Raw genomic sequence first — 72,089 nt, 5'->3', positions numbered from 1 at the left:
CAGTGTGACAGTGGTTTTATGTAGACTTTGTCACAAAAGAGGGAGGATGTGATGCATACATGTCAGTGACAATGGGAGCATCAGCTGGTAATACTCTGGACAGTGCTTATGTGTAATAAGAAGCATCCACGTAGGTACACAAGTTGGTTATGTGGCTTGTGAGCCATCCTGTTCATTAAAAGTGACTTTTGAGGGTATTATCATAACTTAACAGTACACAACTTAAGTCCTATTTTATATTCTATCCATTTTAACTATAGTAATGCAGCAAAAATTCCAAGGGTAAAATCCACATAGATACTTTCTTCATATTATTTTATAAATTCTTTGATGAGGCATCAACTAATCTGGCTTCAGTTTCTCACATCTGCCAAAGAAGCCATATAATTTGAATACAGGGACATATTTTAAAAATGGGAAATGACCTTATTTCATAAGAAATCCCATTTTCTGTAGAGCTTACCAGATTCACCAGGAGAAAATTTAAGAGAAAAAATAAGATGTATATTACTTATTAAATATCTCCCTGTATCTAAGCTTCAAAATTGCCATCTCAGCATGAACTGTCATACAATTCTGAATTAGGAGTAATGAATATAAACATCCAGAACAATTGAATCTGACATTCTAGCCCATAGATCTTACCTCAAGCTTAGTTTGCACGCAATGTGTTTTGGGATATGGATCTGGGTTTTTGCATGTATATATTGTCATAAACAGTCTATTTTCCCATAGAGGTTGGAGCTTTGACAATGCCATCATCATAGAAATGTTTCTGATTTTGGGCAGGTTTTTCCAACATGCTACACTGTAGCCCAGTGCAGGTAGATGTGTTTGTGTCTTGGAGTGGACACATACACATAACAACTCTACTATTCCCTATCCTGACAGCTAACTAGCATCCCTAGGGCCTTCAACCCCTGAGCTGGCCATGCTCTTTCCAAGTGATCTTGCTGCAGAGACAGCATGTGGAGGCTGGAAATGACAGCCAGGGAGATTATGCACGTTGTCAGTTTCTTTCTGTATGACTAAGAGCATCACGCTATTCCCACTTGAAATCAACACCTGGGATATATCTTGACACCATAGTGATGCTTCATGTATAGCAGCAGGAAAACAATTTTGTAATACTGTTTATCCCCAGTGGTGACAAATATCCTGCTTTCCGTTATGTTTCAACCACATCCTGACATATATATCCAAATGGTCACTGTAAAGTCCACCAAATGGACTGTCTTTGGTGCAAATCCCCTCAAGATCTCATGAAACCACACAGCCTATTGTTCTGGGTGAGCAACTACTTTTCTGTTCTTAAGGACACACAGAACCCTGGGGTGAAACAGATTCATCTCCTTTAAGTGAATATTTGGTTTTTTGTTTTTCTCTCTCTCTCTCTCTCTCTCTCTCTCTCTCTCTGTGTGTGTGTGTGTGTGTGTGTGTGTGTGTGTGTGTGTGTTATGTTAGTCACCATACAATACATCATTAGTTTTTGATGTTGTGTTCCATGATTCATTGTTTGAGTGCATGGCCTCCTTAATACCCATCACCAGGCTCACCCACCCCCAAACTCCCTCCCTTCTAAAACCCTCCATTTGTTACCCAGAGTCCATAATTTCTCATGGTTCATCTCCCACTCCAATTCCCCCCCTCACCTTTCCTTTCCTTCTCCTAATGTCCTCCATGCTATTCCTTATGTTCCACAAGTAAGCAAAACCATATAATTGACTTTCTCTGCTTGACTTATTTCACTCAGCATAATCCCCTCCAGTCCCATCCATGCTGATATAAAAGTTGGGTATTCATCCTTTCTGATAGCTGAGTAGTATTCCATTGTGTATATGGACCACATCCTCTTTAACCATTCATCTGTTGAATGACATCTTGGCCCTTTCCACATTTTGGTGATTATGGACATTGCTGCTATGAACATTAGGGTGCATATGGCCCTTCTTTTCACTACATCTGTATCTTTGGGGTAAATACTCAGTAGTGCAATTGCTAGTCATAATGTAGCTCTATTTTTAATTTTTTTGAGGAAACTACACACTGTTTTTCATAGTGGCTGCACCAACTTGCATTCCTACCAACAGTGTGAGAGGGTTCCCCTTTCTCCACAACTTCTCCAACATTTGTTGTTTCTTGCCTTGTTGACTTTTGCCATTCTAACTGTTGTAAGGTGGTATCTCAATGTGGTTTTCATTTGAATTTCCATGATGGCTAATGATGATGAACACTTTTTCATGTGCCTGTACGTCTTCTATAGCCGCTTCCAGTCCGCGACGACAGGAGAAGAATTAGGCCCAAACAAGTCAGCTTCAAGAGATTGGGAGCAGGGGGCAAGAGTCGAAAAGACTGCAACCACGAACAACTCCACAGTCTCACTTTTACTAGGTTGAAACAATAGCCAACAGAAGAATCGATGAAAGTCAAACGCTAGTCACATGTCTTGTGGACAACAAGCAAGGAGGAGGATAAAGTTTATAGTTAACCAAGCACATTCAGAGGACTTATCTAAAAGACAATGGGAGCTTCTGGGAAGAGAAAGGAGCGATAACAGAAAAGGGAAGCAGGCGGTATTTCGTTCCACCCTGAGCGACCCAGCGTTCTTGGGTGCTCGGCTTCCCTGAAGCAGGCGGTGTTCTGCCCTGGGCGGGCCAGAGATCCCCAGCTGCCCAGCTTCTGTGAAGGGGTGGCGTTCTGCCCTGAGCGAGCCAGGCATCCCCAGCTGCCCAGCTTCACGGTCGTATATCGTCCTTCTCCCAAAAGACCTGTTGCCAATACATGTTTTTCTTAAGGCCATATCTAAATGTGCTTGGCAACTAGTAAAATCCTCCAGGGGCTTTAGTTTAAGCAACAAATTGTTCTGAGGGGCAGTAGCATTCTTTGTTTTTGTTTTTGTTTTTTAATATTTTATTTATTTATTTGACAGAGAGAGAATAAACAAGTAGGCAGAGAAGCAGGCAGAGAGAGGGAGAAGCAGGCCCCCTGCTAAGCAGAGAGCCTGAAATGGGGCTCAATCCCAGGATCCTGAGATATTGACCTGAGCCAAAGGCAGAGGCTTAACCCACTGAGCCACTCAGGTGCCCCTGTATGTCTTCTTTGAAGAAGTGTCTGCTCATGTCTTTTGCCCATTTCTTGACTTGATTATCTATTTTTTGGATGTTGAGTTTGAGGAGCCCACTGAGCCACTCAGGTGCCCCTGTATGTCTTCTTTGAAGAAGTGTCTGCTCATGTCTTTTGCCCATTTCTTGACTTGATTATCTGTTTTTTGGATGTTGAGTTTGAGGAGCTCTTTATAGATCTTGGCCAGTCCTTTGTCTGTAATGTCATTTGCAAATATTTGAATGGCATTTGGACACTTATGTTACATGGGAATAATTACAGGTAATAAAGGTCTCAGGGATCCATGCTAAAATAAACAGGAAACTATTTAAGAGTCTAAACACAAGTTCAGGATTGTTTTATAACATTTTTCTAATGTTCGGAATCTGTTCCCCACACTCTCCATGTTTTGTCTGTAACAGACTCCAGGGTTGTGTAAATTGCCACCAGTATTATTTGGACCGTTTCCTTCTGCATGTTCACCAGTAACTGTGGCATGGCTGTGCACTTGTACCCAAGGTTTGGCTAAATCATTTATTCCATCTGTGTTTAGCCCCTGGAGGTCAGGAGGATCATGATGCTCTAGAGCAAGTCCTGGGTTCTTCCAGCTCTTCTGCTTTCTGAGGAACACAGGGCGCACACCATCAGCTCAGGTAGTGACGGCAGAGACCCAGAATGTCAGTCGGACTCACACGAAATACAATTTTTAACAGCAGGTGGTTCATTACCAATTAGCAAAGGAAGCACAATAGCAGGAGTACATGGAGGAGGCCCCAGAGCCATCAGACACAGCTTGGCAGACCCCTTCACTGCAACGGAAAGCATTTTTCTTCTCAAATGTGAGGCAGATCTACTGTGGTACGAGTCAGCACAGAGAAGGCCTGGGGGGATTCACACATTATGTGTCCCTACCTTCATAGCCCTGTCCTGGCTTTAGGACTGTCATTTGGTAGCGTATCTGCAATGTGTAGAGTGTAGGTTCCAAACAGACCCTCTGAATCAAGCTGGAATCACTACTAGGTCCGAAATCACAGCACAGCCACCCCTGTCAGACCCTCATGTCACTCAGAGTCTGTGCATTTCAGTTACTGTTTGCCCAAGTTCTGCTCTGTCCAGGCTCACTGAGGAGGGAGGAACAGGTTATAGGTCCCTGTGAGCCCTTTCCCTTGCAAGTGGCTTCTTTTCAGATGCCTGTTTTGTAATACAGGTGAGAACTTCTTTCCTCATTGTGGTATTGTAGTGTATTTCAGACCAGGCCGTACAGACTCTGGAAACACTGTGCATGGAAACGCGGTTTGCTGGGAAGGTAAGCTCTGTGTCAGTGCAGAAACGAGTGCTGCTCAGAGGGGTCAGGGGATGGGGTCCCTGAGATGGTCTAGGGACTGGACACTTGCTTTGGGGAGAGAGACATTTCCTTCTTACCCCCAGGGTTCTTCTAGCTGTTTTAGAATTAAATGAATATGAGGCAGAGTTCACAGGAGAAAAACCTTGAAGGTTTATTACCTGCACATGGAGGCCCAATAATGAACTCACCAGAGAAGAAAGAACAAGAGGCAGTACCAAAGGCTAGGGACCTAATCAATACCGACATCGGTAATATGTCAGATCTAGAGTTCAGAATGACAATTCTCAAGGTTCTAGCAGGGCTTGAAAAAGGCATGGAGGATATTAGAGAAACCCTGTCTGGAGAAAAAAAAGCCCTTTCTGGAGAAATAAAAGAACTAAAATCTAACCAAGTTGAAATTTAAAAAATGGTATTAATGAGGTGCAATCAAAAACGGAGGCTTTTACTGCTGTAATACCTGTGAGCTCTGTGACACTCAGACACCCCCAATCCTTATGTGATCCCACGGGACCTGAGACCACACTATCCCGCCGTGGTCTTCACCCTGGTTTAGCCTTTGGAGCGATGTCCCTCAGTGGAGCAGACTTTTGTGTTAAATGTTCTGATTTTGTGCTCCGTTGCTCTGCCACTTGCGGGAGCCGGCCCCTCCCACCACGGTCTATCTTCCCCTCGCTTTGGATTCACTTCTCCGCAGGTCCTACCTTTCAAAAAGTGGTCGATTTTGTTTCTAGAATTGCTGCTCTTCTTCTCTTCGATCTCCTCTTGGATTTGTAGGTGTTTGCAATGGTTTGATAAGCTATCTAGCTGATCTCCTGCAACCTGACATCATCTCAGCCTGCTACTTCTCCGCCATCTTGACTCCTCTCTGCTCCAAGCATAGGAGACTCTTAATCATACAAAACTAACTGAGGGTTGCTGGAGGGAACGGGGTAGAGGGTAACTGGGTGATGGACATTAAGGAGGGCACAGGATGTAAAAAGCACTGGGTGTTATATAAGACTAATTAATCACTGAGCTCTACTTCTGAAACTAATAATACATTATATGTTAATTGAATTTAAATTTTAAAAAATTTTTAAAAAAGAACCAGCTCTTAGTGTCATCGATTTGTTCTACTGTTTTCTTTTTGTTTCTACATCTTTTATTTCTGCTCCAATCTTTATTATTTACCTTCCCCTGCTGGATTTAGGCTTTATTTGCTGTTCTTTTTTCAGCTCCTTTCGGTGTGAGGTTAGGTTGTATATTTGAGACTTTTCATGTTTCCTTTTTTTTTTTTTTAGAGACTTTTCATGTTTCTTGAGGAAGGCCTGTATTGACATAAACTTCCCTCCTAAAACTGCCTTTGAGGCATACCACAGGTTTTGAACCATCATGTCTTCATTTTCATTTGCTTCCATGTATTTTTTAATTTCTTCTTTAATTTCCTGGTAATGTATTCATTCTGTAGTGGATTTTCTTTAACCTCCATGTATTTGTGGTCTTTCCAATTTTTTTTTTCTTGTTGTTGACTTCAAGTTTCATAGTGTTGTATTCTAAAAATATGCATGGTATGATCCCAATCTTTTTGTACTTGTTGAGGGCTGATTTGTGACCCACTATATATCTGTTCTGGAGAATGGAAATGTTCCATGTGAACTAAAAAATCATGTATATTCTGCTGCATTAGGATGAAATATTCTGTTAAGTCCATCTGGTCCAATGTGTCATTCAAAGCCCTTGTTTCCTTGTCAATCTTCTGCTTAGACAATCTGTCCATTGTTGTAAGTGGTGTGTTAAAGTCCCCTGCTATTATTGTATTATCAGTGAGCTTCTTTATGTTTATTATTAATTGATTTATATATTTACGTGATCCCAAGTCGGGAAGATAAATATTTATAATTGTTAGATATTCCTGATGAATAAACACCTTAATTATGATATAATGTCCTTCTTTATCTCTTATTACAGTCTTTGTTTTAAAATCTGGTTTGTCTAAGTATCACTACTCCAGCTTTCTTTTAATGTTCCTTAGCATGATAGATGGTTCTCTGTCCCCTCACTTTCAATCCACAGGTGGCTTTAGGTCTAAGATAAGTGTCTTATAGGCTGCATATACATGGATCTTGCTTTTTTATCCATTCTGATACCCTTTGTCTTTTGATTGGAGCATTTAGTCCATTAATGCATTCAGAGTAATTATTGAAAGATATGAATTTGGTGTCACTGTTACCTGTAGAGTTGTTGTTTCTGGTGATGTTCTCTGGTCCTTTCTAGGCTTTGTTGTTTTTGGTCTTTTTTTGTTTGTTTGTTTCTCCACTCAATGAGTCCCCCTTAAAATTTTTTGCAGGGCTGCTTTAGTGGTCACCAACTCCTTTAGTTTTTGTTTGTCTGAGAAACTCTTTCTCTCTCCTTTATTCTGAATGACAGAATAAATATGGAATAAATATAAAATAAAGAATTTTTGGCCATATTTTTTTTCCATTCAGCACATTGATGATTTCCTTCCACTCGTTTCTGGCCTACCATGTTTCTGTGGACAGATTTGCTGCAAACCTGAACTGTATGTATTACCTTGTAGGTTATGGACTCCCCCCACCCCCCCATTATTGCTTTCAGTATTCTTTCCCCATCTGTATTTAAAAATTTAATTTATTGAATTATATTATTATGTGGATTTATGTCATCCTGAACTGAAAGAAATCTCTGAAGTCTTTATGAAGTATAAGTTCTTCTGATTAGATAACCATTTCTGAGGATAGATTTAACCTCCTTTGAGAATGAAGTTGTTCAGTGTCTTTAGTCTCAGTGCAACATCCTGGACATTTCTAATGATTGGAGTATTGGGGATCCTAATGGTCAATGGGATGCAATGATCAGTTGTCAAAACCTTTCTCAGGACCTCCCCCCTCTCCCACCTGATTCTGTGACAACAGGTCACAAAGAGTGCTTTCCATATATTTTTAAGTCCCCATTTAAAGCATTACAAAGCTCTGAAGCAGGTTTAAAAGATTCTTTTTGGAAAACTTTATTAATTTACCTATGGAAATGAGAACTGTGTTTTAATGCACTTAAATGGAGCTTGTTGGCTGATAATGTGTCATATTTAGAATGAAATCAACCTCTCTCAGGTTTCTCTGCCCTTCTTGAAGGAAACATTCTGTATATCCCAAAGAATGTTTCTGCTCATATGCCACCATACCATGTTACAGTTCAGCTTGCATTCAGATTGGAGTAACATATATATATTCATATATATGAATATATTATTACACACAGATATGAACATGCACAAAGCACATATTCTACATGCAATCTCTTAAAGGTCAATCTCTTAACCCTTTGTGAAGATTCATAGTAGAAGCAAATATGTTTCCTTTAGTTTTTCCTAGAGAATAGACTTGCAAATGATTTATCTCCAATGTTTTCTGAAATATGTACAAATGTACCCAACTGTATGTGGTAACAGTTTATTCTTATAGGTGACATTGAAAAAAAAAAAAAAAAACTTATGTGGAGGTGGTGGGAATACCTGCTACGGATAGAAACTTCCACCACTCAAGAGCTCCAGGGACAAACGATACTGCTTTTGCTGTCAGATAGATACACATAAGCTGAAAAATAAAGGTATGCCATTCTTTCCATCTCTGGATTAAAAATTGGGATCACAAAGAGTGGGCTCAGTTTGTAGGTGGGATAATGCTAGAGCACTCTTATTTGATAACTGTCAACTTGTCCAATGTCATAAATCTTTGCCTCTATGTTGTCTTCTAGGAGTTTTGCAATTTTAGGTCTCTATTTACATTTTAATCCTTTTCAGGTTAATTTTTGTATGTGGTGTAATATAGAGCTCTAAATTCATTTCTCTGCATGTACTTATCCAGTTTTCACAGGACCACTTATTAAGGAGATTATGTTTCTTCATGAATATTCTTGACTCCTTTGTCAAATATTAGTTGTCTGACATTGGTGGGTTTATTTCTGGGCTGTTCATTCTGTTCCTTTGGTGTATGTATTGGTTTCTTCAGCCAGTACCATACTGTTTTGATTACTAGAGCTTTATAATATAGTTTGAATCAGGGAGTGGGATGCCTCCAGCTTTGTTCTTTGTCAGAGTGGATTTCCCCCCCACCCACAAAATTTTTGTCCTCCCACAAAAATTGTGGACTTTTGTGGCTCCATACAGATTTTAGGACTGCTTTTTCTGTATCTGTCAGAAATGACACTCAAATTTTTTTAAGGATGGCATTGACTCTATCATGGTTTTGAGTATTGTAGACATTTTAGCTGTATTCTTTCAATTCTTGAACACAGGATATCTTAATTTGTCAATTTCTTTCACGAACTTCTTATAGTCTTAAGTGTACAGGTCTTTTGCCTCTGGGTTTAATTTATGCCTAAATATTTTATTGTTTTTTGATACTATTGTGAGTGGGATTAAAGAAATCTTTTCATATATTTTGCTGTTAGTGTATAGAAGGACAACTCATTTATATGTTGAGTTTCTGTTTTGCAACGTCACTAAACTTGTTGATAAGTTCTAATGGTTTTTTGGGGGTGTCTAGGATTTTCTATATATGAGATCATATATATAATTTCTAGGCAAAATGATTTTACTTCTTTTTTTTTTTTTTTTACTGGACATCTTTTATTATTTTGCTTGCCTTATTGCTCAGGCTACAACTTCCAATAATGTGTCTTATGGGTAGTGAAGGGCGGCTTCCCTGTTGTGTACCTGATCTTAGAGGAAAAGCATTCCACTTTTGCCATTGAGTATGTTAGTCACAGATTTGCCATATACGGCATTTATTAGGTTGAGGTATAGTCCTTCTACATCTATTTTGTTGAGTATGTTTACCACAAAAAAGATGTTGTTATTTTGTTAAATGTTTTTCTGCCTCTATTTAGATAATCATATGGTTTTTATCTCTCATTTTACTAATGTGGTATATTACATTTTTTGATTTGTGTAGTTGGTTCATCCTGCGTCCCTGTTGTAAAACCTTCTTGATCATGTATGAATCTTCTAATGTGCTATTGAATTTGATTTGCTGATATTTTGTTGAGAAATTTTGCATCAATATTCACCAGGGATATAGGTTGATAGGTTTCATTCTTTTTTTTTTCTTTGTTATATTTATCTGTGTTTGGTGTTAGGATAATGCTAATCTTGTGAAATGAGTTTGGAAGTGTCCTTACTTTTCATTTTCTTGGAGAGTTTGAGAAGAATTGGTGCTAGTTGTTTTTGTAAATATTTGAGAGTGAAGGGGTAGGTACATTTATATTAGACAAAATAGAATTTAAACCAAAAATGGTAACAAGAGACAAAAAAATTTCATTATACAAAAGAGTCAATTCATCAAGAAGATATAACAGTGGTAAACATATGGGATCCAACTTGGATCGTCTAAACATATCAAACAAATGCCAACAGATATGAAGGGAGAGATAGACAACATAATAATCATAGGAACTTCAATATTCTAATATTAACAATGGATAAATCATTCCAACAGAAAATCTACATGGAAATATTGGATTTGAACCATACTTTAGCCTAAAAAATTTAACAGATATATGGACCATTTCATCCAACAGCAGGAGAATACACATTCTTGTCAAGCATACAGGAACATCATCCAGGAGCGATCACAAGAGAATTTACAAAACAAGTCTGAGCAAATTTAAGAAGATTGAATTCATGCAAGTATTTTTATTTGATTGCAGTGGTATGATACTAAAGATCAATAACAAAAGGAAAGCTGAAAATTTTCCAAATAGGAAAAATTAAATACCCCTACCCCAGAAACAATGGATCAAAGAGGACATCAAAGGGAAAGGAAGAAATATCTTGAAAAAATGAAAATACAAACACTATAACTAAAATTTATGGGATGTTTCAAAAGCAATCTAATGGGAAAGTTTACCACAATAAAAGCCTACATTAGGAAAAAATCTGACAATTGTCAGCCAGTTCAGACCCTTTCACTAGTGTGAAATGCAGATTATCAGCTAGTGTTTATAAAAAATTTAGACAAGAGAGAATTTTCTGATGGGCCCTAGGCAGGCTCTAGAATGCAATACATTCTATATAGATTTTCTATAGCTGACTGATTTTGAAGCCAACAAATTAATAACAAAAAAGAATGCAGTTAATTTCTTAAAAAAAAAAATTAACCTAACTTCACTCCTGTAAATACTAGTTTAAAAAAAAAACAAAGCTCAAAGTTGGCAGAAGTGAGGAAAGAAAAAGATCAGAATGCAAATATATGACATAGAGACCAGAAAAACAACAGTGAGTCAACCTGGAAGGATGACAAGACCAGAGCTCACTGTACAAATGATCTTTGATTGAGGTCTTCAAAGGAGAGCAAAGTGAAGTGTTTTCTCATTGGCTAAATATCATGGATATCAAAAACAGTTTAGATTCTACTTGTTCAGTACCCTGCAAAGAAGTCACATAGATCATTTGAAATATAAAGGCAGATCAAGTGTGAAAAGAACCCAAATTTTAATGTGAGCGTTTAGCGTCGTGGTAACTGTTAATATCTAGCTTATTTTAAACATTTCAAAAGTAAATGATTTGATGTACAACAGGCATACAGAGAGTGGAAGTAGTTATCAGTGTCCATTTGGTGAATTTTCACTCATCGTTTACCTTCTATAAGTAGCATCCAGATCCAGAATTAGAATACAAGCAGAACCCAGAATTCACCTCTCCCATTTCTCCTTCCAATTACAACTCCCCTGAGAATCCACTTCTGACTTCCAATACCTGTGCTTTCCTTGTGCCTGGTTTTGAGTTTTACATGAATAAAGAGTACATTGAATATAATTAAATTTGAGCAGTGTTAACCATTTTGTATCTGGTTTCTTTCACTCAACATGTGTTTGTGAGAATCATTCATGTTGTTTGTACTTATAATTTGTGTATTCTCATTATTGTATTCTAAGAGATGATATTTCGTAGTTCATTTTTACATCATCTTAAAACCCATATTCATGGGAGCAGGGGTGTTCGTTTTGATTGTTGATTAGATCTGAAGTCCCTAGAACGTTGCCTCCTACAGAGGAGGTGCTGTATGAGGACCTGCTGAACTATGTGAAAACTGGCTTGGAGTCACCCAGAGCCCCCCGCCCCCCGCCCCGTGCACCAGTGCTCAGGCCTCCAAGTCCTGCATCAGCTCCCTCTTGCGTCTGCATTTGCCCTCAGCAGCCTCCTTAGCGCCCCCTTGACTTCCTTGTTCCTCAGGGTGTAAATGAGGGGATTCAGCAGGGGAGTCACCAGAGTGTAGAACAGCGCAATGCTTTTGTTCACATCCTGTGAGTAACTGGAGGGCGGCTGGAGGTACATAGAGATGAGTGTGCCAAAGAAGATGACCACCACCAGCAGGTGGGAACCACACGTTCCGAAGGCCTTCCGCCTCCCCTGGGCCGACTTTATCTTCAGGACGGCCCGGGTGATTCGGCCGTAGGACACTAAGATGAGCGACAGCGGCACCACGAGAAAGAAGACACTGACCGTGAAGAGCTCAGCCTCGTTGATGGAGGTGTCTGCGCAGGCGAGCTTCAGCATCACCGGAACTTCACAGAAGAAATGGTCCACCCGGTTTCTCCCGCACAGGGGAAGTGTCATGGTCAGGGCCGTCTGTAGCACCGAGTTGCCGAACCCTGTGAGCCAAGCAGTTAGCACCAGCCGCAGGCAAAGCTGCGGGTGCACGATGGCCAGGTAGTGCAGGGGGCGGCACACGGCAGCGTAGCGGTCATAGGCCATGACCGCCAGGAGCACACACTCCACGCCCCCGAGCCCCAGGGCGATAAAGAGCTGGGTCACGCAGCCACCATAGGTGATGGTCTTGTCCCGCCCCTTGAGGTTGGCCAGCGTCTGAGGAACTGTGCAGGTGGTCAAGCAAAGATCCATGAAAGAGAGGTTGGAGAGGAAGAAATACATGGGGGTGTGCAGGCGAGTGTCCACCCGAGACAGAAGTATAATCGTGCCATTGCCAAGAAAGCTCAAGAAGTAGACGATTAAGATGACCACAAAGAGAGGCGTTTCCAGCTGAGGCCTGTTGGAAAAACCTAGGAGAAGAAATCCAGAGAAGGTGCTCTCATTAACTCTTTCCCTTGTATTCTGCCTGTGCAAGAAAGGGGACTCCATTGTTTTATCTTGCATGTTCCGTCCACCTTCATTTTCCTAGAGCCGGCATCTAGAGGCTGGTTGGGAGCTCCAGAGGTTTGCACAGTGCCTTCCTTGTTGGTGACAAGGGGGGGTGATAAATGGCCACGGGACAGAGGCATCTTCCACTTTCAGGCATTGTCCAAAAGATCTGTGCATTTTCTCCCAGGGAGTCTCTGGGGTTGTCATGTTCATGATCTCTGTTGAACAGATGAGGGAACTGAGCGTGAAAGAGATTCAGTCATTTTCCCAGGGAGACTCACCAGGGTTCAGGCAGACTCTAAGATGTGAGCTTTTAACCACTGGAGACACTGTCTTTTCATGATGGCATGAATTCTGAAGTTAACTGTACTTTCTCCAAAATTTAAGTGTAATTCTGAATAAGCTGCAAATTTGCAGTGCCCCCATCCCTCTTTGTTTTTTGTCAAGAATTGAAATATATCACACTGGTTCCCTTACTTCTGTTTTGTGTAGAGAAAACGTGTTCTCTGAAATTGTGTAGGTAGTAAAATTTCCCATCACCAATTTTATTCGAAGGAAACATCATATTTTAATGTAAAATCTAATGAAATGTCTGAGAATGGAGCCCGAAATCATGGTTATTGATTGGGAAATGCTATTGGGAATGGCTGAAGAATGCATCATGTCCAAAATTCATGTTGCAGGAGGACTGATCCTGAGTAATCATTACTGATACCCATTTCAGCAAAATCTCTGGAAATCACCAATCCAGTGTTTAGTCTTTCTTTCTGTCTTACATTACAACTCCCTTAAAAATTTTTGAATTTAGGGCACCTGGGTGGCTCAGTCAGTTAAGTGGCCAACTCTTGATTTTGGCTCAGGTCATGATCTCAGGGTCTGGGATTGAGCCCCTTGCCATGGGCTCTACCCTCAGTGGGGAGTCTCCTTCAGCATTCTCTCTCTCCTCCCTGCCCCTCCCCCGGCTCCCTTGTTAAAATAAATAAATACATCTAAATAAACAAAAAAGCTTTTTAAATGTAATGGAGTAAAATATTTTTTTAAACATCCCATTCTGTACTTCCATAAATGCCAACCTTACAGGAATCATTTGTTTTCTATTAAAATATTGGGCTTGATCTTAGAAATAACCTCCCTCCCTTCCCCACACCCCATGATGCAAGTTTAATAGTAAAGACAACCTAAACAAGAGTAATATCTCATAAAATCATCATAGCCTGGAAAAGAGCCTGGCATGTAGCAGAGTCACAAAAAGTCTTTGCTGAATAAATGAGAATATGGAAGATTAAAACCTTTAACAGTCGACTGAAAGTCTAGGGGTAAAAGAAATTCAGAGAAAACAGCAAAGCAAAGGAAATCTTGAACAGCGGATAAGAGATAGCCTTGACTATTCAAACTGCAGGATTTTTTTTTTTTAACTGTGTTGTCTGGAACTTTGCAGGACTCCATCTTTTGCAAATGTCACTTTTCTTTTAGCAAAATCTATGAGCAGGCAAGAGTATATTTGGCCATCTCTCTATTCTGACTTTGCTGTTGTATTCTTGGTCCCCTTCTCCTTTTATTCTTAAGTCCTTTCAAATGATTGTTTTGATGGCTGTTGTTACAGTGTTGCCAAAGTACAAAATTAGTTTGGGATAATACGTTTCAGAATGCATCAAATGGGAATCAGAATACTTGGGTTGTATGCCTAAATCTACCGCTAAAAGCTTTGCCATTCTGAAGGCTGCTTCCCCACCCCTCCTGCCTGGCCTTCTCTTCTTCCAAATAAATGAGATGATGTTCCTAGCTTTTATTAAGAAATATAAGACATAATGCATTTAGCTCTTTACTGAAACCTGGTAGGTTTACATTTCAAAGAAGCACCCATCTCAGTCCTTGCATGTTCTTTAGCAACAGCATGGTTCTTAGTTTCTAGATCTTCCACATTATGAGGCCCTGGTCCAAAATATCCAGAATCAGACAATGGGCATTAGTCAGAATTTGTTTTGTCACATGTTGTTGAGACTTACCTCTGCTTCTTCCCTCTCTCCTTGTGGCCTTAAGGGACAGAAAAGGGCTTCTCCATTCCGTCATGGTGCCCAGTGGAATCTCTTACAGGGTTTCCAAATAGACTGTTCTTTCTCAGAGAGCACCGACATATCTCATAACTCAGCCAAGAACATGATTTTCAATGATTTTGTTGTTCTCAGTGATGCACAGAACGTGATCTGAACCAAGAAAGCATATATTCTGATAAGAAACATGTAAAATTCACTGTAACTAGAAAAGGAGAATTAAATGGACATGGGAACTTTAGTATAAATTTCAATTTGTGGTATTATTTTCTGAGACTTCCATAACAGAGTGCCACAAGCTAGGTGGCTTAAAACAACAGGGTTTTATTGTCTTGTAGCTCGGGAAGATAAAGTCCAGAATGAAGATCTTGGCAGAGCCTCTGAAGCCTGTCAGGAGAATACATCCTTGGGCCTTTGTAACTTCTGGAGGTTTGTTTGCCGGCAGTTTGGGGTTCCTTGACTTGCAGCCGCAAGAGGTCATCTACTGCCTCCATAGGCACATGACGTTCTCCCCTGCCTGCCATTATCTTCTCTTCCTCTTATAAGAAATACCAGTCATATTGGATTAGAGCACCCAACTGAGTGTAACCTTATCCTAACAAACACATTTGTAAAGACCCTGTTTTCACAAAAAGTCCTGTTAACCTGAACTGGGGTTAGGATTTTAACACACTTTTTTGGCGGGGGGCAGAGGGGGGCAAAATTCAATTCAATAGCAATAGGATAATGCAATTATGCCTGTCAAATTACAACAAATCTTTATTATAAATAGGTGCCTGTACACAGTGGTAAGACCAAGGTGTAGGTATTAGTTCTATCTTATTTCAAGTTCTCTTATTCTCTTACTCATATTGCAGAAGCCTTCAGTAATAGCAAAAACAGATCCTCCTGTGTGGCATGAATATCCAGGGAAGGTTTTTCTCCCATATACCTGTTTGTTACACTTTACAGATCTGAAACACAAACACAGATTGCACACTTGTAAGACCCCTAACAGCCAGCATTCGGTTTGAGCTGGAAGAGAAAATACTGACATTCTTTCATTTCACTAGTGAAGTGGTGTTCAGTTAATCTGGACTTCAGATTGCTCTTCTCTCTGGGACTTACTCTAAGGAAATAGCAAACTCACCTGTAGAGACCAGTTCTGCATGTAACACCAGCACCTTTTGGGGTCTAAGGAATCAGGAGTAAAGAGAACAACCCCTGCTATTAGGATCATTTGAATGTTAGGGTAAGAATATGGCATCTTCTTCCAAGGAAGAATATCAAAGATTACAGATATCCAACTACCTCTTGGAAGAAGCAGGATGGTCTTTGAAGGATCAGTACACTTCTATGACCCTGAGAGACTGATACATTGATGACAATGTCTGCAGATGAAAGCTCATGACAGCTGGTCGGCATGAATGCTAATACACTCACTGAGTGATGGCCAAGTGGTGTGTGGTCATGGAATTGCAAACAAGTGTTCGGGGCTGAAACAGAAAAGAATCCTTGGAAAAAATCCAGATTCATGTATTTAAAGTATGCCAACCTTAGACAGGATAATCCTTGGCAATGGTGACTCTCAAAGGCAAGGGAAGTCAAAATTGCTCCTCCCTCAGGCTCCGTTAAAGGTGGTACCAGTTCTCTTTACAACTCATATTAGTATAAGTTGTCTCATCCCCAGGGTTTACCCATGAAGATTGCCCACTCATTTCAGTGTTTGGGCGCATAAGAAGAAGGATAAATATAGTGGAATCTATGAGGTCAACGGAATCTGCCCATGAATACAAGGGCTAGTATTACATCTGAGGAATATTTTTGTAAGTCACCAAAGTCAAAGTACATGCTTTAGGGACTGAGTATGTGTTTATTTTTAGTGATCCCAGGAGTGTCCTGCCCCATGTAACTCATTAAGCTCAGTTGCAGTATTCAGAGTTTGGTTCCCCAGAGGCAGCCAAAGAGGAAGGCTCTGCATCAACAGGTCATCAATCTCTTCCTGCCAGATTGATTGGGAGTGAAACTGTTGTCTCTACTTAACTTCCATTTACCAATCCCATTTAATAGTATTAGTTACAATATATTTTGCTAGTCTTTAAGTTCCTTGAGATACAATTGTCATAACATTGTGTTCATTTTAGGCATACAATGTAGTGATTCAGTTCTTGTATATACTGTGAAATCATCACCACACTAAGTCTGGTTAACATCTATGCTGCATATAGTTACCTTTTATCTTCTTGTGAAGAGAACATTTAGGATCTATCCTCTCAGCAATTTCCAAATATACAATATACTATTATTAAGTATAGTTCCCATGCTGTACATTAGGTCTCCAGGGCCAGGCTTTAGATTCTCCATCTTTATTTTCAGAACTGTCATCTTTTCCTACTTAAAAGACAGATTTCTGTGCCCTCCCCCCGTCACATTAGTTATAATCTTTCTTTGTTACCGACTCACCTAAGAAAATTATTTTTCAATGGTGCAATCAACTCTATTACCTTCCAACTTTTTTGAGGACTTATTACTGTTATCTTAATCTGTTCTTTGTTTAGCTTCTTATATCCCATTATCTGTTTGTTCATTGTCTAAAAATATGCTCCTCTGGCCTATCAGAAAAATAAAATTAGAATGAAACTCTCCTCCTTACCCGCCATCTTCTAGCTATCCTCCTTGTAAATTTCATCTTTTTGACTGGACACAAAGTATCCATATTTTTTCTTCTCCCACCAACACTTCTACATGCTCTTTTGCCATCTTCCCCTACCGCTCTGGTGAAGCTGCTTTCTGTAAAATCTTTAATATTCTTCCATTACACAAAGAAGATGAGCTCACTGTCCTCAGACTTGGTATAATATGGCATTGATGATGTTTCCCTCCTTCATGAAGTGATACTATCCATTGGCTTCTCCCTGTTTTCCTATTATTTCTTGGGCCCTTGATTCTCAGTTCTTTCTCATTGGGCACAAACTTCAGTGTTTTGATTTCCCAAGATTCCATCCTTGACTCTCCTCTCTCCACACTCATCCTGCAATACTTCATCATTTCCATGCAGTAAGCTACCGTCTGTCTGTAAGATGAATCTCCAATCCATATCCACAGTTTAGACCCCCTCTTGAGTTCCATACTAAAGCAAATGGAATCCTGGCTATATAGACAGGTATTATTTGTGACCTCTAACATTTCCATGGTTTTACAATCTGATGTATCATGGTTTGAAAGCAGCTGCTGTTCTACATGTTAGATTTTCAAAATCTCAATACCAAACCCTCAACAACTGCAGTGAGAACCCCCTGAATTATTCTTGATTCTTCCCTCTGTTTTTATCCAAACACTGAAGCTATGCCTTGTTGAATCCCTCTGACATGTTTTTAGAATACATTCACTGTCCAGCACACATTTTTGATTTGTTGTCAATGTTATTTCATATCTTTTTACCCTTGCCCAAACCATTTAATTCATCTACTAAGAGATCCTCCAACCACACCAGCTCCAAGCTTCTACAGCATTATCCGAATTATTTTTCCTATAATTGACACAACCACATCATTCCTTGCTTAAAAACAGTCTTGGCAACCACTGTCTACAAGATTAAATCAAAAGCACACCTTTAATATATAAATCTGTGTTTATTCTATGGATCCTATAGTTGTTAGTTGTGGGAACAAACCTACAAAGTATTAATCACTGGGTACACCTTTCCATTTTGGGGCCAACATTCTATTCTATTATGCATTTATTATTCTATTATTTTGCTTCATTTGAAAGATACTATCTTGATAGATACATTTTTATTGACATCGTGTTACCTTTGAAGTCTTTCTGTCTGTAGATTGTCTCTATATTTCTGTTCAATGATATTTTTAGGATTTTTTCTCTTTTATAGAACCCCCTTAATAGTTCTTATAATGTCGGCTTGGTGGTTACGTAGTCTTTTAAGCCTTGCCGGTCTTGGAAACTCTTTATCTCTCTATCCATTTTGAATGTCAGTCTTGCTGGATAAAGTATTCTTGGCTGCATGTTCTTCTCATTTAGTGCCCTGAATATATCTTGCCAGGCCTTTCTGGCTTGCCAGGTCTCTGTGGACAGGTCTGACGTTATTCTGATGGGCTTTCCTCTATACGTAAGGATCCTCTTTGTCCTAGCGGCTTTCAAGAGATTATATTTACAATTATGATTTCTCAATTTTATTATCAGGTGCCTTGATTTTTTTTAGAATCTATAATCTTGGGGGGAGACTGTTCTTCCTCTAATACATGAACGCTAGTTCCATTCACGAGATTGGGAAAATTTTCATGTAGAACTTATTCCACTATATCTTCTAGACTTCTTTCTTTCTCCTCGCCTTCAGGGATTCCAATAATTCTGACGTTGGAATGTTTCATGGCATCATTTATTTCCCTGATTCTGTTTTTGTGGCTTCTGAGCTGTTTGTTCCAGGCTTCCTCCTGATCCTTTCTCTCTATCTGTTTGTCCTCCAGATCACTAATTCTATCTTCTGTCTCAGTTACCCTAGCTTTTAGAGAATTTAGATTAGATTGGAACTCATTGAGAGCTTTGTGAACATCATCCCTGGTGGCTTTCAGTTCTGCCCTAACCAATTCCATTTGGTCATCCATGGCTTTCTCCAACCTAGCTATTGCCTGGATAATTGTTAGTCTGAATTCCTTTTCCGACATATTGTCTATGTCGATAGCCGTTAGCTCTGTTGCAAAAGGCCCATCCTCTGTATTTTTCTTCCATTGGGCATTCCTCCTCCTAGTCATTTTGGTGAGAAATGACTGAATGGATGTAGCTGGATGTATCTTGTCTTATTTCCCATACACCATATTCCATTATTAATTCAAGACTTTCTTCAAGGATCATAGTCTTTTGTTAATGTTATAGTTGAATGAGTTGCTTTTATTATGCAAAAAATTTCACATCCCCAACATAAATTTTTGTTCTAATGGTTCTTAAGCATGGGGACTACATCCACTGTTTGTTAGTGAAAACATCAGCTTCAGGTCTTCTAATGAAGTCCTTTCCACCGCCACCCCCCCCCCCCGCCAGCTTTATTGAGATATAATTGACAAATAAAACTAAGATTTTTAAAGTGTACAACATGATGTTATACATATACCTTGTGAAAGGATTTCCCCATCGAGTTGATTAACGCATCAGTCATCTCATGTTTATCTTTTTGTGTGTGTGAGAACATTTGAGTTCTACTCTCTTAACAAATTTTGATTATACAATGCAATATCGGTGATAGACATCATGCTGTATGTTAGATCCTCAGACCTCATGCATCTTATAACTGAAAGTTCGTACCCTTTTACCAGCTTCTCTTTATTTCCACCCCGCTCCCACCAGCAATTCCCCAGCCCCTGGCAAATACTTTTTTTATTCTGTTTTTACGAGTTGTACTTTTTTCCCCTGCGTGGGAGGAATACCATGCAGTATTTGTCTTTGTCTGCCTGGAAAACTTATATCTCTTATATCTTATTTCTCTTAGCACAACATCCTCCAGGTACATCCGTGTTGTCATAAATGACAGGAGTTCCTCTTTTTATTTATTTTTTTTAAAGATTTATTTATTTATTTGACAGACAGAGATCACAAGTAGGCAGAGAGGCAGGCAGAGAGAGAGAGGAGGAAGCAGGCTCCCTGCTTAGCAGAGAGCCCAATGCGGGGCTTGATCCCAGGACCCTGGGATCATGACTTGAGCTGAAGGCAGAGGCTTTAACCCACTGAGCCACCCAGGTGCCCCGACAGGAATTCCTTGTTTTAAAAGGCTAAATAATATTCCATTGTGTGTATATACCACAATTTCTTTTTTTTTTTTAATTTATTTATTTATTTTAGAGGGGAGAGTGGCAGAAGGAGAGGGAGAGAAAGAATCTCAAGCAGATCCTTTACCAAGTGGGAAGCCCAACATGGGGATCAATCTCACAGCCCTGAGATCATGGTTTGAGCCAAAACCATGAATGGGATGCTTAACTGACTGAACCACCCAGGTGCCCCATACCACAGTTTCTTTATGCATTCATACATTGGTGAATACTTTGGATTGATGGGAGTACAGATATATCTTTGAGATAATGAGTCATTTCCTTTGGATAAATACCCAGAAATGGAACTGCTGGATCATAGGGTAATTCTATTTTTATTTTTTGAGGAACCTCCATACTGTTTTCCATAGTGTCTGCACCAGTTAGTGTTCCCACCAACAGGGCACAAGGGTTTCCTTTCTCCACATCTTGGCCACCACTTGTTGTCTCTTGTGTTTTTGGTAATAGCCATCCTAACAGGTATGTCCATTGATGGGTGAATGGATAAAGAAGATGCAGTATGTACATACAATGGAATATTATTTAGCCATTAAAAAGGAAATCTTTAAAAAAAATAAAAAGGAAATCTTGACATCAGCAACAATATGGGTGAACTTTCAGGGTATTATACTAAGCAAAATAAGCCAGATAGAGAAAGACAGAAAGACAGATACTGTATGATCTCATTTATATGCAGAATGAAAAACAAACAAAAGTGATCTCATAGATACAAAGAATAGATTTAACAAATTGATAGTTGCCAGGTGGGGAGGATGGGGAGGGTGAGCATAATGGGTGAAAGGGGTCAAAGGTATAAAATTCCAGTTATAAAATAAATGTCATGAGGGTATAATGTAGAGCATGGTGACAGTAGTTAATAATACTGTATTGCATATTTGAAAGTTGCTAAGAGAGTAAATGTTAAAATTTCTCATCACAAAAATAATTTATTAACTATGTACAGTGATGGATGTTAACCAGATTTATTGTGGTGATCATTTTGCAATATATACAAACATCAAATCATTATTTTGTACATCTGAAACTAATGTAATGTCAATTATATCTCAATAAAAAACCAAAAGAATTATTTTGAAAAGGCTATCAGAGACAGAGAAAGTTATGAAAGCATCCTGAGAGAAGGAGATCTCCTACAATTCTCAAGTTTTCTTAGACCACAGTGTGGATTTTGGCTGCAAATACACACACTGGTATACTTGAAGTCATAAATTTTCAGGATAAAGCCTTCTCCTCACCCACCAGCTACTCAGTTATTCTCCCAAGTCAAGAGGAGCAAGTTTCTTTTCTGTATTCTGCACTATGGGTGCATTTCTTATGCACCCTTCCCCCAAGGTGATAGCCTTTTGAAGCCCCAGCTTTGTGTGATGGCCTCTTGTCAGAATTCCTACTTTTGTGGGTCAAGTGGGTACAGAGGGATTTCTAAAAAGAGATACATGTTTTATTAATTGCACATTATGTGATCATTTTCATAAGAAAAATACAGGATAATAAACCTTTTTATTCATTCAATCAGCAAATGTTTACTGAGTCTCTATTACATGCTAAGACTGAATGATTTTGATTGCCGAGGATTCCAAATAAAGACAGAGATAGAAGCCAAGGATGTCACTAATGTTTTCAGTCTTTGTAAACATTCTTTCTGTTATAGAAAAAAGATGACTTGAGACAAAAATATTCTGCTTTACAAAGGTTGAGTTTGATTTATAAAAGTTAAATGTGTTCATCACATAGATATGATTTTGGCCAGAAAATAATTGGAAATATAATGTCTGGTGTTTGGAATCAGTTTGGATTTGTGGACTATTGGTGTAAGAGAGAAAAATGAAGCAATGTGAAGTGTCTGATGGGAGGGCCTGCGGACGGGGAAGTGAAGGTCTTCAGTGACAGAAACACCTTCTGAGCTGAGAAGTAAAGTTGTCTTTACCTGGCTTTTCTCCAGGAAACATCTCCTTTAGCATTCTTTTAAATGACCTTTACTGCTTTTCTACATGGATACAAAAGGATACTACTTAATGTCATATCTAGCCCATAATCGTGCTTAATATGCTTTTTAGGAAAAGAGATATAAATAAATATCCTCAATAAAAAGAAAACAACATAATTCAATTATTTGGTTAACTTTTATCTTATGCCTTGCTCCAAAGCTATGTCTAGCAATGTGTCCTTGAAATTTTTAATTGATAACGTAGCTATTTAAAGGGCTTGTCAGGATAAGATGCTTATTCTTTTTTTATTTTTAATTTTTTTAAATTAACATATAATGTATTATTAGCCGCAGGGGTACGGGTCTGTGAATCACCAGGTTTACACACTTCACAACACTCACCATAGCATATACCCTCCCCAATGTCCATAACCCAATCACCCTCTTCCTACCCCCCTCCCCCCAGCAACCCTCAGTGTGTTTTGTGAGAGTAAGAGTCTCTTATGGTTTGTCTCCCTCCTGATCCCATCTTGTTTCTTTTTTCCTTCCCCCCATAAACCCCCCCACTTTGCCTCTCAAATTCCTCATATCAGGGAGATGATATGATAATTGTCTTTCTCTGATTGACTTATATTATTCAGCATAATACCCTCTAGTTCCATATCGTCCCAAATGGCAAGATTGCATTTCTTTTGATGGCTGCTTGGTATTCCATTGTGTATATATACCACCTCTTCTTTATCCATTCATCTGTTGATGGACATCTAGGTTCTTTCCATAGTTTGGCTATTGTGGACATTGCTTCTATAAACATTCAGGTGCACGTGCCCCTTCAGATCACTACGTTTGTATCTTTAGGGTAAGTACCCAGTAGTGATTGCTGGGCCATAGGGTAGCTCTATTTTCAACTTTTTGAGGAACCTCCATGCTGTTTTCCAGAGTGGTTGCACCAGCTTGCATTTCCACCAACAGTGTAGGAGGGTTCCCCTTTCTCCGCATCCTCACCAGCATCTGTCATTTCCTGACTTGTTAATTTTAGCCATTCTGACTGGTGTGAGGTGGTGGTATCTCATTGTGGTTTTGATTTGCATTTCCCCAATGCCCAGTGATATGGAGCACTTTTTCATGTGTAAGATGCTTATTCTTAAGGGAAATCAGAGTGAGAAGACTTTTGAATTCTTTCCTTTTTTTTTTTTTAAGATTTTATTTATTTATTTACTTGAGGGAGAAAGCAAGCGCTAGTTGAGGGGAGGAGCAGAGGCAGAGTGAGAGGGAGAATCTCAAGAAAACTCCCTGCTGAGCACAGAGCCTGGTCCAGGGGCTTGATCTCATAACCCTAAGATCATGACCTGAGACGAAACCAAGAGTTAAGTGTTCAACCAAGGGAGCCAGCCAGGTGCCCCTTGAATTTTTTCTAAGTGAAAATTAATTGCTTGCAACTTTGTACACCCCCATAAGGCTTGTGTGTGATAAAGATCCATGTATGTGTGGCTTCCGTATTGGTTTTCATTATTGTGGCTTTTAACAATCCCTTCAGTATAATTCGTATTTAAAAAGTAAGGATATTTACACTCATCCTGATAAATTCAGACACTTATGTTAAAATCTTTACTATATTTCTCAGCCTAAAAAAGAATTAGATCACTTTTAAGAATATTTTTAAAATGTAAGTGTGGTGGATATGCGATGTGACATTAGTTTCAGATGTAGAACATAGTGATTCAATTCATCGATACATTATGCTATGTTCACCACAAGTGTAGCTACCATCTGTCACCATACAACGTTATGATATCATTTACTGTATTTCCTATGCTGTGTCTTTCATCCCCATGATTTTAAAAAGAATAATATCTTGCCATTTGCAACAACATGGATGGACCTAGAGGTAAATGAAATATGCTGGGTGAAATAAATCAGACAGAGAAAGACAAATATTGGATGATTTCACTTAAATGTGGAATCCAAAAAACAAAACAAAGGAACAGGCAAGCAAACCAGAAACAGATTCGTCAATACAGACAACTAGTGGTTGCCAGAGGGGATGGGGGTTGGGGCATGGGTGAAAAAGATAAAAGATATTAAGAAGTACAAGCTTCCAGTCATAAATGTCATGAAAATGGAAAGTATAGCATAGGGAATATAACCAGTAATATTATAGCAATGTTGTATGGGTGACTATACATATGGTGAGAGCACTGAGTAATGTATAAAACTGTTGACTCCTTCCTTGTGTTATACACCTGAAACTAATATATCAACTATATTATATCAACTATACTTCAGAATATAATAATAAAAACATGTAATACAATAATAAAAAATTTTAGTTCCACTATTCGTGGTCTCTTTGATTATAAACATGTTTCACCATGTCTCAGTTTCCTAATTTGTCAATGAAAAGATCTAGAATGGATGGTTTGTTTTCAAACTTAAATCCATGTTAAAATTACACATGACATTTTTTCTTTTTTTTTTTTTAAGATTTTATTTATTTATTTGACAGAGAGAACAAGCAGGAGGAATAGGAGAGGGAGAAGCCAGCTCCCCACTGAGCAGGGAGCCCAACGCAGAGCTCGGTTGCAGGATCCTGGGATCACAACCTGAGCTGAAAGCAGATGTTAACCAACTGAGCCACCAGGTGTCCCCTACAAGACACTTTTCAACACACATACTTGCAGACTTACTAAAATGAGAGCTTCAGTGATTGGGACTTTAGGATCTATATTCAAAACAAATAAAATGTCTGTCCAGATCATTTTAATATAGCTGATTATGAAACAAAGCAAAGCTCAAATAATTTAAATAATCATAGGCTATGTTTAGGGTAATGGCTCCATCTTCTCCAGACAGTGAAATTTAAAGATATCAGAAGACAAAAGGTATTGTATTTTGGCACTCCACTGGCTCAATTCCATGATAAAATGACAATTACACAAAGTACCAACGAGAAAAAAGATCATCATATGATTTTATTTGGGCATAACTTCAGTCAGTCCACAACACTGAAGCATTGATTTATAGTTGTATTGGGTTTTAATTACATGTGACGAACTTGGAAAGGAGGAGGAAAGATGATTTGAAGGGTAGACATAAGATACTATCCAAATTAAAATTTATGTCTAACCTAGTTTATCATCAGCATCATATTGGGGCCTTATAATATATATTCCCAGACTCCATCCCTGGAAATTTTTATTGGGTAGGTTGGAAGATTTAAGTGAATTCTAAAATTACATTTCAAGAATTATTTATTTCTGGTAACTAAGTAAAAGAAGCAGACTTTGGAAAAGTCACGGTCACCTTACTTTCTGGACACAAGCCTACTCAGGGCACCTTTTACATCCTTGTTTCTCAGTGTGTAGATGACAGGGTTCAACATGGGGGTCACCAAGTTGTAGAAGAGGGTAAGGAATTTCCCTTGGTCCTGAGAGGAATTATTTCCTGGTTGCATATACATATAGATAATATTCCCATAAAACAATGAGACCACAGTGAGGTGGGACCCACATGTGTTGAAAGCCTTCCTTCTCCCCGTGGCCGATTTCATGCTCAGCACTGCTAGGGCAATGTAGCTATAGGAGATGAGGATGAGCACCAGGGGCACCAGGACAATCATTACTGACAAGATGAAAACCGTGCTCTCCACAGCCACAGTGTCCACACAGGCAATTTTTATCAGAGCTGGCATCTCACACAGGAAATGTTTCACTTTACATCTTCCACATCGTGGCAGCCTCATGGTTACTGGAGACATAGCCAAGGAGTTGAGGAGCCCGATACCCCAGGCCACAGACACCAGCTTCCAACAGAGCTGAGGGTGCATAATGATGGAATAGTGGAGGGGCTTGCAGATTGCAGCGAAGCGGTCATAAGCCATGACTGCCAGGAGGACACATTCTGTGCCCCCCAGACCCAGGAACATGAATAGCTGGATGGCACAACCTGTGTAACTGATGGTCTTGTCTGGGCCACCCAAGTTGAAAAGCAGCTGGGGAATGGAACTGGTGGTAAAACAGAGGTCTAGGAAGGAGAGGTTGGTAAGGAAGAAGTACATGGGCATGTGGAGGCAGGGGTCCAGGCGGGACACCAAGATAATGACAACATTGCCCACCAAGGTCACAAGATAGAAGATGAGAACAAACACAAAGAGGGTCTGCTCTAGCTGGGGTCTGTCTGAGAAACCCAACAAGATGAACCGGTCCTGGCAGCTCTGGTTGGTCATGACAATGGACCATCAATACAGGCCTACAAGGAAGCAGATAGAATCACAATGCACGTAGGGAAGTAGGCTAAGGGACTAAGACCAGAGTAATAGCAAGTGCAAATAATTAAGTACGATTTCAGTATTCTGTGCAGATATAGATTGTATATTTTAGGAAGATATCTCGTCTTATTAGCTTCTTTTGTTTCTTTTTGGATGCCAAAAAAAGTAGAGATCACTGTAGAATTTTTGGAAAATAGACACCTATAAAAGATAGGAAAAGGATTTTCTGGAGTCAAGATGGCAGAAGGGTAGGGGACCTCATTTCACCTGGTCCCTTGAATTTAGCTAGATAACTGTCAAATCATTCTGAACACCCACATCAGGCTCTCTGCTCAGCAGGGAGCCTGCTTCCTCATCTGTCTCTGCCTGCCTCTCTGCCTGTTTGTGATCTCTGCCTATCAAATAAATAAATAAAATCTTTTTAAAAAATTTAGAAAATTTTTTACACAAATACACAAGCTAAACTTACACTTAAAAGAATCTGGAGAAAGAACATCAAATAAAGCCTAAACCAAGAAGGAGAAGAAAAATAATTAAGATTAGAGCAGAAATAAATGAAATAGAAACCAGAATAACAGTAGAACAGATCAAGGAAATTAGAAGCTGGTTCTTTGAAAGAATTAATAAGATTCATAAACCTTTAGCCAGACTTATCAAAGGAAAAGAGAAAGGACCCAAATTAATAAAATCATGAATGAAAGAGATCACAACTAATACCAAAGAAATACAAACGATTTTAAGAATATATTATGAGCAACTACAGGCCAACAAATTAGGCAATTTGGAAGAAATGGATGTACTGCTGGAAACTTATAAACTACCAAAACTGAAACAGAAAGAAATAGAAAGCTTGAATAGACTCATAACCGGCAAGGAAATTAAAGCAGTAATCAAAAATTTCCCAACAAACAAGAGGCCAGAGCCAGTTGGAATCCCAGGGGATGTCTACCAAACATTTAAAGAAGAAATATTATGGCAAAAATTAACAAGACAGGAAACAATAAATGTTGATGAGGATGCGGAGAAAGAGGAACGCTCTTACATGTTGGTGGGAATGCAAGGTGGCGCAGCCACACTGGAAAACAGCATGGAGGTTCCTTAAAACGTTAAAAATAGATCTACCCTATGACCCAGCAATTGCACTATTAAGTATTTACCCCCCACTCCCAGAAGATACAGATATAGTGAAAATAAGGGGCACATGCACCCCAATGTTCATAGCAGCAATGTCCACAATAGCCACATTGTGGAAGGGCTGAGATGTCTTCAACAGATGAATGGATAAAGATGTGGTGCATTTATACAATGGAATATTACTCAGCCATCAGAAAGGATGAATACCTACCATTTGCATTGGCATGGATGGAACTGGAGGGGATTGTGCTAAGTGAAAGAAGTCAAGCAGAGAAAGACAATTATCATATGATTTCACTCATATATGGAACATAAGGAATAACATGGAGGACCAAAGAGAAAAGGAGGGAAAACTGAATGGGAAGTCATCAGAGAGAGAAACAAACCATGAGAGACTCTGGACATATTGTTTTACAAAATATATGCTTTTTTTTTAATACCCAAGAAAGAACTAAATGCCATATAAGAAAGAAATCTAGGTAAATAAATTTTTCATATTTCAAACTGATCAATTCAAAGGTCATAAATGTGTTTTTTATAAAATCTTTCCCTGCACAAGAAAAAACTCAAAATCCTTTTTTTAATACTTCCTGGAACCAAAGATTCCCTTGATTGCATTATGTAATTGAAGAAATAAAAGCTTTAGTTTCATTTTAATGTCTCAAAGGCATTGCCAAAATCACATACTTTAAAACACTCAAAGATGATCTTATGACCTATCACATAAAGGACATTTTTCAACACCTTGAATTATTCATGATGTCTCCTGTGTTCTATCTTCAGAACATGGTGGGTGGGGTTCTTTTTGTTTTGATTTTTGGCTCCACACCTAACACATGGCTTGAATTCAAGACCCTGAGATCAAGACCTGAGCTGAGATTAAGAGTCAGACGCTTAACCAACTGAGCCACCCAGGCACCCTATACAGAATATGATGTTTTGAGTCAGAAGACTTTGACTTGGTGCTATGTGGACTGTCCTGGGAGTCACCTCTAGCTCAGGAGCATAAAGAGATTTGTGAATCTGACAGTAACCCCTTTAGTTACCTAAGTATTTCCTACTATAGCTGGTGGACAGGAGAGAACCAGGAGAGGCAGAGGAGAGAGTGAAGAAGCCACATCTCCACCTCCGCCTCTGTATAAGTAGCTCATACATACTGATGTTTTACACCATTACTTTTGTTTGTAAAGGGCTTTGCATGTAATAAACCATGCAAGAGATATTAGTTATTACTATTATAAGCAGAAAAGAGCAGGTCTATATTACATATATGATCAAGACAAGAATTTTTCCCATGCTATTTTGAGTTTAAATATTAGCAGTGTTATCGCAAAGACTAAACGATTTTAGCCAGTTTAAATTAATTATAGCTGTACAGATGACTTGAGAAGCAAACTTTTGACTAGATGTTATACTCAAAGTGATTTAAAAAGAGCTCTGCTGATCTGTATGTCAATACAGTCTTAAGTCAGAGAAGTTAAGATTATCATCTGTGAAATAAAAATTACTGAAAACATTTATATTAAGTAATTCTGTATTCAATAAATATTTATTGAATTATGGGAAGTCATCAGAGAGACTGTATCACTTACCATATTATATTCTAGAGATACCTGCTTAAAAGAATAGATAGTAATTTATCTCATTGATTTATAGTCTAGTGGGAGGAACAAACATTCATTAAAACTCACACAAGTCAATGTACAATCACTAACAATATTATTAAGCCCTGACTTAGTGCTAAGCACTGTGCTAAGTATTTTCTTAGACTGTTTTATTTAATCCTCATACCTGACTTTGAAGGATACAGGTACTAAATAACTTACCAAGGATGCACAGTTAGGAAGCTGCATGTGGTATTCAGGTCCAGGTCTGTTTGTCAAGCCAAATTTCTACACACAGGACTGAAATAGAAAGATAATTCATTAATCCATGACCTCAGTAATCTTCCACTTGATGCAATTCAGGTGAATCTAATGATTTCAGTCCTTTAATCACTGGTTTGGTCTCAACTGAAGAAGAATGTCAAAGAAGTCAATGGAAGACAAATCAAGCTAAGGAAATGCCACCAAAACTCAGTTTTCTTAAACAAATAAGAAATATGTAATTGTTATTAGTTCACAAGTTGCTGAATTTTTAATTTATTATTTTTGGGGGGTTTTTTGGTTTTTTTTTAATATTTTATTTATTTGACAGAGAGAAATCACAAGCAGGCAGGGAGGCAGGCAGAGAGAGAGGAGGAAGCAGGCTCCCTGCTGAGCAGAGAGCCCGATGCGGGGCTCGATCCCAGGACCCTGGGATCATGACCTGAGCCGAAGGCAGCGGCTTAACCCACTGAGCCACCCAGGCGCCCCACTGAATTTTTAATTTAAAAATAAGTGATAAATTCAAACATAACTATACATTGACCAGTATAAATTGCTAAAAGTAACCTTTTTTGGAAAACTGGATATTGCAAAGATAACCTAAAATAATTATTGAAAAGGATTATGATTGAAATTATTAGAAAACCAACATGACAATTTATTTTCCCATGATCACCGAGTAACAATAGTTAAACATGCTTTTTGCAATTATCTTAAATCAATAATTATAGAGAATATACATTATTTTATCTCTCTATCACTCTATATTGGCAGATAGTATTGGTTGTTCTAACTTTTTAATTATCTAAATCAATAATTATGGTCAGAATTATTTATTTTATGTCATAAAATATTTTATATGTTTATCTTTTTCTTACTTATTGAACATTAATTTTCTTTAGGTGTCAGGTGGGTGGAAACATGTGTGGACAAATGGGAAGAACTGTGATTTTCTGTCTTATCTCTGTGATAAACCAATTTTGCTAATCTCATTCTCCTTTGCCTGTTAGGGAGTTGGAGATGTTAGAAAACTTAAGTCAAATTTGACAAGCCAGAGTTAGTGCTGGAAAGACCTCTGAGGTGTCCCATAGAGGATGAGTAGAAGGAAAGCAAGAGAGACAAGAAATTTGCAAACTGGGGCACCTGGGTGGCTCAGTGGGTTAAGCCTCTGGCTTAGTCTTGGTTCATGGTCTCAGGGTCCTGGGATCGAGCCCTGTGTCAGGCTCCCTGCTCAGTGGGGAGCCTGCTTCCCCCTCTCTCTCTCTGCCTACCTCTCTGTGTACTTGTGATCTCTCTCTGCCAAACAAATAAATAAAATCTTTAAAAAAATAGAAATTTGCAAATGTAATGAAAAAAGGTAGAGAAGTCTGAGTCTATCCTAAAAGTTACACAATCAATGGAAGAAGGACAATAATAAGATAGCCAGTAATATCAGTTAAAGCACCATCAACAGATGCTAAAATTTGTAGATTAAGGAATCAAGATATAAATATATGTTTGGAATTATTAGGATGAACTAAAATAGGAATAGTTAAAAACTTCTTTGTAGTATGCAGTTTGGTGTTGGAAGATAGCATATGAAATTATTTTCGCTTTTTATGATAGACCTTTTTGTATTTCTTGTTGCTTCAACTCTTGTATATATTTTTTAATACAAGTATGTATTTTTAAAATGAAACTTATAGTTACTTAAAAAAAATATAAATACAAAATATATAGCTCAAAGGAGTATGTTATGACAATTGTTCAAGTCCTAGCTCTATCCCTACTGGTCACATAACAGTAGTCAAGATTTTTAACCACTCTGTTCTCAGTTTTCATATCTGTGAACTAGGAATGGAAAACTGCAAGCCTGGGACTCCTGGGGACTCATTCGGTTAAGTGTCCAACTCTTGATTTCAGCTCAGGTCATGATCTCAGGGTCACGGGTTTGAGCTCCACATCAGATTTTATGTGGAGTCTGCTTAAGATTCTTTCTCTCCCTCCCGCTTTGTGCCTCTACCCCCACTAGTGCATGCACTGTCTCTCTCAAAAAAAATTTTTTAATTAAATTTTTTAAAAAGTGCACACCTTAAAATAGTATTGTAAGGATGAAGTCATGTATTGTAATTATATCTCATAGCATACTGAACTGTATTGCAACAATGTGATAAAGATTACTTATTTGTTCTAATTATTAGTGTTATTTTCATTAAATTGCTATCTTTCTCTTTATTCCACTGTTATTTCTTGTCTATTCCACTGTGAAATGGAATTGACTGATATGGACAAAAGTATCAAACATTGTCAATGTCACACAAAGGAAGTAGGAGCATTGATAATAGCTCCTATTGCTCAGCACAAATCTTGGGTGTTAGTACTTCTTTGAATTTGGACCCAACTCAAAGTGGATTTATTCTGAGTGATATCTTCTTTACATTTGACTCAAATACCATTCATATGCTGATGATTGCTAAATCAACAGCTCTTGAATTTTTATTCTGAAATCTAGATCTGCACATTTAACTTCTTCTGAATATCTTGACTTGAGTGACCAACAAATAGTTGAGAGTCAGCGTAGTGCTAAGGAGCCCAAACTTGAGCATGGTTTCATATCCTAGTAATGCTATCGAGTATAACAGACCTCGGGCAAGTTATTTAAACACTCTATGCCTCAGCTTTATCATCTATAAAATGGGCATAATAATAGATCCTACTTCAGAGAGTTGTTTGGAGGATGAAATGAGTTAATATGTTAATATTTGGTTAAGAATACAGACATGAAACAAACCTATCTTTTAATTTGTGTGTTGAATTATTTACCAGGGCTTTTTTAGTCTATCCGGCACACTGACTGTAAACATGCGCGAATATATCCCAATTATAAGTCCAACAAAGCTTCAGTTCTCACGCAGATTGATAAGGCTATGGCAAATTGTCAGGCTCAAAACATGTGACAAATTTCAAAGAATTACTATGAAATTTGGGGGGCAAAATTTGTTCTGAAATTTGGTAGTGTGGGATAGATGATGCTGTCTTGATGATGCTCTCCTACCATTAATGTGTCTCCATGTTCTAAGTTCTTGGGAAGGCAGCAAAGTTAGGGTGAGTCCACTTTGGTCAGAGCAATGCTAGTTTGAAGGCTCAGCTTCGTGTGTAGCTTTGAGTGATTCAAAGTAGATATGTTATGGAATTGCTAATTTCGGCCTTACTCTGGCTGCAGTGGATTGGAAGAGAGGGATTCTGTCAAAGGTGCTGCGCCTGAGCTGCTCTGGGCTGAGAACAGCAGTAAAGAGAGCATGCAGCCACCGAGTCTCCGAGTCTCCGAAAGATAATCCGCAGCCCTGAGAGATCTATCAGATAAAAGATGGGAGGGTGAAGCGGTGTCTTCAAGTTTTCTTCTCCCTATTTGCACAGACTCTCCATGAAATGGGCATAAGAAGAAAAGGAAGAACTTCTGGGTTGGTGGAGACGGTCATGAGGACCAAGTAAGAAGTTTCTACAGGACCTCATAGCGAACAGGTCTGTTAGGCAAATGGACATCTATCTGCAACCTTCCCACCTTATCAAATCACTCATAGCTGATTGTTGCCAAATATAAATATGCAACTTTGTTTATCTGGAAAACAAAAAGAACTTTTAGGAAATTTTCAGTTTTTTAAAAAAAATTAAAGTGAAAAAAAAAGAAAAAAATTAAAGTGACTAACTCATCTAGGCACAAATTAAGGCAATATGACACATAGAATGTTGTAAAGATTTGGGAAACAATTCATTTTGTTAATTTATTTTGTTTTTCATTAGTTCACTTATAATTACAGTCACTGATCACATGAGGTACATTAATTATTGATCTATTTAAGAAGTTTAATATAGTCAGCTTATTCTCAAAACTGACTGGTGTGAAGAAATTTATACAGTCTATGTCTAGAGGTAAAAATAATGATATCCAATAAAATCTATAGAATTTTTAAAAATCAGTAGAATTTTCCTATAGAAAAGAAGAAACTGACTCCTCTTTAGCTTGAATTAGTGAAATCTTAGACTGAGGGAAATTTAATCCAATGTGATGAGTCAGTCATTATGGATGGATTTTTCAAATGTCTGAAAGACTTCTTTTTATAGAAAGTTTTCTTATAGTATTCCAGGATAAAGGAAACATTTTGAAGCATATTTTATCCATACAAGTTAAATAAAAATGGTACAACTTTACAAATTATTAGCAATAACATGGACAAAAAATGAATTTAGTAGATCTATCTCTGACATCATAATGAACATGTGATGAATATGCAGATTCTTGAAGTTTTACTAGAAGTTCTGTGTCAGAATCCAAGAATATGAATTCTGTCTGGAACTTTATAAGCATGAATTTTTAGTACTTCTTCTGTCTACGTGAATTCTACTTCTACAATTATCTGTCTTCTTGCCATTACCAACTATATTAAAAGTCATGCTTCAGTCCAGCATTTCCTTCCTCGTGTTAATTATCCCTATGGTCCTCTTTTTTCCTAGATTTGTCAAAGGAAAATACAACCATTAATAATATCATTAAGTGTGACTGCCAATCCTATTTGTGTGACTGGGCCAATCCACAGAAAAGTGGATCAGGGTAAAAAAAAATTATTATTAGAAAAAAAGTAAATAATTTAATTACCTGCCTCCTCTTAAAGTATCCATGAGAAAATATTGTCAGGATTTACTTCTGTTCTCATTCTTATTTTCTTATTCTTTTCTCTTCTCTGAAAATTAGCTTTAGTTCTAGGAAGTTGGTTAGTGGTCTCTGTTCTTGAAGATATTTGCCGTTTTGTGACTTTACTTTGTAACTTGCTTGTAACTTGAGCTTGAAAACAAATTCTACAAGGACATCAGAGTGAGAGAGCAGCTGCTCACCAGATGAGTGTACAATTCACATCTACATCTGTGACCTCAGTTACTTTGACCCTCAACTTCTGTTGAGCCGAAAAAAAGTACAATTTGTAAAGCCATACTGAGGCTTCAGCGCATCTCATACCAGGAGTCTGAGATCAGATCTTCAGACTCCTAAAGGACTATTCTGAGGTAATAAAGACCATTTATACTTTAAATTCTTACCGAATGTCTCAGATAGTACTGAGTACTCAGAAGTAAAAATGTTTTCCTCTCTTCACTAAGGCCTTTGGGGATGTATGTTCCACTGAAGCAATTAGACCAAGATTGCTATTGTCCAGAAAGGAAGACCAGTGGGACGCATATAAGAAAACTCATATCTGTGCTTCCTTCAGAGTTTGAGCTTGGGGATGGGGGCCCTTGTGTTCACATTGAATAAGATCCCTATTTCCTGTAGCTCACTTCTGAGGCTGAGGAGACTTAGCCAAGCCTGAGAATATCCCAAAGGATTTAGTGTTCTTTTAGGTGCCAGAAGTTTGTTTTTAGTTTTGTCATGATTTCAGACTTACAGAAGATAGTAAGATTGGTACAAATAACTTTCTGTTATTTCCTGCATTATTTCCTACATTATTTGAGAACAGTTTGCTTCATCATACCCAAATACCTCTGTGTACTTCCTACAAACAAGATCATTCTCCTATATAACCATACCACAATTGTCAAAATTACGAAACTTACATTTATACATAACTATGACTTAATTCACACTCCACTCAGGTTTTAACAGTTGTTCCAATAATATTGCTTATAGCAAAAGGATCCAATCCAGTATGATGTATTGCATCGATTTCCTGTATATCTTTAGTCTCCCCAATCCAGAAAAATCCCTCAATCTTTCCTTGACTTCTATGACTTTATACCTTTGAGGAGTACAGAAGAGTTATTATAAAATAAGCCCAGTTCCTCAACATGAGTTTATCTGACATTTCCTAATGATTAGATAGTTTACATATCTTTGGCAGAAATATCATAGAGACCAGGGGTGCCTGGGTGGCTCAGTTGGTTAAACTTCCAATCCTTAGTATCAACTCAGGTCATGATCTTTACAGTTGGGGGACTGAGCCCTGTGTCAGGCTCTGCACTCTGCACTCTGCTTCAGGTTGTCTCTCCTTCTCCCTCCCATTCACTCTCTCTGTCTCTCAAATAATAAAACTAAAAAAAAGAAGGAAATATCATAGAGGTTATGCTGTGTCCTCAGTGCATCTTATAAAGAAGGCCCAAGATGTCAGTTTTGCTCATAACAGGTGATAGGAACTTTGATTCCTTGATTAAGGTAGCATGTTCTGGATTTCTCCACTTAAAGTTCCTCTTCTTTCTTATTGTGATTAAGAAGTATTTTATGGGGCCATAAATGTAAATAGTCCATTCTTCATCACCTTTTCCACTTGCTTTAGCTCTTATTAATGTTTCTTGGCTGAATTAATTATAACTATGATTTTTCTAATTTCACTGTCCTTTCTATAGTTACTAGTTGGCATTTTACTTAAGGAAAAAAAAATCACTCTTCTTTCTGCCTCCTTTTCTCTCTTTCTTCTGTCTTTCCCTCCCTCCCCTTCCCTCTCTCTTTCTTTCTTCTATTCAATGTGGATTCCTATTTATTTATTCCTATATTAGTATCATTATTTATTTATATGCTGAAATTATCCCAGATTTGTACTGCAGGAACTCCTCCAGCCTGACTTCTATGTCCATTTTATTTTATTTTTAAGATTTTATTTATTTATCCGACAGACAGAGATCACAAGTAGGCAGAGAGGCAGGCAGAGAGAGAGGGAGGAGGCAGGCTCCCTGCCGAGCAGAGAGCCCAATGTGGGGCTCGATCCCAGGACCCTGGGATCATGACCTGAGCTGAAGGCAGAGGCTTTAACCCACTGAGCCACCCAGGCGCCCCTCTATGTCCATTTTAAAGAAACATTTATGGGGCATCTGAGTGGATTGGTCAGTTAAGTGCCTCCCTTTGGTTCAGGTCATGATCCCATCCCAGGGTCCTGGGATCCAGCCCCCTGTCGGGCTCCCTGCTGGGCCTGCCTCTCCCTCTGCCCTTTCCACCCCCATCATGCTCTTTCTCACTCTCTCAAATAAATAAATAAAAATCTCTAAAATGAAAAAAGAAAAATAAAGACACATTTACTTTGAAAAGGGATGCAGCATAGTATAGAGTTCATGTGCCCTTCACCTGTCTTCTACTACTGTTAAAATTTTATGTAACCATGGTTCTGTGTCCTTTGATCTGTCCTCATCATTCTTTGAACACTTTCTTGCTTTTTAACATAAGATATTCCAGATTCATCTTAACCTTCTCTTGTCCTAACTCTGGACTCAAGCCATTTCTGCAAGGGTCCCTAACCCACAAGGATTAGTGGCATTTTGCCTCCACTTTGTGAAATCAGAATCTTTTGCCAGTTTCCAGATATGAGCTAGCCCACAGAATGAGAAATCACGGAACTAGAAAGAGATCAGTTCCCACTGAGGAAGGACGTGCACTGCCACAACGTTTATATGAATTGAGGATCTGGCTAGTCTTCAACAGCAACCTCCTCAGTTCTTCCTTGAATGGTGGTGTGGTAACTTACCAGATTGACCACGTATGGGGAAAGGGAAACTCTCAGAGTTTTCAAGGGTTTTTGGCTATGGGGGCCAAGATAATGTGGATACCAGAAGACATAAATGCTGTCGTGGGCCCTCAGAGTGGAAACACGTGTTGGCCAATTGATGGATAGATCTGGCCCAAGTCCATCTCAAAATGGGTCTGTAATAGTTTTCTATTGTGGCTTTAACAAATTATCACAAACTTGGTGGCTGGAAACACCACAGGTTGATTTACTAGGAGTTCTATAGGTCAGAAGTCCAACATGGGAGTCACTGGGCTAAAATCAAGGTATGAGTGGGGCTGCATTCCTTTCTGGAGGCTCCAGGAGGGAACGGGTGTCCCTGCTGTTTCTAGCCTCTAGAGACTGCCTGTACTCTTTGGCTTGTGTTCCCTTGCTCTGTCTTTAAAGCCATCATTTGACTGAGTCTTTCTTGTGTTGTGTTTCTGAGTTTTCTGTCATTGCACTCTCTCTGATCACAGCTAGGTAAGATGCTCTGGTTTTAAGAACTCATGTGATTAGATTGGGCCCAGTCTAGGTAATTCAGGATAATTTCCCCATCCCAAACTCCATATCCCTAATCATTCCGTGAAGTCCCTTTTGTCAGAGATTCTAGTGGCATCTTTGGGGAGCTATTATTGTGGCTGTCAGACTTCAGTGGGTCCATGGATTGTATGGTGGTCATTTCTTATACCCAGAGCATAACGGGATGAATTGGTTCACACTGCTTCCTTTTTTTTTTTTTCCTTATTAGATTGCAGGTTGATTATAAAGCATATAACTCAAGAACAGCCAGGTGGAAGAGATGCATAGGGCAGGGTATGGGAAAATGGTGTGGAGCTTCCGCACTTTTCCAAGGACACCACAGTCACCAAGTCTCCACGTATTTATTAACCCAGAAGCTCTCTGACATGGGTTCTTGACTTGTCGACTGGTGTCTGTAGGGGCCTGATTAGGCAGAGGAACTGTAAACCCCGGATATAGGGGCGGGCCAGGCCAGATAGCCATATCCAATCAGTGGGGTACGCATATATTAACTGTGGTGAGTTGAACTCTCATTGGCCACCTGTCTGTGGGCCGGGCTCAACCACCTCTATAAAGGTCAGTCTGTGAGGCTGGGTGGGGGAGAAGTGGGAGGAGTTAGAATGGCAGTTAGAATAGCAGTTAGAATAGCCGTTAGAGTAACTGTTAAAGTAGCCTTTGGGAGCCATTAGAGTAGCCGTTAGGGTAGCCTTTGGGAGCCATTAGGGTAGTCATAGGAGTGATAGCGTCGGGGTCATCGGGAGCAGTGCCGCCCCAAGCCGCGGCCCCGCGGCCGGAGGCCTCGCTGCCCCCAGCTGCAGCCCCGCCGCCAGGGGCCTCGCCGCCCTGAGCCGCAGCCCCACCGCGACCAGCCTCGCCGCCTCCAGCAGCCTCGCTGCCCCCAGCTGCGGCCCCGCTGCCAGCGGCCTCACCGCTCTGAGCCATGACCTTGCTGGAGTGGCCTGGTCCAGAGCGGCCTCTCCAGAGCGGTGTCATTCCAGGGAGTGGCCTCATTGGCATGCGGCCCTGTCCTTGAGCGGTCTCGTCTAGAGCGGCCTCTTCATCGTCGGAAGCGGCCTCGTCCAGTGTGTGGCCTCGTCCGGGGAGTGGCCTTGCTGGAGTGGCCTCATGGGGAGCAGAGTCTGTGTCATCAGGGTTGTCATCCTCATCGTCCTCCTCATCCTCGCCTCTTTGTCATCGGGAGTGGCATCCTTGTCGCTGTCGCCTCTGCGTAAGAGATGGCCCCAAATGGTCGGTTTGAGTCTCGAGTGGCATCGCCCCGGGCACCGCCCAGAGCAGCAGGGGCAGCGGCACCACCGCAGGCAGCACCGCCCAGAGCAGCAGCGGCAGTGGCGCCACTGCGATGCCATGAGCGATGCCACCCTGAGCCAGAGTATCAGCAGCAGCACCGCTGCAAGCAGCCACACCGCCTCGGGCAGTGCCACCATCAGGAGCAGACTCTCAAGAGCCAACGGTGCAGCCATGCCGGGAGTGGGTCTGTGGTGAGGGTGAGGCAGGGAGCCTCCAGGAGGGACCCCAGCGACTGGGAGGCGGTGGTCCCCAGCAAGACTCAGGCACCTACTGGTCAGTTTGGTCTCTGATGCAGTTTGGTTTCTAATGCAGTTTGGTTTCTGATGCAGTTTGGTTTCTGATGCAGTTTGGTTTCTGATGCAGTTTGGTTTCTGATGCATGGCGCGAAATAAAACTTTGCTTGATTTTCCCTTTGTGTCAGTCTCGTTCCTTTGATCACGGACCCTAACAGTGTCCACTGTGGTATAAAAGTCTAAAAGGAGGCTCATTAAACTTTCCTCAACTCCGACCACAATTGTATATCAGAATCAGTATCACATTACAGCTGAAGTGGCAGATTAATAATGCCACCCTTAAAGACTTACAGGAATAGAGATTGCAGTTTCCATCACATTGCCGTTCCATTCACCAGTGTGGCTCCTGCAAACATTAGATGGATTGTCGTGGGTGACAGTGGCTCATTGCAAGTTCACCAATGGCAGCCCCATTGCAGCTGTGGTGTCGGGCAGGGTGTCATTAATAAAACAGATCCATGTGCACCCTGGTCATTATTACACACTCATTGACCCAACAATACAGACAAGTAGAGGCAGTTTGGATTCACTTGGTATGGACAACAGTATATATTTACAGTATGTTTCAGAGCTATGTTAACTTTTTCCCCTTATTGATAAGTAAAGCCTGAAAGGACCTTGATTATCTGGACATTCTGAAGAACATCATACTCTTCACCATATTGATGACATTTTGTTAACTGCGCAGCTCATTGGGGAAGTGGCAACTACTCTGGATATATTTTAGGATACATGTACTGCAGAGAGTGGGAGGTAAATGCTGCAAGATTTAGAGTTCTATCACATCAATAACATTTTAAAGTGGTCAGGGGGAAATAGGTAGTCCACATTCCTATGTCATTTAGTTTTAACAATGTCTTTCTCTCAACTTACAGCAATACATTAATGGGGGCTTCGCTAGGAAAACCCTATACAGGAAGAAAACACAGATCTGGTTAACAGATGAATCAGCCTGGTATGTTGCTGAGAGCCAAAAGTAGAGTGCTGCTGATTTATAACTGCCCCCCTCCCCCACCCCCACTGCTGCTCCAGGGTATCTCAGAAAGACACTGGTGAGAAGATATCTTCCTAATGGCAGAGCTTCAGGCCAACCACCTAGTCAATTCACTTCATATTGAGAAAACATAGGTCTGAGGTTAGGATCTATTATATTCCTGGGCAGACATGAGTGGTTTGGCTGGTTTATCAGGGACCTGGAAGGAACAAGACTGGAAATTGGAAATTTGAGGACAAGAAGGTCTGAAGAATAAGTAAATATGTGAGTGGATCTGTAAGAGTGGCCGCACTGTGTAAGCATCTCTGTATCACATTTGATGACCACCCAAGAAATCACCAGCTACAGAGGAGGCAATAAATAACACCACGCATGGGTCCAAAAGGGGCTCCTTCTCACCAGCATTGAGCTGGTTATTGCCGCTGTGAACCTATGTACCTAAAATAATTGGAAGCACACTTTTAGATAAATGTTGCTTGAAAGTGAAAATTGAAGTTGCCATCTATTTAAAACTGGAGACAAAGAAGTCATTATATATATGAACACCTATAGTAGAGGGTCAATGGAAAGAAGAAAGATTTATAGCATTAAATCCTTCTGACAGAAACCAAACAAAATGGGAAAAGTGAATTAAAGTTTCAATTCAAAATGATAGAAAAATAATAAAATTGAAGAAAGACTCGACCAAAGAAGACCAAAGTAGAAATTGATGAAATGAGGTCAAAATGAAAAATAGTAAAAAAAAAAAAAAAGAAAGAAAAGAAAAACAGTTAATCCATATAACTAATATTTTCTGTTTGAAGGAGGCATGAAATATGCATTAATATGATCTTGAAAAAAGAATTAACAAAGCATGAAGGAAAATAAGAATGAAAAAAAGATACACAAAGATTTCAAAACAAGTGTTAGAGAATGTTATTCAACTCCATCTCAATCTGTGATGTTCTAGATAATATGAGCAATATTCCATGAAATGTATTTAACGAAGTTGGCTCCCAATGTGAAAACATTAATATTCAATACATAATTCCATAGAAGTAATTGGAAATGTAATAAATATCTATTACTCTAAGACACACAGATGGCTTTATGAATGATTTTATCAAACTTCCAAAGAACACATAATTTCCACAATCATTTCAAACCATTGGAAACTATGAAAAGCTACTCAAAAGTCATTGTACAAAGCTGGAATCACCCTGATGTTATTGTCAAACAAAGATAGCAAAAGAAAAAAAGGTAGGCTCAGCTGTGAGCATAGACAGGCATTCCAAATAAAATTTTAGTAAATAAAATCAGTATAAAGAAAAATAAATTTATAATATGAACAAATGGAGTTTATTCCAACAAAGCAAAGAATGCTTAATATTATGAAATCTAAAAATATAATTTACCAGGGTGCCTGGGTGGCTGAGTGGGTTAAAGCCTCTGCCTTCAGCTCAGGTCATGATCCCAGGGTCCTGGGATCGAGCCCTGCATCTGGCTCCCTGCTTAGCGGGGATCCTGCTTCCCCCTCCCCCTCTGTCTGCTCTCTGCCTACTTGTGATCGCTCTGTCAAATAAATAAATAAATAAAATACTTTTAAAAAATAAAATAAAAATATAATTTACCACATCTATAGCTTAAAGTGAAAAAAAAATCCTGGGACTGATATTTCCCACCAACAGGATACTTTCCACATAAATGTGAAAAGATTTATCTTCTCTCTCTCCTCTCCTCTCTCTCTATATTTGCACTTGGTATATAACTCAAGAGGATTAAAAGAATATAAAGTGGAAAGAACCAAGATGCCCTTCAATGGACAAATGGATAAGGAAGATGTGGTCCATATACACGATGGAGTATTATGGCTCCATCAGAAAGGATGAATACCCAACTTTTATAGCAACATGGATGGGACTGGAACAGATTATGCTGAGCGAAATGAGTCAAGCAGAGGGAGTCCATTATCATATGGTTTCACTTATTTGTGGAGCATAAGAAATAGCACGGAGGACATGGGGAGATGGAGAGAAGGGAGTTGAGGGAAATTGAAAGGGGAGGTGAACCATGAGAGACTATGGACATTGAAAAACAATCTGAGGGTTTTGAAGGGGTACGGGGTAGGAGGTTGGGAGAACAAGGTGGTGGGTATTGGGGAGGGCACGTATTGCATGGAGCACTGGGTGTGGTGCATAAACAATGAATACTGTTACACTGAAAAGAAATAAAAATAAATAAAATAAAATAAAATAAAGCCAAAAAAAAAAAAGAATATAAAGTAACCATGTTGTTACTAAATATTCTGTTAAATTCAATATTCATTAGTGATTGGTACCCTGAGTACATGGTCCATGAGTTGGGAACACAATGACAGGCAAGCTACCAGAAAACCCAAGTACAGTGACTTCAGCAGTTAGATGTTTATTTATCTCATGAACAAAAATACAGTTCAGGTTTGGTGAAGGAGTCAACAGTGTTATCACAGAATCCAAACTTTGTCTATATTTCTGTTGCGTTGTCTGTTAGGTAACACATTCATCCCCTGGCAAGTCTCCTACAGTTTCACTAAGACACCTGTCATTCCTAGGTTTATGTGTGCTTTGCAGATAGGAAAATAAGTAAGAGAAGAATAAAACAATGAAAATATAATAATAAAGATGTTGATTGTTTAGTGTTATGATATCCCTGAAACCCCAAGAAATTTAGCACTTAAACTATTAGAACTGATAAGCATTTGGAAGGTAAATTGAGTTACATGCAAAATCAGTGACAAACCTTTTTTTTGCTGTTGCAAACCAGAAATAACCATTGGACATTAAATAAGAAAATGCTGTTAAGAAAAGTGAAAATAATGAAGAAAAATATCAACTTTAGCAAAGTCTAGAGTAACTACAGAAATATACCATATTTTTGGAAAAGAAATCTTAGTAGTTTAATTTCTCTTAAGGGAATTTATAAATTTATTTCCATCCCAATAAAACATCATTCTAGGATTTTAAAATAATCTCAACAAATTAGTTTGGGCCTAAAAAGGGAAGTTTCAATAAAGAATCATTATAGGATATTTTAATAAACTGGAAAACCTTACTTTTTAACAAATATATTAATTTTTTAAAGATTTTATTTATTTGTTTCTTTATTTGACAGAGGAAGAGATCACAAGTAGGCAAAGAGGCAAGCAGAGAGAGTGGGGAAGCAGGCTTACTGCTGAACAGAGAACCCGATGAGGGGTTCGATCCCAGGACCCTGAGATCATGACCTGAGCCAAAGGCAGAGGCTTAACCCACTGAGCCAGCCAGGGGCCCCAAAAATATTTTATTTTAGAGTAATTTCAAACTTACAGAAAAATTGTAAAGATAGTACAGAGAGTTCCCATATAGCCCACATCCAATTTCCTCTATTATTTTTTTAAGATATTTATTTATTTATTTGTTTATTTATTTATTTATTGGAGAGAGAGTGCACGCATAAGCAGAGTAGGGGCAGAGGAGGAGGGAGAGAGACAAGCAGACTCTGCTCTGATCACTGAGCCCACAGGCCCTGAGACTGTGAGCTGAGCACCTGAGCGGAAACCGAGAGTTGGGCGTTTAACTGACTGAGACACCCAGGTACCCTGCTTCTATTATTAATACCTTACAATAATAGGGATATAATTACAATAATATCGATATTCATCATAATTAGTTAAAAAACTAATACATTTATATTATTATTAATGGAAGTCTGTACTCTATTCACATTTCCTTCATTTCTACCTAGTGTGTTTTTTTTTCTATTTCAAAATCCTTAACAAACTAAATTGAAACTATATTTAAAAAGTAATTAGTATAGTAATTAGGAGTGATCAACCACACTTGAAAGAAAAGGACAAAAAAGGGACTTGGCACACAATTCATTTATAATATTTAAATTATGATATTACCATAAAAGCAGGCAAGCAGATCAGTAGAACAGAATCAAGTATCTGCATGGACAAGGGCTATGTTGATTTTAGCGCACAATAAAGAAAGGGCTCTTCAATAATTAGCATTTGCCGAATTGGGCTATTTTGGAAAATAAAGTAAATTTAGAGATGTGTCTTTCAATACTCAGAAAATTTCAGATGGTTTAATAATTCAGTTTTTAACCTGTAAAACTTTAGAGGAATATATATCAGAATATCTCCATGATTTTAGAGGAAAGAAAGCTTTATCAAACAAAATGCAAAAAAAAACAAAAGTCACGAAGAAAATGATCAATTGAAAAGGAAAACCCCTCTACATCAACTAAAGGAAAATTTTTTCCTACTCATTTCACTCATGGAAAACATCTGTGACCCGATGTGTGGTTTTATTCTCTATACTGACCAATTCTCTAACACCAGCTGGGTGTCCTCCCATTCAACTCAGATCTGACACCGTCTACCTGGAGTTAGGGTCAGATTCCACAAATTAAAGGCTCAGTTCCCCCAGACTACCCTCCTTCAGACAAATTTGCAAGTCCCAAGCTATCACCTGTGCCTCTGACTGGCTATAAGTCAGGGTTCCCATAACCCCCTCCTCATGTTCCATAACTTCTAGAATGGCTCACAGAACTCAGGGAAACATTTATGCTTACCATTTTATTACATAATAAGGAATGCGATAAAGGATACAGATGAACAACCAGATGAAGAGATAACATAGGCAAAGTCCAAAAGGATTCCAGCTCAGGAACTTCTGTCCCTGTGGAGTTGGGGTGCACCAGCCTCCCACCACCTGCATGGGTTCACCAGCCCGGAAGCTCCCTGAATCCCACGCTTTAGTGATCTTTATGGGGGCTTCCTCTTGTAGGTATAACTAATTATTCACTCAATCTTCAGCCCCTGCCTCTCCCTGGAGGACAGATGGTGAGGTTGAAAAGTTCCCAGCTTATAGTCATCGCTCTGTATTTCTGGTGGCCAGTCCCCAGCCTGGAGCCCACCAAGAACTTGCCTCATTAGAACTAAAGACCCAGGAAATTCCGAAGGATTTTAGAGCTCTGTGTCAGGGACTGGGTTCAAAGACGAAGCATTAGAATAGAATATTCTTTGTTCCTCTCTCACCTAGGAAATCACAAAAGTTTTGGGAGCTTTGGCCAGAAGCCAGGGACAAAAATTTTTTTTAAATGTTTCTTTCCTTTTTATTTTTTTAAGATTTTATTTATTTATTTGACAGACAGAGATCACAAGTAGGCAGAGAGGCAGGCAGAGAGAGAAGAAGGGAAGCAGGCTCCCCGCCGAGCAGAGAGCCTGATGCGGGGCTCGATCCCAGGACCCTGTGATCATGACCTGAGCCAAAGGCAGAGGCTTTAACCTGCTGAGCCATCCAGGCACCCCCCAAAAATATGTATTTCTTATTATATTATAGTATCACATCAATAAATATCATTACATTCTTTATAAACTCAGTACAAAAAATACCTTATTAATAAAACCTTTAAAAAGAAAGATAATAGGAGAGAACACTTAACAGTAAAATAAACTTGAGGCACCTGGGTGGCTGAGTCAGTTCAGCATTTGACTCTTGGTTTTGGCTCAGGTCATGATCTCATGAGTCATGAGATCAAGTCTTGCATGGGTCTCTGTGCCCAGTGGGGATTCTGCTTGAGATTCTCTCTCTCCTTCTCCCTCTGCACCTCCCCACCACTGGTATGCACACTTGCACATGCTCTCTCTCTCTCTAAAATAAGAAAATGAATCTTTAAAAAAATAAATAAATAAAATGAAAGCGTTTAGAATCTCGGGTATGTAAAGTAACCATTCAATTCAGTAGGAAAAATACAAATATCAGTGGAAATGGAAAGATATGTTAATTGTAATTCACAGATGAGAAAAATTCTGCTAGCCAATAAAAGATATGAAGATTCTCAAATTCAATGGTAATCAATGTGATAAAATTCAAACAATAATTTACCACATTTCACCTATAAGAACGAATTGTAGTGGCACTGTGGGGCGATTGTTAGACGGGATTATATGTTAATACCATGTAAGAAGCAGGGTTCAGTCTTCCTGTTGACGTGGGGTATGAAGTAATCCATAGAATAGGAATAAAAGAAAGAGAACAGTTTAAGAGGTATTTCAACAATGTAATTTAAAATCCTTGATGTATGTTGGTAATAGAGAAGACAAAACAGGTAACTGTTATATAATAAAAGAAATGCTGTCCGCCAATACATAATTTGGTTATTCAATGGTTAACTGGCAGTAGTATAGGAGCAAAGTGTAGTCTTCCAAAAGAGAAATAACCAATCTCATGATATTCTACTTAGAATATATAATAAATGGGCTTAAATATACTTTAGAGAAGTATGGGAAAGAGTCATTTACTTGAAACTGAAAAAAGAATGTACACACACTAAAAAAAAGCCCAGGAAGTTATAAAATGAGGGTTGACAAAACCAAAAAAGCAATAAAAGATAGAAGAGCAGAATAATATTAGAAATGAAGAATGAGATACAATCTTACTAATTTCTTCTATAACTATTTGAGGCTGTAAATTTCATGTAAGCCCTGATTTAGAAAAACCCCAGAAAATAATATGTAGCATTTTCAGTATTTTATCAATGTTTTATAATTGGTAAAATGAACACATTCATAGCCTTTGTAGAAAATTCTAGGTATGGATCAGGTCCGTTTGCTTTCAAGATTAACTACAAGTTTTACTTTCTAGATTAACTATAGATCAGAAAATTATGTCTCTGAGAGTCCTGCTTTTTAGAATTAATTAAAACGTTCATTATGGTACAAGACATGGGCACTTCTGGCAAATGCTCCATAGGTATTTAAGACAAATGTGTAGTCTGCCTTAACCTATAATTTTTTTTAAAGATTTTATTTATTTATTTGACAGAAAGAGCAACTGCACAAGCAGGGGGAGCAGCAAACAGAGGCAGAGGGAGAAGCAGGCTCCCCATGGGGCAAGGAACCCGCACAGGACTCGATGCCCGGATCTGGAGATCATGACGGGCACTGAAGGTAAATGCTTAACCACTGTACCACCCAGGTACCCAATTATTAAGAATTTTTCAGCATGAGACCGATGTCTATTCTCCTATGTATTTAGGGTTCATTTATATCGATATGGATCACATATTTATGTTATACTTTGGGTTATATCAATACATTTCATTTATTTTATTGCTCAAATTGCTATGGCTTTGGCCACTGGGAGTTTTTCAGTTGCCTGCCATGTCACTTTGATACACTCCCATCGTGTTTTGTCTCGGAGTACTTCCTTACTGTCTGGTACCATAAAATGTTCCAAGATTATCTTGTACATTCCCTTCCTTATTCCTAAAATCGGCTGTTTCTTCAGAAAGCCCGGATTCCTCTTATTGGAGAGCAGTGTTAGAAATCAAGATTAGAGTATGAAGTTTGCTCACAGTCCTTGGGATGTGAATGCATCTAGACCCTCTGAGTTGTGACAGCAAATATATGTGTGTTTTTGCCTGGTTTTGGTGTAAGGGTAATGCTGGCCTCATAGAATAAGTTAGGAAGTTTTTCTGCTTCTTATAATTCCTAGAGGAGGCTGTGGAAGATGGGTGTGAGTTCGTAAGTATTTTGTAGAATTTACCAATGTAGCTAGTGCTGCCTGCTGCTTCATGCTTTGGGAAAGTATTAGTTATTGATTCAATTTCTTTAATTGAAATGCTTATTCAGATTATTTATTTCTCCATATCTGAGTTTTATTAGTTTGTTTTTTTTTTAAGATTTCATTTATTTATTTGACAGACAAATCACAAGTAGGCAGAGAGACAGGCAGAGAGAAAGGAGGAAGCAGGCTCCCCGCTAAGCAGAGAGCCTGATGTGAGGCTCGATCCCAGGACCCTGGGATCATGACCTGAGCCGAAAGCAGAGGCTTTAACCCACTGAGCCACCCAGGCGCCCCTAGTTTGTTCTTTTAAGGAATTGGTCCATTTCATCTAGTTTATCAAATTCATGGTCCAGCTTGTTCATAGTACCCCTTTGTTATCCATTTAAGGTCCCTGAGGTCATGAGCACTGACCTGACTGATATTGGTAACTTGTGTCCTCTCTCCCTCTTTCTGTCTAATCTGGCTAGAAGTTCATCAGTTTTATTGATTCAGCCTTTGATTTCATTAATCTTTCTTGATTGTTTTCCTGCTTTCAATGCCCTTGATTTGTACTCTAATTTTTCATTTCTTCTTCTTGTTTTTAGCCTATAAATATTTAAACTTTTAACCTGGATCCACATTTTATTTTACTTAAAGATTTATTTATTTATTTATTTTAGAGAGAGAGAGCACCAATGGGAAGGCACAGAGGGAGAAGGAGAGAATCTCAAGCAGACTCCATGTTGAGTGTGGAGCCTGACACAGGACTCGATCTCATGACCCTGAGATCATGACCTGACCTGAAACCAAGAGTTGGTTGCTTTACCAATTGTACCACCCAAGGACCCCTGGATTCACATTTTAAATTTTTGGATCTCTCTCTTAGTTTGGTCTGCTGTCAATGATTGTTCAGGTTCAGTTGAATTTTCTTACTGAGAATGTTTCCATATTACTTCCTCTTTTACATTCTTAGAGTGTAGTTCGTGGAGATCGATGCTAAATGATTTCATGGCCCATCTTTATTGTATATAGAAAAATGCCAGAGCGGGGTGGCTGGGTGGAGCAGTCAGTTAAGTGCCTGACTCTTGGTTTCCACTTAGGTCATGATCTTAGGGTCACGAGATCAAGCCCCACGTAGACTCCATGCTCAGTGGGAAGTCTGCTTGAGTCACCTCTCCCTCTGCCCCTCCCCATGTTCTCTCTCTAAAATAAATACATAAACCTTAAAAAAAAGAAAGAAAGAAAACCTCATTGCCACAAATGTCCTTTGTTACCTTGTCCAATGTTTTGAATCTTAATTCAGACTTGTCTGCAGCTATATTTGAACTCTTTTATGATTATTATTATTATCATTATTATTTTCCATGTTTGATGTACCTTTGAACCATTTAATGTCAATCTTTCTGTGTCACTTTCTCGAAAAACTAAAGAGGATTTGCAGGAAGTTACTAGTTTAACATTTAATTTCTACTCTTAATCTCAAAACACCCACTCTACCTGCCAGAGCTAACTGTTAGGAACAAGCAGACGGTTGGCTTGAGTGAGACTTTAGGCTCTCCTAGATACCCATACTTGAGGGCTTGTCCCTGGAAGTTAGCAAAATGAGAAAAACAGTCCAGTGACATTTAAAGCTGATCCTGAAAAGATGTCAACTCTACTCTGTAATACCCAGGTATATTACCCAGGAGCCCACATCTGTAAGTTGGGAGTGTGTCCACACAGCAGCTGGAGTGATATTTACAGATGCATTATTATCACGTTATATCTGTGCATATAGCAACTTGATGGGTTTCTGTTATTACTGAAATATAAACTCTTTAACATGTCTTTTGAGTCCTGTGTGATGTGATTCCTACCTACTGCCCCAAGGTCACCTCTCTCCCCACTGCACCCACACTATCCGTGTCCAAGTTCTTTGACCTTTTCCTCACCTTCTCTTCTTGAAACCTATTTTTCTCTCTGTTGAATAATGCCACCTCATCCTTTAAAGCAACAATTTAATTCCCTTAAGGGGGAATTAACATCTCACTCAGCCCACACCTACTCCTTACAACATCTTACAGTTTGTAGTCATAGCTTTTATATTGAGCAGTTGTCAGATGTATGAAGAGAACTCACAGAGCCAGAACAGGATAGTGTTTAGGAATGTGGGCTCTGGACCCAGGTGGTCTGCTGTCAAACACAACTTGGCCACCGAGTTGTGGCATCATAGCCAGTGTACTTAACCTTCCACTGTTAATGCCACAGTCCTTTCATCTGTAAAAATATCAGTAAAAGGAACTAAATCATGTATTTTGGGTGAGGATTAAATAATTCAATATATGAAGTGCTTAGAACAGTTCCTGAAATGCAGTACATTCATATGTTAGTTATTAGTACTGTTGATGTTATGGCAAATTATACCTGTGGATTTGTACGTGAATTTGTGCTTACTGTTTCCTCTCACACTGGTCTAGTAGTTCTCAGAGGGCAGAGAACATGATGATTACTCTGCACTGTCTTTAGCAGTATCTAATAAATAACATTTGCTAAATTACTTAATTAACACTAAAACCATGAAGTGACTTTGGCTTTCCAACATCAGTTAGTATCCGGCAAGATAACATTTATGAGACTATGCAAGGCGAAAAGTTGTGGATGGTAACAAGGATAAAATTACTGGGACTTTTTCTACTTCACACCAAATTAATGTGCTCAATCTCATAAGAAGTTATTAATTTATAGCACTCGCTTTCAGCTGTTAAACCAGAAGGACTAATACGGTTAGTACTTATCAGGAGTGTGGTGGGGATACAGTTCTGTCAGTTAGATCTGAGCACAGTCCTGCGGCTGCTTCAGAAACTGTAAAGGAATTGGGATTAAATACAATTTGACTTTAAAATATGAAATGTAGAGTTGAAAAATTCCCACTTACTAAGACTGATTACTTCTTACAACCAGAACATATATGACATTTAGAGAGCATTGTTAAAAAAAAAAAAAGACACAGAACAAACCCACAAATCAATAGGAAGCTGCTTTACATCCTCATCTCACCAACTAATCTCAGAATACCAAACTGTTGAATTGTGTAGGGAGTATGAAAGCCATAATTTTCTGTCCCTGCATTAAACTGGGCCCGGACACACTTTCCAGTCCCCGTTATATTTTATTTTTTGTTGTTTAATTTTTGTTTCATAATCATAAACCTAACCCTGCAATCCAGCTAGACTTGCAGGGGAGTAAGGAAAACATGGAACCCATAGAACTGCAGTGAGAGCACAAAGATTATAGGACGTTTTGAGCAGATGGGGTGAAGTGTGAAGTGGTGCTCTCTTGAGTTACAGAAGGAATAGTCTAGTGGTTAAGATAAAACACAAGTCACATTTATTAGGTTTGTCCACAGTCAGCTATGGTGATCTTCTTGCCCTTCCTGGACCCAAAGGACTCCATGGTGTCCACAGTATTCCTGCCCCCTCCGATCTTGCCCAAGACCACACACTTGCCATTGTACTCAGTCTTGGCCATGCAGACAGAAACCTGGGAACCCTATGTGTTGGGTCCAGTGTTTGCCATGGATGAGATGCTAGGACCCATACACTTCAGGAAGAGATTCTCATCGTTAAACTTCTCCCCATAGATGGAGTTACTTCTTATGCCATTGTGGTGGCACTGGGTCCACCTGGGTCCAGAGCACCACCCAGGCAATAAATCGCAAAATAATTCTGTGAAAGCAGGAAACTTTATAACCAAATCCTTTCTCACCAGGGCTCAGAGCACAAATAAAATCTTTTTGAAAGATTTTATTTAGGGGTGCCTGGGTGGCTTAGTGGGTTAAAGCCTCTGCCTTCAGCTCAGGTCATGATCCCAGGGTCCTGGGATCGAGCCCCGCATCAGGCTCTCTGCTCAGCGGGGAGCCTGCTTCCTCCTCTTTCTCCACCTGGCTCTCTGCCTACTTGTGATCTCTGTCTGTCAAATAAATAAATAAAATCCTTTAAAAAAAGATTTTATTAAAAAAAAAAAAAAAAAAAAAAGATTTTATTTATTTGAGAGAGAAAGAGCAAAAGCAGGTGGGAGGGCAGAGGGAGAGGGAGAGGGAGCAGCAGACTGCTTGCTGACTACAAAGCTCCACATGGGACTTGATCCCAGGACCCTGAGATCATGAGATGAGCTGAAGTCAGATGCTTCACCGACTGAGCCACCCAGGAGCCCCAGAGCACATTTTCTGCTGTCTTTGGACAGTTGTCTGCAAATAGCTGGAGGGAGACACAGCCCAAGGGTGTGCCCTCACAGTGATGACAAAGACCATAGTGGGGTTGACCATGGCTGGACACTGCTGGTGCCTCCTGAGCAGCAGCATCTGTAAGGCTCCATCCCTGTTTTAAATAACATTGAGACCAAGCCATAACAACACAGCTTCTTGCTCCAGGAACAGCTCACTTATCAAAGTTTCCTTCAAGAATTTTGCCTTCCTCTGCCCACTGACCCAAAGCTACTATTTTTAAGCTCTGCTCAAACTCAACCAAATCTGTTTTGCAAAGTTCACCTCATAATCCCTCAGGCCAGGTCTGAAAACCTTATAAATATCCTTCCCTAACTATTCCCTTTTGAGACACCAATAGCTCTGCTGAGAGAGTATTTTCCATTTCTGGGGTGGGTATGATAAACTTAGCTTTGCTTGATCAACAGCTGTGTATGGCAGTCTTTGGGGATTTGACAGTCAGTAGATACAGTGTAAGTTTTTGGTGGAAATACACATTTATTCTTATTGAATATATGCCTAGGAATGAATTCTGAGGTCAGAGAATAGGCAGATGTTACATTGTCAAGTAATGGCCTCCTCCCTAAATCCATGTCTTAAAGTCCCCCATACATCAGCTATGTGAGCAACTTTGGCCAATGGGACATTGCCATAAGCAGAAATTTGAAAAGGGAGTGTCCACTTGGACCACTGACGTCATGTGAAGAAGCCCGGATTAGTTTGTTGAAGACATGTGATCAACAGCCATCTCTGAACAATATGAGCGAAGTCATTTTTAAACTATCCTGTCCCAGATAATCCATAATACTGTAGTGCCATTCCACAGTCTTGTCTTCCCTGAACAAGACCAGTGGAAGAACCATCTGGCTGAACTCAGCCCAAGTTGTTGATCCAGAGAATCATTAACAAATTAAAGAATTACTGCTTTATGCCACTAAGCTTTGAGATGGTTAGTTAATGTGGCAATACATAATTGATATGGTATCTATTAATCTGAATAGAAACTGCCAAACAGCTTTCCGAAGCAACACTCCCTCCAGCAGTATAGGAGAGTTTGAGTTGCTTCACATCCTCACCAACACTTGCTGTTGTCTTCCTCGGGTTTTTAGCCATTATTCACAGTAAGAATATATTGCACTGTTTTGGATGAGTACTGAGTTGAGAATCTTTTCATATGTTTGTCAGCCATTTGGATCTCTTTTTGTGAAGTTCTTGTTCAAGTTGATTGCCCATTTTTAAAATTTTGATATTTTTCCTTTTAGGATTGATACTGGAATTCTCTGTAGGTTCAGGATAGGAGTCTTTCTGTCAAGTATATGGAGGGTAAATACTTTCTCCAATAATCAGTAGCCTGCTCTTTGATGTTCTCAACAGTGTCTTTTGAAAATCAGAAGTTTTGATGAATTCTAACTTATTTTCTTTTCATATATTGTTAGTATTTTTTGTGCCCTGTTGATGTCCTTGTTTACCAAGGCCATGAAGACACTTTCCTGTGTGCTCTTTTCCAAGCTTGTGGTAGGTTGTCATGATGTTCACCAATTTCTTCCCTATACACACATCATGCCATTCCCCTAATAAGAGAAAGGATATATTCTTCCTTTCCCCCTTGATTCTGGATTAGTGTCCTCATGACTCCCCTGACCAATAGAATACTATGAAAGTAGATATTCTGGAACTTTGAGTATTGGTCACAAAAAGTTTTAAACCTTCCACCATGGTTTTTTAGAACACTCACACTAGAGGAAGCCAGCAAGCATGTTAGAAGTCTAATCACCCTGAGAGCACTTGGTGGAGAAGGAGGGCTCCCTGTAAGCACCCAGGTATTTCAACCATCACAGACAAAGCACCAGGCATGTAAGTGAAAGAGCATATTGATATTTTATACCCAAAAGTTGCAATATGAAGAAGAAATGAGGCCCCAGACGTATGGCCCCATCTGAGCTGTGACGGCCATTTTCCACCTTTTAAGCCCTCCTTGCTGAGGACCCAGATATCACAGAGCAGAAATGATCTGGAAGTCATCTCTCTGAACCAAAACTGACAAGTGGCTGTGTCCTAGGGCTACTCTAGAGTGGTGTTGTATTTAAGGTGGGTTATTACTGGGTTATTAGTGGTATCACCCTTTGTTACTGTATTCTCATTGAACCTGAGGGAAAATTAAGGCAGGGTCTATTGGGTCTCTCCCACCAGACTTACAAAGTCTGGTATTTCTATCCTTTTTCACAGAACTGATATTACATGAGTAAAAATAATGTAGTATGAGCTTTCAGAAAAGGAGACTTTCTTCAAAAATACACAGTTCCTCAGGGTGCCTGGGTGGTTCAGTTGGTTAAGCATCCAACTCTTGATTTCTGCTCAGGTTGTGGTCTCAGAGTTGTGAAATGGAGCCCCACCTCAGGCTCCCTGCTCAGCGGGGAGTCTGCTTCTCTCCTTCTCACTCTCCTGCCCCTCCCCCTGCTCGTGCTGTCTCTCTAAAATAAATAAATAAATCTTTTTAAAAAATGTGCCGTTCCTCAAACAAAGGTAATATTTATTATTCCTCAAATAATTCAGGAAGTTTTTAGGGCTCAAATATTTCTAATGATTAATTTAGTCTGACTGTATTCTTTCCCTGAAACTACTATTATGATATGATCATGTTGGAATGTTTACTACCAGTCAATATTATGAGAGGCATTTATCATAGTTCAGCTTACAGAATTTTTACATTGAGAATTAAAACAAGACAATCAGGGCGACTGGATGGCTCAGTTGGTTAAGCGTCTGCCTTCAGCTCAGGTCATGAATCCAGCATTGGGCTCCCTACTCTGTGGGGGGTCTGCTTCTTCCTCTCTCTCTGCCCTCCTCCCACTCATTCTCTCAATCTCTCTCTCAAATAAATAAATAAGATCTTTAAAAAAATAGCTTTAAGATCTTTAAAAAAATAGAAAATCAAATTAGCTAATGTCCTTACCCTTAAATTAAATAATATTCGCAATGTTTATAGACTTAAGCATAGACTCAAAGTGGAAATAATTTGGCAATGCTGTTGAATCTTTCCAAAACCATTTTAGGGCAATTTAACCATGTGTTCAGAGTTTTGATGACTTAATGGAGGAAGAGTCAAAATCTGGGAGTTACCCCTCTTCAAATACACGCTGTGTATTTCCTCCATCTAAGGATGCGTTTGGACCCTGAGGCCAAACAGCTGCACACCCAGGGGGTGATGGTTCCACAGTCAGTCTTCTGCCCCAGGCTGGCCCTCCGTTCCCTGCCCACCTCATAGGAGCTTCCCTCCCCGGCTGCTCTTCTCAACCACATGCACTTTCAAATGTCTGTATAATCATCTTGCTTTTTATAGTTACAGCAAACACTTGCATTAATGCAAACATAATATTAATAACTGTTTAAACAACCCCATTAGATTTGTGGAATAATTCATATTTTACAACAAAAAACCTAGGTTTCAAAGAGATTAAGTCGCATCAACAAGGATACACATTTAAAATACGATGGAGCTGGGACTCAATTCTAACTTTCAGTAACTAAATGGTCTCTGCTCTTCCCACTGCTCTCTAGTGAAGAGAAATAAAAGGGGAAGACTAGAAAGGAAAGAAAACGGGTATTTTCTGAGATCCAGGGCTAAATCTGGATGCTAACAATTACTATATACACCATGAGAAATTAATGACAAGTGTCAATTCAGAAGGAAGAAGGTTTTCTTAATTTCTGGGGCATCTTCATGGAAACTGTAAGGACCTATTTAGAAATTGTCCCTGCTCCCCTTCCCCCAGGGGATTTACTTGGAGACAAGTCCGGGAAACCAGCTCCACGTTAACAGCCCAGATACAAGGGTGGGTCAGGCCAGGTGGAGACATCCCATCAGTTGGGGGTTGCATACTGTCTCCCTGGTTACCAAGGAGTATGGGCCCCGCCCTTTGGGAGCCTTTTTGGTGCCAATCCTAATCAAGGTGTAATAGGCTGGTTCTAATGCCTACTAGGGTAAATTGTAATTCAATGGGTCACCTAGCATCACTGTGGAGTTTCCTCTGTGTGTTACAATCTCATTGGTCACCTCTATGTGGCCAGGCCCGACCACATGGCCTTTGCCCTTAAAAGCTAGTCTGTGAAACAGAGAAGGGTCGCCCTCTCTTGTAAGAAGTGTGTCCCGAACATTCGGTTAGATTCTTGATGCTTGGCATGGAATAAAGTTTAGCTTGACCTTCGCTTTGTATCAGTCTCGCTCCTTTAATCACGGACCCATTATTGGGGCATAACAGAAACCTGTATCCAGCCTCTGAGAAGGGTATTACTGTATCCAAGTGAGGAATCCCATTGAAGTGTTTACTCTATGTTAACTAACTGGAAGTAAACATTTTAAAAAAATAAAAAATAAACTGAGGTGTTTAAGGACTAGACAGTTTAATCATAAGATGTTTGAATAATTTTTCTAAATAAGGGATAATGAAATGGGGACTTTGAAGGCATTATATGGAAGAAAATTAGTTTAATGAGGAGAGAAATACCTTTCTTAGGTCAATCTGAAGAGGTTTAAAATTCTGAACTGTTGTTACTGTACAAACAGCCTCTAGACCATGACAGAATTTATAGTAATTCCCCTTGAGTTTATGATTCATATGTACGAAAGGAAAAGGTTTCATCTCCTAAAAGTTGGGGATGACTTTTGATACACACAGAAATTCCTCAGTGGCTTTTTTCCCTCTCTTATAGGGTTTACCTTGCATTAAGAAAAAAATTATAAAACATTTAACAGCAAATGTAAACTCGGACTGTGCTGTGATAGATCCAGTTGTAATCCTGAAGAACAGACAGAATTAATACATCAATTAAAGTGAAGGACTGATTGCTGGATGTAATTAATCAGTTAAAATTAATAATATCCCAAGTTATTACTGATTGCATACTATCTACAAGGCATTTTAATAACAACTTAATACCCAAAATGGTGCTAAAAGGATTAAATAAATAACAGTTTTATGATCAAGGAATTTATAGACTAATAGGAGACATATAAATATAATAATATTAACTAGAAAAACTGTCACTTCAGTGTATAAAATGCAAACTATTTGAGGTGTTTAGTAGAGAACATTTTTAAATCAAAGAGACTCAGATAATTTTACAAATATTATGTGATTTTAAGCTAACCACTAGAGTACGGGAAGATTTGGACTGGGGATTCGCCTGGGCACTGGGGGAACAGGTAATGTCATGGTATTAACAGTTAAAGAAAAATGAGTGAATTTCTGAGGGGTAGAATTCTCCTATAGGGACTACCGCCTATCAAGCATGCTGGGATGACAGAACAAGTAGATAAAACAGGGCCGGGGCTGACGATTAGATGACCTGTGCATGCATTATACACTGGGGAGCAAAAGCAATGTTACTTAGTGGACAACAGCAGAGGCTCAGACTTGTACACACTTCTGAACCCCACTTGTCTTCTGTGTGACCTGCGTAATTTACATAGAATCTATAAACCATAGTTTTGTTATTTTAAAAAATTGGATGAAAATTCTACATCCGTTCTTTGAGAGGCTTGAGACTGTATACTTACTTTTATAACGTAAATAAAATATGCAGTTAACTTTGTAAAGGAAAATGTATCTTTCAGTAGAAAATTACACATTACCGGATTCTGATTGTGTAAATTATATATTATATATTATTATCAATTGTAAATTATAGCTAAACTGAGAGCAATGCAAAAATAACTCTTGTCAGTGACATGTGAATTCAGTTCTGTCAGGTAGAAAAGGGATTGGCTTCTCTACCCACAGCAGAAAAAGCAATTTCTTATCTCCTTTCGAACATTCATTTCAACATTCCTTCATGTGTTATGAATTTATGGTATTTGACTTCTTTTTATTTTTTCATTTTTATAAGATTTTATTTATTTTTTAAACTCTTTTTTGAAAGATTTTATTCATTTATTTGACAGAGAGAGAGACAGTGAGAGAGGGAACACAAGCAGGGGGAGTGAGAGAGGGCTAAGCATGTTTCCCTCTGAGCAGGGAGCCTGATGTGGGGCGCTGTCCCAGGACTCTGGGATTAGGACCTGAGCAGAAGGCAGAGGCTTACCGCCTGAGCCACCCAGGTGCCCCAAGATTTTATTTTTTTAAGTAATCTTCACACTTGGTGTGGGACTCGAACTCACAACCCTAAGATCAAGAATTTCAGTCCCCCACTGAGCCAGCCAGGAGCACTTGACTTTTTTTTTTTTTAAAACTGGTTATTAAGTAAGTGTGCCTGATGCCTTCACTAATTGAGTTGCATAAAATCTTTAACACGTTTATTTTATATCTCTGTGAAATCACCTTACTGTTCTTCTAAGACTTAATTCTTTTTACTAAATATTATTTTGCTGAGATAGATCCGTATTACGTGTGGCTATGGTTGGTTCCTGTTGACTCTGGATACACTTCAGGATATTTATCCCTATTTTTAAAGACCCAAGGGTTTGACACATGGGCTAATTTTATTATAAACACAAAGTGAACGGCGGTATTTGAAAAAAAAATTCACCTAGGACTGCCTTTGTTGCTCTGCTCATTGCTGCCTCCCCAAAACCTTTCTCAGCGCCCCTTTTACCTCTTTATTCCTTAAGGTGTATATGAGTGGGTTGAGCATAGGCGTTACCAGGTTGTAGAAGAGGGTGAGGAACTTGCCTTGGTCCTGGGAGGAGCTGTTTCCCGGCTGCATGTACATGTAGATGATGCTCCCGTAGAACAAGGAGACCACGGTGAGGTGCGAGCTGCAGGTGTTGAACGCCTTCCGGCGGCCGGCCGCGGACTTGATCGTCAGCACCGCGGCGGCGATGTAGCCGTAGGAGACGAGAATAAGAGCGAGGGGCAGGAGGACGATGAGAATGGCGAAGGTGAAGGCCAGCATCTCCACTGCGCGGGCGTCCACACAAGCCATCTTGATCAGCGCTGGCATTTCGCAGAGGAAGTGGTTGATCCGGCGCCGGCCACATCTGGAAAGAGTCATTGTGAGGGGGGACATGACGATGGCATTGACCAGCCCGCTCCCCCAGGCCACAGCCACCAGTCGTAAGCACAGCTGGGGGTGCATGATGACCAGATAGTGCAGGGGCCTGCAGACGGCCGCGTAGCGATCGTAGGCCATCACGGCCAGGAGGATGCACTCGACGCTCCCCACGGAAAGGAAGGAGAAAAGCTGGACCACGCAGCCGGCGTAGCTGATGGTCTTGTCAGGGCCCCAGAGGTTCACCAGCATCTGTGGGATGCAACTAGTACTGAAGCACAGATCTAGAAAGGAGAGGTTGGCCAGAAAGAAGTACATTGGGGTGTGGAGTCGAGTGTCCAAGACGCACACGAGGATGATGGATGAATTTCCCAGCACGGCCACTGAGTATAGGACGAAATTCACTATGAAGAGCACCAGCTCGAGCTTGGGGCGGTCCGAGAAGCCCACCAAGATAAAACCGTACTCTGAGCTGTCGTTGGATTTTTCCATTGTCTTCCTTTCACATCGTCTGTGCACCTGATAAGAATAAAACGAATACCTGATCTGTATTTTCTGAAAACCAATGAATGTCGGGAAGTTTAAGGAACAGATAAGCCATCAAGTCTGGCAACCCATCCTAGATGAGGAGAGCGTCTGCCCGGCCATTTAAGCCCCTCATCCTTTATTCAAACATGGAACACAAATTACTTCAGTGTTGGAAAATTCCAATTTACAATCATCATCTTTTTACTAAGTAGGAATTGTCTTCCTCATTCATAAGACAAAGTATTTCAACTTTATTGAATATACATCATATCTAATCTCTCTTCCTGTGACAGCCATTTAAATATTTTAAGCTAAAAAAAAACCCTAAATTTTCTTTAGGCCAAGGTGTTTAATTTGCTACAATGATTCTTCCTATAACAAGGTTATCAGGTCTGTTATCACCTTATAACCATCTTCCACAAACCCTTAATGTCGACAATGACCTTCTGGAACTGTGACAACCAGGGCTGAGTATCCAAGATACGGTTTGAAAAACACAAAGTACAGGGAAACTACTGCCTATCATGACCTATAGTGATAGTATATTCTTTCTTTTTTTTTTTCCAAAGATTGATTTATTTGAGAGAAAGCACATGCAGGGGGAAGGGCAGAGCGAGGAGCACATTCTCCACGAGCGCGGAGCCCAATGAAGGGCTTGAAATCCAGGACCCTGAGATCACGACCTGAGCTGAAGTCAGACACTCAACCAACTAAGCCTCCCTGGCACCCCTGAATATTATATTCTTACCAAGGTGCTGTAAGTCTCAGTCACTTCATAGTGTCGATGTTACCTTTTTACTTAGGTTATAATTGGATCTACTAAATATTTACTTATCCTATGAAATACTGTCAAATCTGATCTCTTTCATTGAATTCTCTGAAAGAAAAAGTCTTCTGTAGTGTAGAATACCAGGAGATTCGGGGAAGATATTTTGTTGAATAATAAAATGGCAACTTTGGATATATTTGTCTTCTGGTAGTTTTGTGGAAACATTGATAACAAGCAATTAGCTTGCAGGAGAAAGGTGCATAGCAATAGGGATGAATGGAGAGCGAAGGAAGGAGACTGGTGCCTAGAGTAATTAAAAAAAAAAGTAAACTGAAAGGATTGACTCTAATATGGCTAAGAATAAAGAAAGCTGGATTTGTAAAAGACAGACTCATAATTGGAATAGAGGATACTAGGATAATAGTGACCTAACAAAGGAAGCGAGACAAATATGAAAATAGCAGAACGGCAGAAGGAAGGAAGTATACGTCATTCAGATCCTTTGTCATGTTGATTCTTTGATAATAGAAGCAAGAAAAAAAAAGACTAAAATTATTAAGTGGACATGATAAAATATCTACTCTGCTGTGTGATCTAGAGAATCCTGGGCTGCTTCAATTAATAGCATATTGAACTAGTAAGCTGGGAAAAAATAAAGACGGGAAAAAATAAAAATCTGTGTAGAACATAGATTGTTGTTATGAATATTTTAATTTTCAAATAAAATACTTGTCTTTGGTGAAAACTTCTCAGCTTCAAAGTTATTATAGTAAATTTATTTCTCACAAATACATTATACCAAAGTAAAAGAAAGTTTTCTTAATTTTCTCTAATCATGAGGCTTACCTGGTTTTAATTTCCCCAGTAATTTAGGGAGAACACATAGTAATGTTTTTTCTGCAGGTTGGGATTTGTTACCCGGATTTTATGGAAGACTGTACAGTTAATATAAGTAGAAATAGATGTGAGACAAATGCGCCAGAAATGATATAGATGTAGTTACAAAGATCTCAACTTGTCCAGAAAGGGGATGACCTCAAGCCCTGAACTGGCTTCATGCATTAGATTGTAGTTTCTTCCAGAAGCACTGTGAAAGCTGTGTGATTTTTCCAATGATTTGACTAAAGTGATAGGGTCATGATATATCCCCACCTCAGAGGAAAAGTAAAATGGAGTAATTGTCATAGGGTAGTTAAATTTTAGAGAAAAGAGGTCACTGTAATAAAAAAATTAGCATCAGCATTCTTCCCCTGTCTGCCCCCCATTTGGCCCAAATACCCAGCCTTCCAGAGGCTTTTAGGAGCCTTTAACCAAAACCCAAAGGCGAAGACTTCCTGCTGGCCCCAGAAGGAAACCAACACAGATGTGGATGCTCTTATAGACCCAGATAGAAAAAATGGAGGACTAATTTCTTAGCATCAACGATGGTCCCTGGAGGTTGACATAACACGTTTCCTTGATGAGACCACAGGGACTGCATATGCCTTTGGGTAATCAACAGGTCTGTAGAAGAGACTAGAAGAATATATTCTTAGGGGAAATCTTGGAATAACACCAGACGATTAGGAATCACAACCCTTAGATTCTTTTCTTGGTTTCTATTCAGAGTCATATCCTCAAAATTTGATCTTTTATTTTTGTGGTTAACTATTTCTGGTGTTTGGTGAGACAAAATGTTCAAATTTGGGGCACCTGTGTGGCTCAGTTGGTTGGGCGACTGCCTAAGGCTCAGACCATAATCTTGAAAGTCCCAGGATGGGAGTCCTGAGTCAGTCTCCCTGAACAGAAGGAGTCTGCTTCTCCCTCTGATTCTCCCTGCTCTCATGCTCTCTCATTCTCTTTCCAGATAAATGAATCGTTTCTTAAAAAGTTCAAGTTTGGGGCGCCTGAGTGGCTCAGTGGGTTAAAGCCTCTGCCTTCAGCTCAGGTCCTGATCCCAGGGTTCCTGGATCAAGCCCCATGTCTGGCTCTCTGCTCAGCAGGGGGCCTGCTTCCTCCTCCGTTTCTGCCTGCCTCTCTGCCTACTTGTGATCTCTGTCTGTCAAATAAGTAAATAAAATATTTAAAAAAAGAAAAAGTTCAAGTTTGACAATATGTTCCAAATATGAATAGCTTTTGAGCACCTCTTTATCCCTGAAAGGAGATTTAGTCTGTTTTCTGAGGAAAAAAATTTAAAGTCTAATTTCTTTCCCTCTTAATATAACTTTCAAAAGGATAACACAAAAGAGTATGTCAAGTTTCTCTTTGTCACTTGATTTATAACTTTAGTTTTTACTTAGATTGGTTAAAGTTCCTGGAATATAGTAAACATAAAATAATGACTTAGAATTTGATTGATTGATGTTCTTTAAGTTACATACAAACAAAAAAACAGAAACCACACTGATTACCCTTTGGAGAAGGTAAAATTGCTCCCAAGAAACTCCAAAATGATAACATCATGTCTTGCGACCAATGCAGTCAAGGACTAGAAACATTCTTCTCAGAGTGATGATAGCCTAAGAGTAACCATGAATCATATTCACTGATGTGACACATTCCAGCTTACATGTTTTCCCCAAACTGATGTTATTTGAAACTCATGGCCAACCTTTAAAAACCCACTTCCAAAGAAAAACATATATATAAGTTATCTGGGAAAACATATATATATATATATAAATTATCTGGGCTTAAGATGGCATTTTATAGTTAAAAAAATAATAATGAAGTTTAAAAAAATGTAGGAACAGAGCATGACAGCCAGTAGACCAACTGCAATGGTTAATCAGTCCTCAGCTAAAACCAGCTAATAGTTGTTGAAAACAGCAAAATAACTACAATATGTATTTGGAACAAAACAAATATTTTTAGTATCAAAGGGCTTTTCTGGCAGATAAGCTTTTCAGATAAGGGTTACACTTGCCTGGATAAGACAATGGGAAAAGGATGAGATAAAATGTAGTGAAATTGTAATTCATATGACCCCAAAATACATAAAACCCTTTCAACCTCATTTATATTTAAATAAATAAAAATTAAATGGATTTTTTAAAAGATTTTATTTATTTATTTGATGGAGAGATAGAAAGCACAAGTAGGCAGAGTAGCAGGCAGAGGGAGAAGAAGAAGCAGGCTCTCCACTGAGCAGGGAGCCCTATGCGGGGCTCAGTCCCAGGAATCTGGGATCATGACTTGAGCCAAAGGCAGCCACTTAACCGACTGAGCCACCCAGGCACCTCGGAATAAATACAAATTAAAACAATGAGATATTTTCAGATTGGTAATATCCTATCAGTGAAGATATGAGAGAATGGCACTCATACACTTTATGTAGGAAGGTAAATCAGGCTTAAAATTTTGGAGGAGAGTATTACCAAATTTAAATTTGGCAGATGTACAAGTCTTTGACCCACTAATTCCAATTCCTGGAATTTATTATTAGGATTGCTTCCATAGATGTGTAAAGAGATAAATATATATCTCTATATCTATCTATAATACATACGTATATATCAGTTACATTGTGGCTAAAAAAGGAAACAGACTAAATGTCCATTGACTAAATAATAATTATGTAAACCTTGCATAGTTGTAAAATAAATAACAGAACAAATTACACAAAAAAATGTAGTATGTGTATGTTGATATTGCTGTTGATATAGAATTGATATGAAATTGATATGGAAACAAAAATAGAATTATAAAGTATATTTCAAGTATATTATATATTAAATATTTAAAATATATTTATTAAGTATATTGACCATATAAAATTATATTAAATATGAATCGTTTTAAAACATGTTAAAATTAATAAAATTACTAAAATATAATTATGTTAAATATAGGAAAAACACTAAAGTTAAAAATTTGTTTTCAAGATTTCAGATATAGTACATTCTCACCTCTATGATTACATATATATGCAAAGATAACTGGTGTTTGGAGGAGATGAATCCTTAATCTTCATTTTTTTTAATTTAAAAAAATGTTAACATATAACTATATAGAATGTAACATGTAACCATGATGATGTTACTTTAAACATTTAAGAGTTAAATAAAATTTTGGAAATGAATAAAAATAATTCAGCTTGAGTTTAACATTTAGGTTTGATTTCAGAACAATCTTCACCTCACCAAGAATACATATTTTTGCATCTCACTCCTAAAGTGTGAACATTATTTGGATTGACTACATGCATATTTTACAGAGCCTGGGATTCCATCTTTGTGACACAGGACCACACTGACCGAGGGCACTCCAGCTGCTCAGTCTTCTGACCCCCAGTCATGTAACTGTATAATTACATTCAGCACTCCATCATATCCTCACTCCACGCAGGAATTTGGTAGGAGAAAAATTATTTTGCCTCTTTCACAAACTGACATTTAGGTAGGGAACACAATTTTTTTTTTATTTTAAATGTATTTATTTATTTTCAGTGTAACAGTACTCATTGTTTTTGCACCACACCCAGTGCTCCATGCAATATGTGCCCTCTCTATTACCCTCCACCTGGTTCCCCAACCTCCCACCCCCACCCCTTCAAAACCCTCAGGTTGTTTTTCAGAGTCCATAATCTCTCATGGCTCATCTCCCCTTCCAATTTCCCATAACTCCCTTCTCCTCTCCATCTCCCCATGTCCTCCATGTTCTTTGTTATGCTCCACAAATAAGTGAAACCATATGATACTTGACTCTCTCTGCTTGACTTATTTCACTCAGCATAATCTCTTCCAGTCCCGTCCATGTTGCTACAAAAGTTGGGTATTCATCCTTTCTGATGGAGGCATAATACTCCATTGTGTATATGGACCACATCTTCCTTATCCATTCATCTGTTGAAGGGCATCTTGGTTCTTTCCAAAGTTTGGCGACCGTGGCCATTGCTGCTATGAATATTGGGGTACAGATGGCCCTTCTTTTCACTACATCTGTATCTTTGGGGTAAATACCCAGTAGTGCAATTGCAGGGTCATAGGGAAGTTCTCTTTTTAATTTCTTGAGGAATCTCCACACTGTTCTCCAAAGTGGCTGCACTAACTTGCATTCCCACCAACAGTGGAAGAGGGTTCCCCTTTCTCCACAACCTCTCCAACACACGTTGTTTCCTGTCTTGCTAATTTTGGCCATTCTAACTGGTGTAAGGTGATATCTCAATGAGGTTTTAATTTGAATCTCCCTGATGGCTAGTGATGATGAGCATTTTCTCATGTGTCTGATAGCCATTTGTATGTCCTCATTGGAGAAGTGTCTGTTCTTTTTTTTTTTTTTTAATGATCTTTTTTGTTTGTTTGTTTGTTTATTTACAGCATAACAGTGTTCATTGTTTTGGCATCACACCCAGTGCTCCATGCAGTACGTGCCCTCCCTATTACCCACCACCTGGTTCCTCAAGCTCCCACCCCACCCCCGCCCCTTCAAAACCCTCTGGTTGTTTTTCAGAGTCCATAGTCTCTCATGGTTCATCTCCCCTTCCAGTTTCCCTCAACTCCCTCTCCTCTCCATCTCCCCATGTCCTCCATGTTCTTTGTTATGCTCCACAAATAAGTGAGACCATATGATACTTGACTCTCTCTGCTTGACTTATTTCTCTCAGCATAATCTCTTCCAGTCCCATCCATGTTGCTACAAAAGTTGGGTATTCATCCTTTCTGATGGAGGCATAATACTCCATTGTGTATATGGACCACATCTTCCTTATCCATTCATCCGTTGAAGGGCATCTTGGTTCTTTCCACAGTTGGCGACCGTAGCCATTGCTGCAATAAACATTGGGGTACAGATGGCCCTTCTTTTCACTACATCTGTATCTTTGGGGTAAATACCCAGCAGTGCAATTGCAGGGTCATAGGGAAGCTCTATTCTTCATTTCTTCAGGAATCTCCACACTGTTCTCCAAAGTGGCTGCACTAACTTGCATTCCCACCAACAGTGGAAGAGGGTTCCCCTTTCTCCACATCCTCTCCAACACCCGTTGTTTCCTGTCTTGCTAGTTTTGGCCATTCTAACTGGTGTCAGGTGGTATCTCAATGTGGTTTTAATTTGAATCTCCCTGATGGCTAGTGATGATGAACATTTTCTCATGTGTCTGATAGCCATTTGTATGTCTTTGTTGGAGAAGTGTCTGTTCATATCTTCTGCCCATTTTTTGATGATTCTCTGTTTTGTGTGTGTTGACTTTGAAGAGTTCTTTATAGATCCTGGATATCAACCTTTTGTCTGTACTGTCATTTGCAAATATCTTCTCCCATTCCGTGGGTTGCCTCTTTGTTTTGTTGACTGTTTCCTTTGCTGTGCACAAGCTTTTGATCTTGATTAAGTCCCAAAAGTTCATTTTGGCTTTTGTTTCCTTGGCCTTTGGAGACATATCTGGAAAGAAGTTGCTGTGGCTGATATCGAAGAGGTTACTGCCTATGTTCTCCTCTAGGATTCTGATGGATTCCTGTCTCACGTTGAGGTCTTTTATCCATTTCGAGTTCATCTTTGTGTACGGTGTAAGAGAATGGTCGAGTTTCATTCTTCTACATATCGCTGTCCAGTTTTCCCAGCACCATTTATTGAAGAGACTGTCTTTTTTCCATTGTATATTTTTTCCTGTTTTGACAAAGATTATTTGACCATAGAGTGGAGGGTCCATATCTGGGCTCTCCACTCTAGGGAACACAAATATTTTTTAAAATCAAACCAGGAAAAATGACTTGTAACACTGAGACCAAATCGCAATTTGGCTGATAAAAGCTAGCACAGTTTCTACTAGATATTAGTCTGATCCCTCTGAATTAAACTTCACTTCAATTCTGTGGGCTCAGACTGAAACTGTAAATGGAGCATTACCCCAAGTATTTTTTTTTCCAACTACTCATTTTTTTTATCAAATTAGCTCAATTTTCTTATTTGTTCAAGGTAACGGTATGAATAGTATGGAAGAAACCAAATATAATAAGACACTGTTTTCTACCTTTAACTATTTTACCTTTTTTTTAAAGATTTTATTTATTTATTTGACAGAGAGCAAGCAAGGGAAGCAGCAGGCAGAGGGAGAAGCAGGCTCCCCGCTGAGCAGGGAGCCCGATGTGGGACTTGATGGGGGAGGTCCCCTGGGATCATGACCTGAGCTGAAGGCAGATGCTTAAGGACTGAGCCACTCAGGTGCCCTTTACATTTCTTTATATGAGCATAAAGCTAATGAATCTAAATAACTAAGAAGAAAATGCAGGGTTTTGATTCTTTTGTTTTTTTCTATTTGCCCTTCTAAGTGAAAAGAAAATATATGCCTATTATTTCATTGAACAAGTGATTTATTTGCCCTGAGAATTATGTTCGCAAGGAGATGAGAAAGAAAGATGGAATCACAGACTGGAAAATCTGAAGAATGAGAAATGTTTGGATCTGTTGAAAGCAGTTTTTCTTAGGACAGTTCTGCTTTCTGGTGAAACTGAAATATGGCTACATTTACTCATGTGATTCCCTCTGGATTACTGTGGAGAACCTTAAGGGATTCTGGATGGTGAGGGCCATGAGCAATATTTAAAACTAGAGCAGGTGGGAGAGCAATTTTCAACTTCTGCAGTTTTTATAAAAGTTGGAAGGAAGAACAGGACCCTGGAGAGCTCATTACAAAGTCTTAGATTAGGACTGCTGATGACAATGATCTCATCTTCTCCATGTCCACAGGGATGGGCTCTTGGAGGGTAGAACTGATTGCCACATTCTCCCCGTGCTGCATGCAGCTATTAAAAAGTTTCCAATGAGTTCATTATAACTCACAGAATGGAGAAATCTCTAGGGTTATCTGCCTTAAAGGAGAAACAATTAGGAACTGATGGCAGTGGAGAATTAACTTGAGTCGGCCCCTGCCGTTGGGCTCCCTTAGCTGTACATTTGCTGCTCAGAGCTATTCGGTAGCCCTAGGGATTTGCTGAACAATGTTATGTACACTTGAACTTTCAAACAAAACACCAAATCTCAACTCTCCCCATATAACTGAAATGATCATCCCCTCACTTGTAGATGGCATTTTGTTGAACTGGGATTTACTAGGAATATTTAGGAAAGCTGTTCTCTATCGGTGACTTTTTGTTGTTGTTCTGGACTTACTCTTGAGCAATAATTCCCATAAAAACTCGTAATGCAGGTTTACTCTGGGAATACAACAAATTTATTTAGCAAACAGTTGCAGTCACTGAGAAAGACACATAGTATATAAATAAATTTTATGCATCTCCCCTTAAGGATAACACAACCCAGAGGAAGGTAAGAATGAGGACGTTATAACATTGTATCAAAATTACTGTTCTATTCAAGACAGAAAAAAAAGATAAACATTGGTTTATTGATTCTATTGTGTTGTTAATTGCTCATTATTTTTCCACTCTACCATATTTCTCTTCCCTTTAGATGTTGTACTCCCTGCTGCATTCCCAATGCCTAGCAAAGTGTTAGCAGTAACTCAAGAAATGATATGTCAATATATCAGTTAATCTATAAGGTGATATTAAATATAACATGTTGAAGACTTGCTGTCTTTTACAAGGAACACTTTGCAACAACAAAAAGCACAGCTAATTTTCGATAGAACAGATTCAAAATGATGACATCTGTATCATCTTTCATCTTCATGCATCTCCATTTAACATAAGTAAGTATTTCTCAGTTTATTGACAACTATGTACATGTAGTTAAATAAAAATAATAAGTGGAAACAGGTGACACATAGTAAAATTAAAGATTTACATATGTAATGTCCCAGAAACTCATACCTATAGAAAAACTTGGACATGGACCCAAGCAATAGATACAGTAATGTTTTGTAGTGAATCAAAATGGATGACTCTCACATGACATTAAATCAAAGTGAAGAAAGTCTGCCATTGATGAAGCCATCATGATGGGACTTAGAAGCCATGTTAACCGTTTACGTTACAATAATGGCAATGGAGGGTTTGGGGCAGAAGTGAGTCAGTGCCACAGTTACAACTAAAGTATGCCATTAATAGATAAAGAAGACGTGTTGTATATAGACTAGAATATTGTTTACCCATAAAAAGAATGAAATCCTGCCATTCTCAATGATGTGGATGGAGTTAGAGTGTATCATGTAAAACAAAATAAGCTAGAGAAAGACAACTACTACATAATTTCACTCATATGTGGAATTTATGAAACAAAACAAAAGAGCAAAGGAAAAAAGAGGCAAATCAAGAAATATAACTCTTAACTCTAGAGAACAGGGTTATCAGAAAGGGTTGGTGGGGGGGGTTGGGTCAAACAGGTGATGGGCATTAAGGAGGACACTTGTGATGGGCACAGGGTGTTGTATGTAAGTGTCCAATCACTATATTGAACACCAGAAATTAATATTACACTGTATGTTAACTAACTGGAATTTAAATAAAAACTTTAAAAATGGGTCACCTGGTAATAAAACAATAATTAAAATTTTAAGATTTTTAAAAATAAAATAAATATAAAAGGGGCACCTGGGTGGTTTATTGGTTGGGCACCCGACTCTTGATTTTAGCTCAGGTCTTGATCTCAGGGTCCTGGGTACAGGCCCCACATTGGAGCTCCATGCTAGGCATGAAGCCTACTTAAAAAAAATAAAGAACTTAAAAGAAAACCACTTAAAAATAAATAAAAGAAATAAAATCTTAAAAAAAAAAGTATGCCATGAATAAACATATTTTAGTATGAGCATTCCCACTGGTGTGGGAATGAATTTGAAGAGGACAAGTTTAGAGGCCAAGGGAGAAATTAAGAAATTATTGTAGTTACATAGGTGAGTGATAGAAGTAGAAAGTAAAAACAAATTCAAGAAATATGCAGATATTGAAGAGGAAAACTGACAAGATTATTTATTGCATGCAAACAATGAGAAAAAGGACCGACTCATGGCTGCTGCTTGAAATTCTGGTTTGACCAATGGAATCCTGCCTACAAGCGTCTCTCTCACAAGCAACACCTCGGATTTTTCCAGCTGACTTCGTCTTGAGCTCTGATTCTAATTATCCTTAACTGCTCCAATCCATTGGTCTACCTTTTTTTCCTTCCTATCCGCTTTCTTCCTTAGCCAAAATATCCATAACAAAACTTTGGTTATGTTCAACCCTCTATCAAACACCTGCCTCTCCTAATGCAGCTTGATATGACTGGAGAAAACTCTATTTTGTTTCAAATCCACAAGTAGGCCCCAGTGCCGCTGGGCAATTGTGCCCTACATCCTTAGTCCTGTACTTCCTGCTGGCACTTCTTCTAGTTCCTCAAGCCACCAGGACCTCCTCGTTCACTCTCCCTGTCAGTTTATGAACTTTGCACCTAGTTCTTCTGAGAAAATCAAGGCAATCAAAGAAAACTTTACAGACTCCTCTTTAGTGACCTCCTCTCCCACCTGCTGATGTCACGCCCCTAAGTATCCTCTGCCATCCTTCCAGTTACCACAAATGAACACTCATCGTCAGAGCAAAGCCAGACCCTGCATGAGTTCTTTATGTCCCATCTGCCTCATCTTCTCAGGGGCAGAACTCCAGAAATTTGCCCATCCTTCTAGATCAACAAGTTCTCACTTTTTGCTATCTCATTCCCAGGAGGAAACAAATATACTGTTAATTCTAACACCTCTAAAAAAAAAAAAAAACACACAACAAAACTTTGTTAACCCTAATTTCCCCACCAGGTAAATTTCTGTATAGTTTAATCCTCTTCATAGAAATATTCCTCAGAGAAACTCCATTTCTCCCATTCTTTTTTAAACCTACTTTAGTCTGACATTTGAGCCTGTCATTAATACAGAAACAAGTTTTTTCAATGCCCCAAATTGCCTCCAGTTTTGCAAATACAACGGTGAATTTTAATCCTTATTTGACCTACTGTCCTCTCTCCTTATTACACTTCCTTCAGGTGACTATTTCTATCAATGAGCATGGGAGGAGGGAGGTAGGTGCTGTCTTGGATTATAGGTCTCTAGATCACGAGGGTCTAAGAGACACAGATGCACACTCCATGGAGTTCCTAGACTTTGGGCTGGATGCCAGGAATGATATGGACTTTGAAGACGTCTCTCTCTTGGAAGGGTTGAGCATATTTTGCAGGAAGGGAAAAAAACAACAGTGTTTGATGATGATAAGAGTGAATGAGAGTCATTGTAAGCACCATTTACCAACTGTCCCCATTTCTTATACCTTCTGTATCCATATGTTAGGATTGTATTTCCCTGATCCCTTAAATTAAGATACGACCATGTGACTTGATTTGGTCAGAGAAATGTGAGCAGAAGTAACATTTGTCCCTTCTAGGAAGAAGCTCTAAACCCCAGGAACAGTTCCCCTCTGCTGGGCTGATCATGAAAGCACAACTGAGCATGAAACCTCTATTCTGTTTGTCCCAGAGTGACTTTGATGAACAGCTCTCATAAGGGCTTCACTGGATACCAGTATTAAAGAGAAGTAAGCTTTTGTTGTATTAAGTTACTGTGATTTTGGTTTGTTTATCATATTAGCACAGCATAGACCACCTTGGCTGGAACACATTCCTGGTTCCCGCTCCAGCTGTCTATACCTGTCTTGTTCTTCAAAGAGATGTTCATTCATGCTTTTGTCTCTTAGCACTTATTCTGCCTCTGCCTTCTGACTAGCATTCTTCCCTCAGATGTGCTCTCAGCTAGCACACATACAACTCCTTCAAGACCTTTGCTCAAATCCTACCTTCTACCTGAGACTTACCTTGACCATGCCGTTTCTTATTGAGAGTCCCCATCAGCATTCCCAAATTCTCC

General features: G+C 39.1%; 3 protein-coding genes across 3 annotated transcripts; all 3 read right to left on the bottom strand.

Moving 5' to 3' along the window:
* Positions 1-11,603: 11,603 nt before the first annotated feature.
* Positions 11,604-12,581, bottom strand: LOC123942037 (putative olfactory receptor 2B8). Its single transcript, XM_046005956.1, has one exon. It carries the CDS (start codon positions 12,579-12,581, stop codon positions 11,604-11,606), a length of 978 nt encoding a protein of 325 aa, XP_045861912.1.
* A 13,095-nt stretch (positions 12,582-25,676) lies between these two features.
* Positions 25,677-26,612, bottom strand: LOC123942030 (olfactory receptor 2W3-like). The gene has a single exon (XM_046005950.1). It carries the CDS (start codon positions 26,595-26,597, stop codon positions 25,677-25,679), a length of 921 nt encoding a protein of 306 aa, XP_045861906.1. The 5' UTR covers positions 26,598-26,612.
* Positions 26,613-58,596: 31,984 nt separating this feature from the next.
* On the bottom strand, positions 58,597-59,526 carry LOC123942327 (putative olfactory receptor 2W6). Its single transcript, XM_046006205.1, has one exon. The coding sequence runs from the start codon at positions 59,524-59,526 to the stop codon at positions 58,597-58,599; it is 930 nt and encodes a 309-aa protein (XP_045862161.1).
* Positions 59,527-72,089: the final 12,563 nt, after the last annotated feature.

Source organism: Meles meles, chromosome 5, assembly GCF_922984935.1.
Source record: "Meles meles chromosome 5, mMelMel3.1 paternal haplotype, whole genome shotgun sequence".
Taxonomy (NCBI): domain Eukaryota; kingdom Metazoa; phylum Chordata; class Mammalia; order Carnivora; family Mustelidae; genus Meles; species Meles meles.
The sequence above is the reverse complement of the archived record's forward strand: the minus strand, read 5'-3'. Positions and strand labels throughout refer to the sequence as shown.

Bases quoted from the DNA above. Each gene is read 5' to 3' on its own strand.
- LOC123942030 (XM_046005950.1), bottom strand. From the start codon at position 26,597: ATGACCAACCAGAGCTGCCAGGACCGGTTCATCTTGTTGGGTTTCTCA.
- LOC123942327 (XM_046006205.1), bottom strand. From the start codon at position 59,526: ATGGAAAAATCCAACGACAGCTCAGAGTACGGTTTTATCTTGGTGGGC.
- LOC123942037 (XM_046005956.1), bottom strand. From the start codon at position 12,581: ATGGAGTCCCCTTTCTTGCACAGGCAGAATACAAGGGAAAGAGTTAAT.